The sequence below is a fragment of the Lycium barbarum genome, chromosome 2 (genome assembly GCF_019175385.1).
Source record: "Lycium barbarum isolate Lr01 chromosome 2, ASM1917538v2, whole genome shotgun sequence".
NCBI classification, from domain to species: domain Eukaryota; kingdom Viridiplantae; phylum Streptophyta; class Magnoliopsida; order Solanales; family Solanaceae; genus Lycium; species Lycium barbarum.
This window is the reverse complement of record NC_083338.1, coordinates 131,450,996-131,510,980: the sequence shown is the minus strand read 5'-3', so window position 1 is coordinate 131,510,980 and position 59,985 is coordinate 131,450,996. Positions and strand designations below refer to the sequence as shown.

Genomic DNA, 59,985 nt, shown 5'->3' with positions numbered 1-59,985 from the left:
GCACCAAGTTTAAAAAAGAAAGGAAAGATCTTTGAAACTTGTAGTCTAAAACAAGTCATAGATATTTATGTGGATTTAAATCATTTCATTAAAGGTAAAAGGGGAAGTTTCGAGTTAAATGATTTCTAAGCATAAAAATATATCATTCTTTTTAAGACAGACTAAAAAGAAAAGTGTGGTACTATTTTTTGTGTTGGGCCCGTGCTAGCACGAACTTTCATCATCTAGTAATAGTAAAAATTGAAGAGTAAGATACTATGTAAATACTAACTAATACTACTATACTAGTATATAAGGAGAATATGAGCAGAGAATACTATCCCCCGCCTCTCCCACGTAAAAATACGATAACACTAGGCTACCTACAACCTTTCTACCCTAATCCTCGATCTTCATAACTTCCTATTTAGGGTCATGTCCTTAGTAAGATGAAGATGTGTCATGCCCTCTCTAATCACTTCCCTCTAGTTCTTCTTCGACCTACCTCTACCTTTCCTAAAACCTGCTATATCAAGCCTCACATGCCTCCTTACTGGTGCATCCGTGCTGCTCCTATCCACATGTCCAGCTATCTCAGCCTCGCTTCCCTCATCTTGTCCGCCACGAAGGCTACTCCCACCTTGTCCAGTATAACTTCGTATCTAATTTTATCTCTCTTAATATGCCCACATATCCATCTGAGCATCTGCTACCTTTGTCTAAATTTGTTTCTGAACCATACGATCGACATGGAATATATTTGTCCTACATTAATAGTTTAGGTCAAATATGTCCTCCTGTTACTAAAATGGGCTAAATTTGCCTTATTTTCAAACGGTGAAAGCTTAGCACCCAGTGATTCCACGTGTCCCGCAGTTAAGAATTAATTTTTTGAATGAAGGACAAACTTGACCATTCTCCATAATATTGAGTTTTTAATGTATCATTTTTTCACATTTTTAAAACTTGAATTAAATCAACTACTATGCAGATTTTCTCTATGAAATTAATATTTTATACGAGTACTATGCTAGTCATGCGATAAAGTAGTCAAATAAATAGCAAACTCCCCTGCAGATTAAGCAGCTAGTACAGGATGACATAACATGCTGGGGCCGTAGTATTTTGCATTTTCCCTCTCTCATATTAAATGCTGAGTTGAATATATTGTGTCTGAAATATGTAGTCCCTTGTTGAAATTATGGCAGGATGCTTCCACCTTACCCTTTTTCTCTGCAACACTTCGGCCTACCATGATCTTCAAAATCAAGAATAAAACCGTTCATAACTACTTAACTGAAAATGGGATTAAACGGAGTTAGATTATTTGTTACTGAAACAAGTTAATTTTGTATATCTATTGAGTTATATGCCAAAATTGAAGTTCGTTTCATCGTCTCTAATTTTATCCTAAAGAGTTTGTTCGACTCATGGAAAGACTACTAAAAACATAAAAACCGACTTTCAAAAGAAGACCGAAAAAATCGAACTCCGGAGGTCGATTTTGGCAAAAGAAGTTTTTTTTAAAAAGAAAAAAGAAACCGACCCCTAGAGGTTGATTTTTTCCGTGAAAAAATGCATTTGAAAAGTATAAACAAAAGAAAACCAAAGTATTAATACAAGAAGTACCAATGGTCTAGTGGTAGAAATGTTTCCTAACACGGTAAAAACGGGGGTTTGATACATAATGGCGCTTCTTATAAGTGTGGAATTTAAAGTAGGTCGGTATTTTCCGATTTTTTTTCTAAAAAAGGAGGTCGATTTTTGATACCGACCAGGACTTTACGGACCTTCGGTCTGAGTTCAGTTTTTCTGAAAAACTGACACTGTTTTTTAGTAGTGAGGCTTTTGGAAATTAGCTTGTCCAACATTTGGTTTATTTTGAAGATAGAATTTAAACTATTTTGCTCGAACTCTTTAAAAATGTCGATGAGTGCATGTCGGATATATATTCTCCAAAAGTAATGCATTTTCAGAGGATCCAACATAAGTGTAACAACATTTATTTAGAACCCGAGCAATAAGGTAGAAAATATAAACTGATCCAACTAGGATAGGATGTATTTGAACAATGTTAACTCTCTATTGGAAGTTAGTTTTTTATATGATTGGTAAGTCCTACACTAGAATCAATAAAAAAAGTAAGTTTATATATATATAAATTCACTCAAAGAGGTGAATAGGGTCCCAATAGAGATATTGGAAGATCAATCGGCCAAAATAACCATGCGGCCTCAATGGGAAAATAAAATGGAGCACCTTGTGATAACAAAAACTCATTTACACTAAAATTCATTTCTAAAAGAATAGAGTGAATCCGTTGTTGGGAATCATTAAATTCTATAAATGATTGTTTGGGTATGTCGTGAATTTTTTTGAAAGACAAAATCAAATAATTTTCTGTGATGGAACAAAATTGAATCCGCTGATTTCTGTTCTTCCGTTATTGCTGTTGGATTGGCCCTAGGGCTTGCTTCTATTGGACCTGGAGTTGGTCAAGGACTGCAACGGGTCAAGCTGTAGAGAGTATCGCGAGACAGCCTGAAGCAGAGGGAAAAATACTTCTTTTGGAAAAATCTTGCAGACTTGTGTCAAAACGTATCAGATTTGGTTTGGCTACATCAGAGGGAATGCTAAGTACAAGTTTATGCAGCCTTTAATGTTTGTTTGTTATATGGTACAAGGACAAGTACTGTGTGCGCCTTAGTCTGTAGATGTTTTTTTATCAAACAAATCATGCATTTATTGATTTTCGAAGTATAATATTGATTTTCGAAATAACTCCGCCTGTGTGAGCTCGCTCACATTGCCGGTCCCAAGTCCGGATAAAGGAGGAGGGTTGCCGAGGGTCAATCGGAAACAGCCTCCCTACCCAGGTAGGGGTAAGGCTGCGTACATCTTACCCTCCCCAGACCCCACTATTGTGGGATTACACTGGGTAGTGACCAAGAATATTGATGAATGGTGTATGTCATGAGATGAAACCATGATTTTGAAACCATAGTTTGAAATATTCGCTTACTGCATGATTGGATTTATATGCAATTGTTGATTATTTATTCAGAAGGCTCAAGTAGTCAAGTAACCCCAATTTCTGATTTCAAGTGATTTTGGATACACTAAGTTGCATGTTCCTATTTATCACCCAGACCATCTCGTTGACTCGTAAGTTAAAAGTTATGCTAGACCCTCTTTGCTTGAAGTGTTTAAAGATGAAAAAATAGAAAGGTACTCCCTCCATTCCTACTCTCTTCATTCTACAATAAGTGATTTTTTAGGCTTTCAATTTTCTTTTAAAATAAGTGGTGTTTTAGGATTTTAAGAAGACTTTGGGCAGATTCTTCCAAGATTATCCTTATTTAAATAATCAAGATTCATTAACTACCTTTTCTTTTTCTAGAAAGTCGTAAAACTTGATTAAGGGTATGTTGGTAAAAGCACTCCTAATTTTCTAGGAGTAACCAATTTCTTAAGAGGTGTGCATAAGCCTAAAAAATCATTTATTATGGAACAGAGGGAGTATTAATCTCATTGAATTCTACTATGTGTGATAGTTCTCTTCCACAAAAAGTTGTATAGGAGCAGTGGCGGATCTAGCTTGCTAGGTGGGGGTTCCATTGAACCCCCATCTTTCAACGCGGAACATAAATTTATGTGTAAAAATTTATTAAGACTGCAATAAATAGTAGACATGAACCAATAACTTTTAAAATGCGACGGGTTTACACTAAGAATCTTAAGGTTGAACCCATAGAATTTAAATTCTGGATCCGCCTCTGTATAGGAGGAACTTCCAAATCCGTAGTTGGAAACTATTTCTTTGTTTTGCCCAAAGAATAGAGGAGTTGAGCCGGCCCTTAATTTTTGGGCAAAAATTAAGGACCCACTTGGCCATGAGAATTTTTCACTTTTTTTCGATTTTTTTTTTGACTTTATTTGAAAACCAACGCTTGGCTCATGAAAATTCCAAATACAGTAAGCTGTTTTTGGAATTTGGAAAACACCTAAAATTATGTTTTCACTTTCAGTGCATTCAAACAACCACATATTCTTTGTAAAAACCATAACCAAACACAACTCCATCTTCAACTCCAATTTCAAAATTCCAATTAAAGTGAAAAATAATTGGTTTTCATGGCAAAACGGCCACTCTGTTTTTCGCGGGAGTTCAAAATTTTCATCTATAAGCTTATACTACCTGAGACCTCAATTGTTCCATGCTACTATCGCTCGAAATCGGAAAATTAATTTTCGTGAAAAATGCAAAATTTCAAGCGAGAAATAACAAATATCATGTGCAAAATTGCAAAATATAATAAAACTCTATGCCAAAAGATATCGCACGAATTTGAATTTTTTGGGCGAAAATCATAAAAATTGACACGATATTATGCAAGTTTCACAGAAAAATCCAAAATTTCGTGTGAAACTTTATGATCGCGCGATACTTTGAAACTTCTATAAATTTCTGCGTGAAATTTTATGACTTTCACGCAATATTTTGTACTAATTTACGCAAAAATCATAAAATTTGCAATTTTCACAAATATTTGCGCGATACTTTGCACTTTTGATGCGAAATTTTACTTTTTTCGTCTGAAAAATTATTGCTCAAAAATCAAAATTGCAAAATTTCGCGCAAAAATCATAAAAATTCACGTGAAAATTTCAAAATTTCGCGCAAAAGTCAACCACGAAAATTTGCTAGATTGTCAAAATTGAAAAGATTCATCGACAGTCCAAAAATGGAGATTTTCATGATTCGACTTCTAGGAGGTAATCCCATCACTTGAAATTCATACATGTGATGTATTAGAGTGGATAATTTTATGAATCATATTTGAAATAGTATTTGTTGGAAGATTGAAATTGAAAACACTAAGTTATAACTTGAATAGTGTTCTTGAAGATAAACTTCATGAATGCAATGAACCTATTCGTTTTTTTTTTTTTTTGGCCGGATTGCCCTTCAAAAGCACTGGTCTTTAATTTTTGTCCCTCAATTGGTGGTCTTTAATGTTTAGCCTTTAATACCTCAAGGTTCTGGGTTCGAATTCCGGCTCAGTTAAAAAAAAAAAATCGCAAGGCAGAGGTTTGGATTCGCAAGGCATAAGCAAAACTCTACCTCACATGCAAAACTCTGCCTGCAGAGAGAGTTCTGCATGCAAGTAGAGTTTTGCATTCAAAATTCTGTCTGAGGCCTAACTTTGCTACAAAAATCTGCCTTGCGATTTTTTTTTTTACTGAGCCGAGGTTCTAATCTCAAACCGCATAGTATTAGACGAAGGACAAAAATTAAAGACCACCAATTTGAGAGGCAAAAATTAAAGACCAGTGCCTTTGAAGGATAATCGTGCAAATGACCCTTGGATCAACTGTTAGCTAAATTAGAAGTTTAAAAAAGAAAAAGAATCAGGCCAGGCAAATAAGCCCACCTTTTGTAAGCCCAAATTTATCCGATTAAGTGTTTGGACTTCTTGTAGGCCTAGAATTAGACCCATAGTTTGCTTGTGAAAATTCGAGTCGATTACCCAGTTTTTTTTTTTTTTTTTTTTTTTTTTTTTTGCGCCGATTGGTCTTTAACTTTTTTCCAATTTCTCATTTAATTAAAATTTGTGGGCTAAAGTACCCTTATTAGCTGGTTTATGCAATCAGAGATTCTCGGTTCGATCCCCAGCAGAGTCGAAAAATAAACTAATTTTGCAAGGCAGTTTCATAGAAACTATGTCTTTTCAGGCAAAGTTACATGGAATACGTTTTATCCGGCATATGTTCTGTAGTAACTAATTTCGCAAACTTTGTCTTTTCGAGCAAAGTTACATAGAAACTATGCCTTGTCTGACATAAATTCTGGAGATAACTTAATTTCTACAGAACTATGCCGGATAAGGCATAGTTTCTATGTAACTTTGCCTGATAAGACATAGTTTCTAGCGAAATTAGGTCATAGATCCGAATTTTTATTTTTATTTTTTCGATGTCAGTGATATTTTCGGCTACTTTTTTGTTACTTATAGTGCCGAACGACAAAAATTAAAGACCAGCATTTTGGGGGATAAAAATTAAAGACCACCCCAAAATAGGGCATTCGTACGCATTGCACTGGTCCTGTTGGACACTCTGCCCTTAGAATGGTGCAGGTCTGTTCTCACATTCAATCTTCAAGATATTATAAATTAATTCACGTCGCATTTTGTCTAATTGGCAACTCCAGCTAATTTAATCCTACGAGAAACTTTCACAATTTCTGGAGTTTAGACCATTTTGTGACTAAATTGTCTGAAAGAACTTGTAGCCGTGGAGAATGAGAGGTGTTTATCCATCTTTTAATGATTGATAAATTCAAGAAGAGTTTGTGTTTTGTGCACTGATTTATTCTACTGATTATATTGATATACAATAACATATGATTCAATATTAAATTTGACACGATACCTGAAAGATAAAATGATTACATGCTAAAACAGATAAGATTGCATTGACTATATAAAAAAATATAATATCAAGGTATCTAAATATAACTATTTCAAGAAAGCATACAATCATTGTATCAATACCTAATAAATTTAACAAAATTTAAAGAAGATACTCCCTCCGTCCATTTTTATTTCTACACTATACTAAAAATAAATATCCATTTTTATCTTGTCTAGTTTAAAAAATAAAGAGATAATTTATCACCTACACTACAAAAAAGGGCTTAATTACGGCGGTTTCTAGAACCGCCACAATACAAAACATAATTCGACGGTTTTTCAAATGCCGTATTAAATATTTTATTTGTGACGGTTTTAATGGTTTGAACCGCCGCTATTTGTTTTTTTAAAAAGTAAATCCCACAGCATATTTAGTGCTCATACGCCTCTTTCCCCAAATAATAGCAATTTTCCCACAATCCCTCTTTTTCTGCGATTTTGCTCCAATCAATCTCTCTTTTTCTACTTGCAAGCTAAACATAAGCTCCAATCCTCTTATGTAAAATGTAAAATCGATTTTGCTCCAATTATTTTATGGTAAATCAATCAATTAGCTAAAAGAGTGGGGAATTGCTAGTATTTTAAGGTAAATCTCTTTAAGCTCCAATCGTCACTCCCTTTTTCTATTTGTTCTTCTCAATCGCAATTTCCCCCCAATTTTGCTCTTAATCGCTTTCAATTTTTCTCTTTCTTTTAGGTTTTGTTACTTTTCAGTTCAGTTGGTTTGATATTTGCCTAAATTTTTGCTGCTTTGGTTCGTATTTGGATTGCATGCAATTAATTTTAGTTGTTGTTCATTCTAATATTAACGTAATTTTGACATTTTTAGTTGTTGTTCATGTTAATATTAACCTAGTTTTAACATTTTTAGTTGTTGTTCTTGCTAATATTAACGTAAATATCATATTAATCTTATTTGGACATGTTTAGTTGTTGTTCAAGCTAATATTAACCTAATTTTGACATTTTTAGTTGTTGTTCATGCTTATATTAACCTAATTTTAACATTTTTAGTTGTTGTTCATGCTTATATTAACCTAATTTTAACATTTTTAGTTGTTGTTCATTTTAATATTCACCTAATTTTGACATTTTTAGTTTATGTTCATGCTAATATTAACCTAATTTTGACTTTTTTAGTTGTTGTTCATGCTAATATTAAACTAGTTTTGACATTTTTAGTTGTTGTTCTTGCTAATATTAACGTAAATATCATATTAATCTTATTTTGACATTTTTAGTTGTTGTTCATGCTAATATTAACCTAATTTTGACAATTTTAGTTGTTGTTCATGCTAATATTAACCTAAATATCATACTAACCTTATTTGACATTTTTAGTTGTTGTTCATGCTAATATTAACCTAATTTTGACATTTTTAGTTGTTGTTCATGCTAATATTAACTTAATTTGGCATTAAATCGTTTGATAGGTAGCCGAGGGATCAAAACCCGCTGGTGAAGCTATTGGAATCATATTGAAGTGATAAACTTAATCAAGGTATAGATCTGTTGCTCCGTTGTTATATTTTTCATTGTTATATATTTTAAAATTAGAATAATTGTCTTAAATTTAAGTATGATTTGACCTTCCGTGGAAAGTTTGAGAGAACGTGATTTGAAATGCCAATGCCTTAAAGTTAGCAAATATTTTCTGTTCAGAGGTCAAGTTGTGTATGTTAATGTGTAAATATTAAAACTTGTCTTGAAATTGACCTTTTTTAAGTATGCTCACCTTCGTCTGCTTATTTACTGACATGACCCGTTAAAATATCAAACCAACTGTCTTGAAATTTAAGTATGATTTGACCGGTTAAAATATCTTACATTCTCCTCTGTACTCTGATTTTGGATCTAAGAGTTTTAGTTGAGTATGAATTCCAGCTATTTGTGCATCGATTGATCATTTATCAATTTTTTTTTTATTATTTTTTTTTGTGTTTGTTTAGTGTTATTTATGTAAGGCTGAAGTGATGAAAACATCCCTAAACTTGACACGTTTTGTAGTTCAGTCCCTGAACTATTGCCACACTTAAAAACACTCCTGACCTTAACTAAATGGATTTTAATTTACCCCGGTGTAGACATGCCACGACAAGTGGAATGCACTCGCCTTCCACTTGGCATTTTCGTCTTATGTGTCCTCCACATTGATAATTTTTTTTAAAAAAAAAAATGTAAAACTGATTCTTTTTTATTAAAAAATGATAAACTGAATTTTTTTTTTATAAAAATTCTGGAGCAATGAAATATTAATTTTAAATCTGGAAAATTTGATTTAAAAAAAAAAACTGAAAAACTAGAGTTTTAATTAAAATATCTATAAAAATGGATTTAAAAAAATGAAAACTTGATTTTTTTTAAAAGTGTCCTAAAAATCTAGATTTCCATGATTCTTTTAAGACACTTCTTTAAAGAAGAACTGAAAAAAGTGGATTAAAACTGGAGATTTATATAAATACGGAAAAACTGTTTTTTTTTTTAAATGTGGAAAACCCATTTTAAAAAACAAATCCCGGAAAATTAGATTATTTTTAAATCTAGAAAAAAATTATCAGTTTCCACTTTATTCTTAATAAAATCAGTATTCCAGATTTTAAAAAAGTCCAGGTTTTTAATCAAAAATTCAATTTTCCAGATTCGTTTTTAAAAAAACGTGTTTATTTAGTTTTCCAGATTTTAAAAAAGTCCAGGTTTTTTAATTAAAGAAAATAAATTCCATTTTAAAAAAAAAAATAACGGGTTTCGTACATCTTTTTTTTCTAAAAAAAAAAACAGTTTTCAAGATTTAAAAAGTTCCATATTTTTTAATAAAAAATTCAGTCCAGATTTATTTTTTTAAAATCGGTTTTCCACATTTTAAAAAAAAAATCTGATTTTTAAAAAATATACTTTTTAGTGGAGCAAGGGGATGATTTAGATGTTGGAATAGGAAAAAAAAATAATGAAATGTAAAACAAATGCTGATGTGGAGCCTCCCACACGCCTGAAAGTGTTTGTGCACACTTGCTGTGCCATGTGGCAATGCATGGGTGAATTAAAATCCAGATAGCCAAGATCAGGGGTGTTTTAAGTGTGGCAATTGTTGAGGAACTGAACTACGAAACCGTGTCAAGTTTAGGGGTGTTTTCATCACTTCAGCCTTTATGTAATTTGCTCGATTTTCACATCAATGAAATTGTTTGGTATCATTCTCATCCTTCTCTTTTCAATTTTGGATTAGAGTAAGTTTTTACTATATGTGAATTCTAGTGATTTTCTACAATGGTCTAGGATTATTTCCATTTATCGATTTTCACATCAATGAAATAGGAAGTCTATTACTGCCTCTTTGTCTTTTCCTTGTATGAAGATAGTATACACTGGTCATACATATTGTTAACATATGATATTGTGATATTGTGTAGATTCAGAGTTCAGGTAAATAATTACTATCATAAAGATGCTTGCTATTCTTATTTTTCATTTAGATATTGTGATGTTACTTTAACTTCAAGTTGAATATTATGTCTTCCTTTTGTAGCCATGCCAATTGATAAATCTTGGATTAACCACAAAACACTCATGAATATGAAGATGGGCTAAAAAAGTTTTGGATTTTGCTTTTGAGCATGGGTCTATTGATGGGCGTGTAATTAAATGCCCGTATTCGAGATATGGTTTTAACAAGTGGCAAATAAGAGGTGTAGTTGAAGAGCACTTAACTTTTAAGCCTTTTCCAAAAAAAAAATATAGATTCTAGTATATGCATGGTGAAGATTCAAATGCGACTATGCCAAATATATCTCAGAACACGCGTGTAATGAAAGATACTTTGCAGCCCCAGAATCTACTGGAAGCTATGATTATTGATGCATTTGGGTTCACTGGGAACAATGTCAATGATAACGATATGTCTAGTGAGCCTATAAATAGAGACGAAATATTTAATGAAGAGCATATTGAAGGGCATAATGAAGATTATGCAAAGTTCTATGAGATGATCAAAGATGGCAAGCAACCATTATGCGAAGGGTGTATGAAGTATTCCAAATTGTCCGTTCTAATCAAATTGTATCACATAAAGTGTCTGTGCCGAATGACTAACAAAGCGATGAGTATGATATTAGATTTGTTAAAAGATGCCTTTGAAGATGTCCAGATTCCTGTTTCCTTTTATGAGGCCAAGAAAACCATCAACAAATTTGGTCTTAATTATACCAAGATACATGTTTGCCCAAATGATTGTATGTTATATTTTGGAGAAGACAATGAAGGCTTGCAAGAATGCAAAAAATGCAAGACATCTAGGTGGAGGGATAATAAAAAGAAACAACCCGCAAAGATTTTGCGCTACTTCCCACTGAAGCCGAGGCTACAAAGACCGTTCATGTGCTCTAAAACTGTCGAGTCCATGAGATGGCATTCTTTAGAGGGTAACCAAGATGGATTGATGAGGCATCCTAGGGATTCTTAGGCTTGGAAAACATTTGACTTACTTCATCCTAAATTTGCAACAGATCCTCGGAATGTTCGACTAGGCCTAGCTAGTGACAGTTTTAATCCTTTTGGAGCAATGTCAACAAATTGTAGTATTTGGCCAGTTGTTCTTATTACATACAACCGTCCTCCTTGGGAGTGTATGAAACAAACTTCTTTCATTCTCTCAATGGTCATTCCAGGAAAACAAATGTCAGGCAATGACATAGACGTGTACTTACAACCTCTTATCCAGGAGTTGAGGGAATTGTGGTATGATGGAGTGCAAACATTAGATTCTTCAAAGAATGAAATATTTAAAATGCGAGCAGCTTTGATGTGGAAAATTAGCGATTTTCCTGGGCTTGGAAACTTATCTGGATGGAACACATACACTCAGTTTGCTTGCCCCACGTGTAACTTTGCTACAGACCTTTACAGGTTGAAGCATAGTAGAAAGTGGTGTTTCATGGGTCATCGTCGTTGTTACACCACTCATTTTCATATGTTGAGTTTCGCCGAATGCTAATTGTCCTAGCCTTGGGAAGTAAGATAAATTTTTCGAGGTCATGGGAATAGATATGTCCATCTTGGGTATATAATGGAGAAAAATCATGTTTAGTAAGCTTCGGGAAGGTTTAAGACTCGTCGGATCATCGGAGTTAAGTTTCGGAGAGAGTTTGGCGAAATATCACATTCTGGCGCACTTTGCGGCGCAACATGCGACCAGCAAACATGACCTGCGGCCACGCAGTTGCACAACAAAGTGTGCCAGTGAAATTTTGTGATTCTGCAAGGTTTTCGACACAACATGCGTTTAGCAAAGCATGCTTTGCGTCTAGCAAAGTGTGCCGCATGTTGTGTCGGTCCAGAATTTTCTGGACCACTTTAAATAGACCAAACTCGACCCAAAACTCATATTTTCACCATTTTTGGTCAAGAAACCTCTAGAATATTCTCTCCACTCTTCATCCACAAGAAAATCAAAGGAAATCCAAGATCAACCACTTTAAATCCATGAAAACAAGTGTGTGAAACTTACTAAAAGTTCATTTATCTCAATAAAACCCAAAGGAAGTGAAGTAAGGTTTTGGTGCTAAAAGAGTATTTCCATTCAAGGCTTGTTTCTACGCTATCTAAGGTAAGTTTCATGGTATTTTCATGATGTTTGAAGTATTGATAAGTTGAAACACTTGGATTGTAGAAGAGTATAGAAAATGGGTCATAAAGGAGTGAATAGTGTCATTGTTGAACAATAGTTGGATTGAATTACGAATATTGGTATGTTGAGATTGTAAGCATGTTATGAATGACCTATAGAACATGGAATGAGTATTGTATATGAGAAAACGCGATAGTGAATTATAACTGTTGACACCCAATTTTGTCCCGCCTCTCCTCCGAAATACCTATTTACGCTTCTAATATTTTGGGAAAATTAAAAAATATATATTTATATTTTACTATAATTATTAGCCTCTTATTAATACTCACGTTTTATTATTCTATTACAGTTACTATTATTATTATTATTATTATTTACTATTATTATTATGTTATCATTTTAGCACATTTTACCGGTTTACGCACTCACATCGCCTTTATCTTTGCATAATTAAATAATAGTATTTTATTTTACTGTGGATTTTCAAAAAATATTATTGCACGACTATTATAACACCATATGATTTTATTACCCGAGTCCTAATAATCACACATTTTTTGTATTAAACAATGTTTTGTCACCCTCGGTATATCGTTAATTAAAATGGGTCTTTTATTCAAATTCAAAAGCCAAACTATTTCTTGCACTCAGTCCGTATTTTTGATTTATCGGATTCCAAATCAAAGTCCAATCGACTCATAAATATTTTTGACCAGCCTATATTTTTACCCTAATTTCTAGACCAGTCCATGTTTTAATTTATTAGCCCATTCTTTTAATACCCGGTCAAAAATTGACCCAGTCCAAAAAAGGACCGGGTCTGGCCCATTTCCCATTTTTAACAAGGGAAACCCTTTCCCTCATTTACCCTCACCCCTCCGCCGCTCCTCCTTCTCTCCCGCCCCTCTCCTTCGTCTCTCTCTCTCTCTCCTTCCCTTTCTCCCCTCTTCTCCGTTTCACCCACTATTCCCTGTTCCCCGCCACCACCGCCGCCTACCCCACTCCCATTTCCCTATGTTCCCCACTCGTTTTGTCTCCCCCGCTCCTCTCTCTCTCTCTTCGTCGAAGAAAACCCTAATTCCCCCCTTTAAATACGAGATTTCCAGTAGAGAAAGGAGAGGAAAAACGGGCAATCCCTCGAAATTAGACAGGTTTTAGAACCCCAAGAACCTAGGACTGTCTCGATTCATGAAGTTCCCCAATGATAAGTTGTTTTAGCCGTGGAAATCCCCTAGAAACGGGGGTTCGAAGACGGAGAAACCCCCCCCCCCCCTCCAAAAATCGCCTTGCAAAAACGAGTTCTGGAACTGAGGATTCCTGAAAAATCAGATCGAAAAAAAAGGAACGAAATCTTTTCGAAGGAGTTTTTGAGAAAAACCCAAAAATCCATACAAAATAATTTTAGCAGTCGCAATACAGTTCAAATATCGATTTAAAAAAAAAATATTACATGTTTTTCATTCTTTTTTTTTCGCTGCTTCGAATCCGAGTGGATATTAACCCGGAGAATTTGAAGTGTTCGAGGGTAAATTGGAAACCCCACATTCAGTTCGCTGCACACAAAAAAGGTAAATCTTGATGCGTCTCTTATGTTCAGTCTTTAGTTTTGTTCTGGTTAATTAATTATGTAGTTTTCTATCGCCGGATTGTTTGATTGATACTTGGTGGCAGTTGGTAGATTACAATTAGTCTTAATGGGTCTGTTTTAGGTTTAATTATTGGGGTTGAGTTGTTGGCTGTTGATGATTGCGTGGTTTAAACTGGTTGATTTGTCCCGAGTATGCTCCGTTTATGATTTGGTCAGTTTCATACGGTACCAGGTAGTATAAGATGACTAGGTGAAGCACGTGATTAGTTCTGGATTTTTACTTTAAATGTATGGCAGCTTAGCTCTGTCTACTCTCAGTTGAGTATGGTTTAGGTGTTAATATGGTTGATTTTAGCTGAAAATGCCTTGGGAGTTATTTGGCTTAATCTGCTTATGTGGACCACGCACTGTATAATAATTATTGTTCTGATTATGTTACGATCCACATGCTGTTTCGTTAGAGTTGATTAGGTTGATGTTATATGATATAACTGATGGCATTTGTTTGTCTCCGTTAGATTAGTTGATCCTCTGTTAGTGAATTTGTAGGCCAACATAGTGTCAACTTACTACTGTTCAGATCATTAGTTCAGCCTTCATTGTGTCTTAGCTCAGTTTAGACCATGTTTGGTACTATCGTTTGTTTGTTTAGTTTATGTCCCTATGATGCCCGGGTAGCCAAAATATGAGTGATGTTGGTATGGTGGTTGACCTGTATGTACTCATGCTTGTTCAAGCATAATTAGTTGTTGTTAAATCAATGTATAGTTTTGATTAGATTAGTGCATCCAGCCATTCTGTATTATATGATGGACTGATGGCAGCAATACAACTCATAGGTTATGTTCCTTTTTTCAGAAAGGTTAAAACATCAAGAGCACAATTTTAGTATTTTTAAACATGTAGAAACGACCTGATAAAGCTGGCAAAGTGTTCCTTATTTGCTGAATGTAATATGCATACTCTATGATTACCCCTTAGGACCTATATTCAGTTTCTCTTTAGTTTTTTTTCTTAAAAAATGCTCCGACATTTTTATGATTGCCTTTAGTCTAAAAATGCTTTAATTTGAGTTTCCAAGGATACTGATCAAGTTTTGGTCCATCCTCTATAAAGAATTGATCAACCTATTTTTATACTAAAATAAATACATTTCGAATCATGTAGCTCTCTCTCTGTTTGACTTGGCATTATTACCAAACTGCCTGTTTGTCTGCAGCATTGCATCTCCCTTTGGACATCTCTGTTGATCATAAACACCAAACCTTATCAGTGTCCTGTTTTATTCCTCAAACTTTGCATTGCTTTGAGAGATAAGAATATAGTATGATAATTGAATTTGAGTTTGACTGGCTTGTATTGTTCTTTTAAATGCTCTATGTCCAATTATAGAATGATATACTCAGATATACCTGAAGTATACAGTCTCGTGGTGCCCTTCGGGTATAATGGGACTTGTATATTCAAGGTATATCGAGGTATACTATTTCTAGGAATGCTGATCCAAATTCTTTGCGTGACCTTACATGCTTCGATTTAGTTTGAAGTATATATTTTCCTCTCCCTTGTCTGTTGAAGTTTGGGGAAATTCCTTAAGACATTGAGGCATAACCAAACGACGGACAGGCCTTTATTAGTTTGGAAAGAAGCAGAGATCGATAAGATATTGCCCTGGTCATTACATGTATTCGCTCATGCTCAGTTTGTGCCTTTGCTGTCCATCTTTCTTAAGATTATTGGTTGTTAAACATGTGAAAGTCGGGTAATGAAATAAAAATCCAATAAAGGATCATGGATGTTTAGTGCATTTTTTTAAAAAAATACTTCAAAACGCGAGCTGAAATCTGTGCGATTATGTATACATGGTGTTTAGTCAAATATACATAGTATATATACAAGACGTTGATTCACTTGCTTGAAATTTATATTATATATGGCCTTATGTATTGATTATACACTAATCCTTTTCTTTCGTTTTATGCATAATCATCGTATACGAGTCCGAGGGACTCGTTTTCCTCCGCATTTGGTTGGGCTAAAAGCCCAACATAACTCAGCTCTCGAGTCAGCTCCCTAATCAGCCCAATCCGCAGCAAAAAAACCCGAAGAAAGGAAAGATGGAAATTTTGGGCCAAGGCCCAATAGCGGACAGTTCCCAGAAAAAAAATGGGCTGGCCCATTAGATAGTTATTTACCTCTTTTATTTTATTTTGTGCATATTAATTTGTATTATGCAATTAACCCTTTACTTTGTTTTGTTTTCTTAATTTAGATAAGTCCTAATGAATTAATAGGTTTAGTTTTAATAGTGGGTAGTTTAGTTTAAGGAAGATTAACAGTTAATCCCATAAGTTATGCCTTTCTTCTCATGCTTTTATCTTATTTGAAATAATAAAATTTGCAAAATGACATGATTATATATTTTAAGTAAAGGGAATCACATTTTTATCATAAACGTTTCAAAGCGTCACTAGTACGCAATTATTAGTATACTTTTATAGATAACCTTCCAAATTTGAATCAATCATGCATATTTTAGCTAAGCATAATTATCATAGTTAATAAGAAATGATGAAGAAAACCCACTTCCTTTGAAATTCTATTTTTTTTACATTGTTATAATCAAATAATATGATTTATTCAAAATTCAAAATTATCAAATCTCTTCTCAACAGCTATTATTAATTGGCGAATTGTCATATTTTATACGAATCTTATGTTAAACAGCATTTTTAAAAGTTTAACCATATTTATAAGTCTTCTTTAAATGGCATTTTTATCTTAACAATGCTTGTAAGTCTTATCTCATGCAAATTATCACATTTCCTATAAATCTTAGTAAATATTATCTTTTATTCAAGGCTTCATCAATATTTTCAAATCTCATTTAATTTTTCAGAATCTTCTTTTACTCACGCTATTATGTTTTCTACAAGTATTATTTCAAACAATATCATTATTACTTCATTTAAAGTCTTAGCGATATTTATAAGTCCTATTCTAAAATGGCATTTCCAGTTTTCTTTTATATTAAAATTTTTGTAAATCTTATTTTTCACTAATATTATTTTCCTTTTAAAACTTTAGCAAACATTTGCGAACCATTTTAAAATTTAAACATTATATTTACATTTTAATTAATTAACCTAAGTTTTGTCGGATAACCGTAAGTTAACGGATTCTAAAGGATGCCTAACCCCTTCCCTTTAGGATAATATAGAGCCCTTACCTAGAATCACATTGGTTAAGCAGACTATTAATTGAGGTTTAGTTTTTAACTTTGCCTTAGTTAACCTCTAGGTGTCCTAATTCACCATTAAACTAATTAGGTGGCGACTTCTTAAAATAAAAAATAAATAGGAATCACCAATACGTCATACCCCTAATTTTAATCCCGGTTAAAATAGGGTGCGACAATAACCACAATTATGGAGAAATTGAAGAGGAATTGTGAAATGCGGATAATGTAGATGAATGATGATTGTTGTCTATTATATTGTGAATGTTGTTAGGAACGTCTGGGAGTTGATATAGAATATGAGGGAAGTAGTATAAACAAAGGAAATGCTGCCCAATTTTCTTTAGCTCTAGTAAGTATGTTTAAGTAATCGATTAGCTAATGTTAATGCGAGTCCTCTTGAAGGTAGTAACGCGAGCATCGAAAGAGAACGATCAAGTGATAGCTTAGTTAAGCGTAAAAGGTATGTGAGGCTAGTCCTTTCTTTCTATGACATGAATCTGATGGTATGAATCTCCTTTCTCTCCATGAATTCTCTATATATCCCGGAAGGTCAAGAGTCTATGATTATGATTAACTGTTTGAAAGAAGAGATATGTTATGAGTCCGATGATAATAAGCTTGAGTCTAAAGACTCTAGAGTTCATGTTATGACGTTCCTCTAACGCTAATGATGTCGTATGTTGTAAACACTCACCTCATACACTATTCCCTTCAAGGTGAGGCAGAATACCATTAAGATGAGCATGTCATGTATTGTATACACTCACCTTATGTATTGTCCCTTCAAGGTGAGGCAGAGTACCATAAAGTCGATGATGTTATGCATTGTAAACACTCACCTTATGTACTACTTCCTTCAAGGTGAGGCAGAATTCTTGTGAATGCGCCATAATGAAATCGGGGGATCACGACCTTACTTTACCCCGATAAAGTATAGTTGTCCTTGAGTTTTCATGCATATATTATGATGAGCATATGATGGTGATATTACACCGTACCTATATGGTCGGGCAGATATACACACCACTATAGTGGGCAGCTTATACCCCGAACGCGGGAGGCCTGGACGCAGGCTAATGATTATCACACCGTACCTACATGGACGGGCAACTTATACTTATACATTTGTGCATATATGATATGATGACGAGCATGAGTAAGACAATATGATTTATTTATTTATTTATTTTATGATTCACAGTCAGTTACAGATTGTTCCTCATTTGATGCCTCCCTATGTCATTGATGCTTCATTATTGTTTATGTCTCTCATACTCAGTACAACGTTCGTACTGACGTCCATTTCTTTGGACGCTGTGTTCATGCCCACAGGTAGACAGGGAGGAGAGCTTGACCTAGATTCGTAGTAGCTGCCTACTGATTTGAGAGCACTCCATTGTTCCGGAGGTGCTTATGATTATCCTTTTGTGTATATATTCATGCATATGTATTTTGAGCATGACGGGACCTTGTCTCGTCCTTATGTCTAGCACTCCAGTAGAGGCTCGTAGATACGCAGTGTGGGTTAGATGGTATCACGAGATGTTGTCATGTGTATATATATATATATATATATATATATATATATATATATATTATTTTGATGACCGAGAGGCATATGTATATAAAAGTATTTATGTTTCCATTTGAAATATGATTTTCTTACGATCTGAGTATCAATGTGATAAAAGAGCACTAAACGAGCATGATGAGAAATAGAACGAGCGGTGCTCGGTGGTTAGCCCCGGGTACCCGTCGCGGCCCCTAGCTGGGTCATGACAGTCGTTTTCTTGAAAGAGGTCATCGGTTTAGATTGCAACGTGTTTGTTTTAATGGGAAATCAATCAACGGGAGCCACCGATTACATTATCAAGGTCATACATCTTGAAACAAATGGAGGGCATTAATATTAATTTTGGAAAAGTACCCGAGTCAAATGATAAAGGTAAAAGAACTCGAGGAAAAATATTGTTGAAGATGGACCGAGACATGGAGAAAGAGAAGCATATTTTTTTATCTTCCTTATTGGGAATCTAACTTGTTGCGTCATAACATATACATTATGCACATTGAGAAGAATGTGTGTGAGAATGTGATATACACTTTGCTCAATGACACTAGAAAATCTGAAGACAATTCTAAAGCTAGGAAGGATCTTCGAGAAATGGGTATAAGGAAAGAACTCCGGGAAGATGAGAATGGAAATTATTGTCCATCTTTATTTACTATTTTAAATACAAAGAAAAGCATTTTTGCGGACTTTAAAGAATGTTAAAATGCCTGATGGATATGCGAGCAACATTTCGAGATATATCGACTTGAAACAACAAAAGCTCTTTGGAATGAAGAGTCATGATTTTCACATTCTCATGCAGCATTTGTTACCAATTGCCATATGTAAACTTTTTTTTTGTTTGTATTATGGCGGTTTTAAACTGCCACTTCACAACATAAAAATGCCACAATTAACCTATGTATATTACGGCGGTTTCAAAAAAACGGCCGTAATATATTTGTGGCAGACGAAATAACAGCGTTTTTTTAAAACTACCGTTTAAGCTCTTTGTGGCGGTTCGAAACCGCAGCAACACATAAAAATAACCGTCGCAATAATCACGTTTTTTGTATTATATTCGAAGGTGATATAGTAAACTTATCATTTTATTGATTACTCCCTCCAGTTCAAAATAAACTTATCATTACTATATTCGAAGGTGATATAGTAAACTTATCATTTTATTATTTGTATTGAAATTAGCTCCTAATTTACCCTTATTATTAACTACAATCATTTTCTAATGCATTTCCCAATACATTGAATTTATTATATTCGAAGGTGATATAGTAAACTTATCATTTTATTAATTACTCCCTCCAGTTCAAAATAAATGTTCACTTAGCCTTTAACACACCTGAAGAAAAAATAGATATTTTGACTAAACTATCCTTAATTTAAGTTTGTATATTACTATCAACTTGACACATTGAGATCTGATCACTTAACACTTAATAGGGGCAAATTTGAAGAAAAAAAAGTTAATTCCTTCTTAATTATGTAAGTGAACACTTATTTTGAACCAAAATAAAAAAACTAATTGAATACTTATTATAAACCAGAGGGAGTATTTCTTAAGGGTGTGCAAAGTCAAACACGGATAAATAAATAAATAAATAAATAAGGAGGGAGGGAGTAATAGATTATGATGATACATTAACTATTTTGGTGGTAACTGTTGTTGATTACGTTCCCTCTAGTTATAGGTTAAATAATTTAAGGAGCTAGATTATTCAGGAGAATCTAGATTAGGTGTGAATGACCGATCCACGATAATTGAATAATCCCGGAAGAATAGAATATTGGAATGGACTGCTAATTAGTCAAAGTCAATGAACCTCATAATCTTAAAAAGAATCAGACATATCACATATATATATTGGTCTTTCAAGTAACAATTGTCGGTTATTCAAATATTCACGCACTCCCACGCAAAAAACCCACATCTTTTTACCCCACAAAGTTTGAAACCCTCTAGCACAAATACACCAAGTTTGAAATTTAACCATTAGGAACTGCTACTCCACTATTTACGGTCTATAGATTACTACTAATTTTCTACAATTATTTGTCAGTTTGCTGAATACTCCAAAACTCGCACAAAAGTCTTCCTAATAATAATAATTATTATTTTCCCTATTATTTCTTCTTTATTATTAGTGGATTGAGATTTGAATAAGGTACTACTATAATTGACTAAGTCAGACTTGCAGAGGAATGCCCTTTCTTTTGAATTTTAGTTTCTTTCTTCATGTAAATCAGCAAACTCGCAATTTATAGAAAAGACTGATACAAGATATATAGAAAAGAGTTGCATACTTAGATATAGTAAAATGACTAGCATCGCAACTCATAAGTTTGCTTCTGTTAATTCTAAGTTTAATGTTCGTACTAATATATAGAATATTGAATAGGTTTTCTATTCATAACAGAACAATCGCATTTACCAACTATTCACATTTATTGAAACTAGAGGGGTTATCTTGGGATCTAAGAACAATTACTTGTTTATTTGTTTTCTTATAGTATTTGTGGAGACTGTCTCCATGGTTACGTCCGTATATGGAAAACTTATTATAAAAAATATAGTCGTCTTTGTCACGCAAAAGCATTAGTTTTGTCCATCTTCTAAAATGATTAGAAGTCAATTTGAACATGACAACGAGAAAACATGCATCACCTTTTTGACTGGAAATGTTACACAAAACGTTACAAAGAAAGAACCAAAAAAACTGAATTAAATGAAAATGAAAATGGAGGAAAATAACCTTTCCGACTTCGAGTAGTCCTTTCGGAATCAAGCCAAGTTAACTTGGGTCAAGTTTATAGTGAAGTCCAGAATATACTAGTTTAAAAATAAATTACCATTCACCATCTTCATATTTTGGTCGCAAATATTATAATAAGTTTTGCATCATGATATTGTCTATCAAAATTTATTCTTGAAGTGTTACGTTATTTGAATCATGTTAAGTTATTTGGATGATAATTGGCCTGAACCATCAAAACAGACAAAAACGAAAACAGCTACCTCATTTCTCCTTGATCAAGGTAAAACGTAACTTATAAGTTTTCTGTTAATCATAATTTAGCTAAGTTTTCTATTGGATTGGTTCAGGATGTTACCTTGGAAAGAATATTCCTAAGTTGAATGGTAAATAGTGTTGTTAACTCTTTTGGACATCTTATGTCCTTAATGAAGTGATCGATGTTACTTTTGGAAGAAAAAAAAGGGTTAAAATGTAATATAGATGCTTTCTTGTGTCCATGTGATTAGGAGGAGTAATTGGCAATTTAGAAAAATCTTCCTATCCTACTCAATGTCTACACTAAATCTACAAGGTAATTGTAATAGGTTTCTCTAGGGGTGTACATGGACCGGGTTGGTTCGGGTTTTTAAATCTATAAATCAAACCAAACCAACAAAAGTCGGGATTTTCAACCTCGGATTTTCTCGGTTTTTTCGGGTTGCTCGGGTTTTTCGGGTTTTTTCCGGTAAAGTCTTCATACAAAACATATAACTTATACTTCAAATATTTCTTTAGTCCTAGTAAGATACAACGATCTAATTAAGTTATTTATTAAGAAAATAACACAAAACGTGATGAGAGATGACATTGTACTAAAATATTCAACGAAAAAAATTAATGAAATTGCATAAAATAAAATTATCATAATCTAAAAATACTAGGTCATGCTATAATAAATACAACTAGTTTATAAGGCATGTAAAAAATGATCATAATCTAAAAGTACTAAGTCATGCTAAAATAAGTACGGCTACTAAATATTAATTACATGACTAAATATTAAAGAAAAAATAAATTTAAGTTATGCATTTTCACTTTCTAAACTAATATAAAACTAAAGAATAGATATCAAAATTATTGTCATTCCAGTATTAGATATGAATTTCTTTTGTTAGCATTAGTATTGATTTGATTTTTGTTGAGTTTTATTTGAGTTACTACTATCATTGGGCTATAAAACTTATTAAACCATTCAAAAGTTTAATTCCAAGCTTGAAATAATATGTTAAAAGACAAAAAAATATGAAAAAGTTAAAGAAAGATTTATAAAGTACATTATAAATAAATATTTCTATGTATAAAATGTGTTTGAAATTTTATAAATGTAATGTCGGGTTGGTTTGATTCGGTTTGACTTTTTTTAGTTAAAACCAAACCAAACCAATAGCGTTCGGGTTTTTCTTTTTAAAACCAAACCAAGTCAAACCAAACCACTAGTCGGGTTTTTTTCTCGATTTGGTTCGAATTATCGGTTTGATGCGGTTTGTCGGTTTGCTTTGTACCCTTGATTTTATACTACGTTTCTTTATTTAACCCCTTTTCCCGCTTGGTACAGGTGATATTTACTCATCCATGAACCAAGATGTTTTACGTAGAAAATAGAGAGAGAAAAAAAAAACAAAGGTTAAGACTTCAGAGAGAGTCACGCCCGATCTTTAATACTCCCTCCGTTCATTTTTACTTGTCCACTTTTGACTTTGCACGCCCCTTAAAAATTAATAAATGAAGTATGTATTTTACTATAATACTCATATTAATTGGTGCATAGTCTCATTGAACTTGGAAAATGATTTAAAAATGAGTAATTAATGTTAAAGGTAAAACAAGGGGAAAAAAAAGTTGTCTTTCCTTGATATGCCAAATTGGACAACTAAAAATAAAAAAAATATTTTTAGTATAGTGGATAAGTAAGAGTGAATTGAGGAAGTAAATGAAAGTGAATTCAGAATGCACAATAGCGTGAATTCAGAATGCACAATAGCATGAATTCCTATACTATTTTAGTCATAGTGGAAGTTCACACAAAATTTAAGAGATACTAGTAAATGCACATTTACAGTAAGGTAAAACTAAGTGAAAAGACACTCATAAGTTTTACTCGGCCAGTATGGACTAGTTTCTTGTTAGTTTTGAGTAACCTAATTTGGACAGAGATCAACAAATTTCAAGATTAGGTACCTTTTCACTGGCTTAATTTTCTCCTTATGTATAAAAATGAAACTTACATATTAAACTAACAAGAAATTTATAAAGGACTATAAAATCAATTAACCGGTAACCTTTAAGTACCTTAGGGCATAGATTTTAGAATCATTAATATGGTAACCAGTTAGTTAGTTGAAAATGCCACAAATTGTGACTTTTCAGAACACTGAAAGTCTGAAATAGTTGAAGAAACGACACTACAGTGCAATTGAAAGAACATTCGTGTTCCTTTCTTCACCTAAGAACGTGTAGAATAATATACCTTAGTGGATGAATGAATATTTTAGTTAAACTGAATTTGTCCTGGATATCTAGATAAATTCTCCATTTATGTTCCCAAGCATTAATAACCAAAAAAATCTTGGATTTATTTTTAGGAGTACATTGAGAATTATTTAGTTCCAAAAGAAAATAAAAACAAAAGCATAATTGGAAATTGATCTCATGATTTCATAGATGTATGAGATATATAGTATGTAAAACTCCACTTAATTTATGGATTAAGCTCAATAAAGTACGATAAAATTATAGAAAGAGTTGTGCGTTCATACTGATCTCATGAATATATAAGATATGTGTTGTGCATATAAATTATTATGAGTATCATTTTATTATGAAGTGATATATATTTATATTTATTTTTATTTTTATTTTTATTTTTATTTTTATTTTTATTTTTATTTTTATTTTTATTTGTAATTCTAAGAATTAAATCAATTGTCTAGTATAGATACCCAAAACCGATAAATTAGGGAAAGGGTTCTAATGAGAGGGGAAGAATGTATAAAATTTAAGCACTACATTACTCAAGTGAAAGGTGAAGTCTTAACCTCTAATATCTAATTTCAGTCCCTACGAAATTTGTATAAAATTTAAGCACTACACTACTCAAGTGAAAGGTAAATTAAAGTCTTAACCACTAATCTCTAATTTCAGTCCCTACGATATTTATCATCACATCTCGTCCAATCACTAGTTAGAGTTTGACACTATCAACTTTCAGGAGACAAAATGATGAACAATTTAATAATGTTACACATCACTACAATTTAATCAATTAGAAAATATTATTATTCTATTTTTTAAGTTATCACATCAGATACACTACGAAGGGTTATCTATTACTAAGAAATACACTTCTCAAATACTTGGGCCAAATACAACTGCTAATTCTTCCAAAGCGCTGTTTTGCACTTTATCAAGAAATATTGTTAATAAGAAACACTTTTCAAAAAAAAAAAAAATTGATCTAGACAGCATAATCAAGAAGACTAAAAGTCGCGGTTGACCATACGATTTGAAATCATGATTTCATATTTGATTTCAAATCAGCGTTTATTTATGAAATTTGCACAAAATTTCATTTCAACTTCATATCATGATTTCAAATCCCAAATTCTCGAAAAATTAGGATTTGGGATTTCAAATCATGATTTTAAGTTTTTTAAAATATAAAACTTGACCATTTATATTTTATATATATATAAAAAAAAGATCCATAAAGTGAGAGACATGATTTTTTAAATGTAAAACTTGACTGAAAGTAACAATATTGATTCGTCTTCTCGGTCATCTGATCGGAAATGCATGCTTAACGTGAAGAGATTATCTGTGTCATGTGGGAAGATTATATTAAACAATAGTTACATTACAACCCATGTTCAATTTTCTTTTTATTGAACTAAAATTCGATCAATAGATGTTTATTTTTTGAAAAGCTTTATTGGTAGCATATTAACTTTGAAATGAACTATGATTTGCTCATTTTGATAAGAATGTATAAGAGTTGAAAAGTTTTGATAGTTTTCACAATTTATGAATTTTCAGATTTATGAGGAAAAATACAACTTAAGAAGTCAAATTACATGTTCAAATATAACTTGAACTTCAAATCAATCTGATTTTAAATAGCTGATAAGTAGTTTTAAAAGTATATATTGACCATTAAGCTACCAAACGCGCAAAAACTAAATTAATACTGCAATGTGGAAAGTAAAATAATCATCAAAATCAGAGTAAAGTTCCACAATTCAAGTCTTTGATCACACTTCGACTTTACTGAATTTAATCCCTCAAGAATACCATGCCAGCGTCTTCTTTTCAACGTGTGGGCTCCACTTGAGCGAACCCGAAAACTTGGACTCGCTGTCTTCTCCCTTTTTCCCGTTTTTACACGCTTACCCAAAATTCAAACAATACTTCCAAATCAATCTTTTGCCTATTATTATATGATTAAACCTTGTTTTCCCACTATAATTAACATACATAATCGTAGTCCTTGATGTTGACTAATTCTCTGATTAACATGGAAATAATTAGTGGACACTTGATTGAGTGCTCCCTAAAATATGCACTTTTTTTTTTTAGCTACAATGAGCTCATTCCACCCAATCAAAGAAAAATAAAATATCTGTCCTCGGTGTATTTACTATTTATATCTGTTAGCATTACTTTTTCATAAATCTTGTAAAGGTAGATGATCTTTTAAAAAAAAAAAAAAATCTATTTCATGCAAATATAGTGACAACTTACAACACATTTTCCCCTAAAGTGTGAAAATTAACAGACTTTAATTGTTCCAGTAATTTTTTTTAAAATTGATCACATGAATCCATGAGAAGTTAATATTATACAAAAACTCATAGAAATGAAGTACTAGTTTTTAGAAAAGCGTTTCTATTGGTTCCTAAAGTTGAAGTAATGGAACTTGATACATGCATCCAGGGGCGGATCCACACCATTGAGTGTGAGTTCGCGGGAATCCACAACTTTTATCCGAACCTTGTATTTATAATGTGAAACCCTTCAAATATATAAGAAATTTGAGTTAAGAACCCAGTAACAACAGACACTGCTAGCTAGGAACCCACAAACTTCAAATCCTGAATCCGCCTCTGCATGCACCGTGAGATGCAATACCAAAAGTAGAAAACAATAGAATTGTATCTCTCGATCTTTTTCCTCGATTCTCCTAATTTACCTCTCCATCAAAGTGAGATGCAATAACCAAAAGTAGAAAAAAAAAAAGGTAGTGTTTATTATTTTTCTTCCTATCGAAATAATGTACTCCCTCCTTCCCATTTTAACTGTGCCTCATTTTACGCCCATTAATAAAAATAAATACAAGGTATCGTTTACTAAGTTATCCCTATTCATTACTAGATTTTTTTTTTTAAGAATTGAGTAGTATTAAAGAACTACTTTTTTAATATTAAGGATATAATTGGAAACAATTGTTAATTTTAGTCTTAAATTTTTAAAATGACACTTATTTTAGAACAAAACTTTTGAACTGAAATGACAGTTAAAATGAGACGGAGAGAATAACAACTTGCGTCACAACTCCAAATTTTAAGAGTCCGGAATCAAAATACCCCCAAAAAAATCACTTTGAACCAAAATACCCCAACAAAAATAAAGTTACAAAACTACCTTTAGCGCAGTAATTTACTGCGCTAAAGCAGTTCACGGAGACAGAGCCAATAACTGCTTTAGCGCAGTAGTTTATTGCGTTATAGAAGCAGTTAAAAAAAATCTATAACGCAGTAAAATACTGCGTTATAGATACCAAAATAAATAAATCTATAACGCAGTAAAATACTGCGTTATAGAAACAGTACCAAAAAAAAATGACCAACTTTATTTTTTGCAACACTTAGTGTTTTTTTCCATACTTTGACCAATGATTAGTCATGTGTCAAGACTCCGAAACGTCAATATTTTATATAGAACATGATATTTTTTTCTGCGTACAATAATGTAGGCTCAATACATCAAGGATACGTAAACGTTCGGATAGTCATTTTAGGGGTTGAAAAGGTGCCCGAAGTAAGTTTTGCTTGTAAACTTTAGGTTTAAGTGTTCTATATACATAGACGTCCATTTTTGTTTGAAGACTTGTTGTCATTAGCTTAAGATTTTTTATTTTTAGGGTTTAGATTTATTGAAAATAAAGCCGTTGCCAAAAGGTTTTTAACTGCAAGATTTTTTTTTTGTATAGCGCAGTAAAACGGTACAAAAAAAAAAAAAATTGGCCAACTTTTTTTTTTTGCAACACTTAGTGTGTTTTTGCATACTTTGACCAACGATTAGTCATATGTTAAGACTCCGAAACGTCAATATTTTATATAGAACCTGATATTTTTTTCTGCGTACAATAATGTACGCTCAATACATCAAGGATACGTATACATTTGGATCGTCATTTTAGGGGTTGAAAAGGTGCCCGAAGTAAGTTTTGTTTGAAAAAACTTAGTGTTTGACTGTAAGGTTATTTTAGTCAACTTTATATGTCGAGAAAATTAGTCAGCTTTATTTTCAAAAATTGAAACCGCAGAAGTGAAATTGACATTCATAACTACATTACCCCGGAATTTGTACGTTGAAATCTATTGCGTATCATCATCTTATAAGTAAATAAAACTGAAAATTTCACGCCAATTTGGGGGAAAATTGAAATTGAATGGGATAAAAGGTATTTTTTAAAAAATCGGCTTGGCCAAATTGCCTTATGGCGTTTGTCCGCATAGATCTCGAAAAAATACACAAGTTAAAATAAAACGCGTAAAACGGACGTCCGAGCGCAAAGTTATGACCATCTAAAGTTTGACTACTTTACAACTAGTTTTTCTCCCTATATTTTTTAGAATTATATTTATATTCAAAATAAAGTTATGTCTTGATTAAAAAATAACATGCTTAAATCAAAATCTTAAAAAATAAAACATCATAAAGTTTCCAAACAAAACTTACTTCGGGTACCTTTTCAACCCCTAAAATGACTATCCGAATGTCTACGTATCCTTGATGTATTGAGCCTACATTATTGTACGCAGAAAAAATATCAGGTTCTATATAAAATATTGACGTTTCGGAGTCTTGACACACGACTAATCGTTGGTCAAAGTATGGAAAAAACACTAAGTTTTTTCAAACAAAACTTACTTCTGGCACCTTTTCAACCCCTAAAATGACTATCCGAACGTTTACGTATCCTTGATGTATTGGGCCTACATTATTGTACGCAGAAAAAAATATCAAGTTCTATATAAAATATTGACGTTTCGGAGTCTTGACACACGACTAATCATTGGTCAAAGTATGAAAAAAACACTAAGTTTTTTTAAACAAACCTTACTTGGGGCACCTTTTCAACTCCTAAAATGACTATCCGAACGTCTACGTATCCTTGATGTATTGGGCCTACATTATTATACGCAGAAAAAAATATTAGGTTCTATATAAAATATTGACGTTTCGGAGTCTTGACACACGACTAATCATTGGTCAAAGTATGGAAAAAACACTAAGTTTTTCAAATAAAACTTACTTCGGGCACCTTTTCAACCCCTAAAATGACGATCCGAACGTCTACGTATCCTTGATGTATAAGCCCTACATTATTGTACGCAGAAAAAAATATCAGGTTCTATATAAAATATTGACGTTTCGGAGTCTTGACACATGACTAATCATTGGTCAAAGTATGGAAAAAAACACTAAGTGTTGCAAAAAATAAAGTTGGCCATTTTTTTTTTTGTACTGTTTCTATAACGCAGTATTTTACTACGTTATAGATTTTTTTTTTTTTGGTATCTATAACGCAGTAAAATACTGTGCTAAAGCAGTTAACGGCTCCGTCTCAGTGAACTGCTTTAGCGCAATAATAAAGGTAGTTTTGTAACTTTTTTTTGTTGGAATATTTTAATTCAAAGTAATTTTTTTGGAGGCATTTTGGTTCCGGACCCAAATTTTAATAAGTCATGCAAGAAATTAAAAAAATAGAAAGAAGAAAAAAAGATACTCAAGTGTGGAAATTAAGAAAAAAGAAAGAATAGCGCATTATCTTAGGTGGAATATGAAAAGAAATCCACTTGCTTACCTAAATAAGCTAACCAAATATAGTTTGACCAAAATGAGGTCACCTCTTTCCCCTACTTTGACTCTCTCTCCCTTCCCTTTATAAAACACACACACCCCAGTCCACACAAATAATATTCTCACAAAAATAATCGCAAAAAAGGATAGCTAAAAAATGGTGAGAAATAGGAGAGAAGAATTGTACGTTACCGTTCCAGCTCTTTTCCGATGTCCAATATCAATGGACGTAATGAAGTCTCCTGTAAGTCTCTGTACCGGCGTCACATACGATCGTAGCTCCATTCAAACTTGGCTTTCACAAGGACACAACACGTGTCCCGCTACCATGCAAATCCTTCCTTCAACTGATTTCACACCTAATCTCACTCTCCGCCGACTCATCAACCTTTGGCTTCAACACCAACCGCCTCACGCGCCGTCTTCCTCCGCCGTCCCTAAGTCGGAATTTCTCGAAATTGTGAAAAATCTCAGCGGAGAGAAGAATCGATTGAGTTCGTTGTTGAAGATTGTGGAGTTTTTGAAATGTTCGAGTGAAAATCGGAGTTTTTTCGTGAGTTTAAGTGATGCGATTGCGAATGTTGTTAGAGTTTTGGTGGATTGTGATGTTGTTGAGGTTTGTGAATTAGTTGTTGCGGTTTTGGATTTAGTTATATCTGAGAGTGAAGTTAAAGAGATTTTGCGGAGCGATAGGAGATATCTATCGAAGTTTCTAATGATTCTAAAAAATGGAAAATTGAGTTCGAGGATTCAAACCGCGAAGATTCTAGAATTCATTGCATTAGACGTTAATTCGCAGCGAAAAATCGTTGAGGAACAAGGTTTACTCTACGAATTATACGTATTTGTTAACACAGAGACGAACCGGTTTGCAATTGAAGCCGGTTTATCAACATTAATCGCGGTTTCAACAACTAGACCGGTGAGAAAAGAGCTAATCCGGTTCGGAATTGTTGAAACAATCGGCAAAATAATAACCGGTTCGGAAACGGCTCGTATAGTGGTAGAAAAGTCGTTGAAGTTGTTGGAAACGGTTGCCACGTGTACGGAAGGGAGATCGGCGATAGGGAAAAGCGAGGATTGCTTGTCGGGGATTGTCACGCGCTTAATGAAGAGCTCGAGAGCGGCAACGGAGCACGGTGTGACGATTTTGTGGAGCGTGTGCTGTTTGGCGCGTGATGAGGCGGCGCGTGAGGCTGTTGGGAAGGTTAATGGGGTTATGAAGGTGTTACTTGTGATGCAGAGTGATTGTTCTGCTGGTGTAAGGCAGATGTGTGGGGAATTGGTCAAAACATTGCGCGTGGGGAATAGTAATAGTAGTAATAAGAAATATTCAAAGTCGTGTTTGGCGAGTTATGATACCAAAACTACTCACATTATGCCCTACTGAAAATGTAATAAATTGGCTACCACTCCTAATTCTGTTGACTGACCAAACCAAAAAGAATCAAACACTAGCTTTTTTTATTATTACTACATTTGTTTTTAGAAATTGAATTAGGTTGATTCATGTTGTAAATCCAAAGGAATTTTGCTCATGATACAATGACATCAAAGTGTCAAATACATCAAAACCTCATCTTATTTCCTTATTATTATCGTCATTGTTATTGTTACTGCAGTTAGTTGTTTTTCGCTTAGCATACTGTTTTGTTATAATTACTGTTTTCTTTTTTTTATTTGACTTGTTTTGTTATTGTTTTATTTTGAGCCGAGGGTCCTCTACTTCTCCAAATAGGAGTAAGGTCGGCGTACACTTTACCTTCTTCAGACATCACTCGTAGGATTACACTGGTACACGTGTTGTTGTTGTATTGTTGTTACTGCAATTGGTTTTATAATGTTGTCATTAACTCATTATTGATGGTGGTTGTCGTATTAGGTGGTTTATTTGTATACGGATGGTTTGATGTGTTTATTATTATCCATTGACGTATAAAAATGGACTCAAAAGTCGTTTAATATGACCAATACTCCGTTGGTTGTTAAAATTCGTCTCGACTGCTATATTTTGGACTACCATGGACTATCCATAAAATTAGTCAAGCTTCAAATAAAACAATATGAAACAACACATATTGTAAAACCCTCCCCCAATATATTGCTTCACCTCTTCCACTGCCTAATAGAGATGGTTAATAGACAGACAATAAGTTTAAGTTGCTCTTCAAGCTATTTATTTGGCAAAAGCCCAAAGGTGATAAATCAAGAAGTATCTGGTTGTAAATTATATATACATCACGACGCGAAATCTACAGTCATTTCGAAGATATATAGTACATAATATGAATGGATTGGGTTCAATTGAACTCTCAAAATTTGTTCTAACGTACAATACAGTGAGGGAAACCAAATATTGTATCCTAGGCTAATAATGAAGTGATGAGCTGGAAGAAACTGTGGAGATGAGCTGGGTCACTAAGCTGAACTGGATTAAAGATGGCAGGTGAGCTGGAAACTGAGACCGTCCACAACATTATAACCTACATTCAATTGATTATCCCTTCTTGGAAAAATAAATTTCATCTTATTAATTATTTCAACCCAATAGAACTAGATATCAAATAAAATGTTATTGATACTCCCTAGTCCCAGCTTAAAAATATGACATGTCAATTTGCTTAAGTTCGAGTGGGTTAATGACTGTCCATTTATTAATTTCGCTAATTTTGATTAGTCCAAATCTAATCCATCTAAAAGTCGAACTGATTTAGGCTAAAGATGTAACCAACTAATAAAATGTTGTAGAGATACTCCCTAGTCCAAGCTTAGACATAGGTGGAAGATGCATAGTTTTTTTTCCATATAAGAATCTGTAACCTTAACTAACATCGATATATATCTTTTGTTATTTGCAATGGTTCTCTTGATAAAAAAAATTATTGTTCCATATCCAATTATTTCAAACTTGGCTTGATTAAACTAGCAGGTAATTTATTAAGTTAGACAGTCTCAGAAAAAGTCAATAGTCTATTATGTATTTTGGGAAACAAGAGTAGTAAATAATGAAATAAGTGAACCATAATAGAAGAATTTAGAAAGAATCGAATCTTGCATTTTAAGATTGAAGCAAACAAGTCAGCCATTGAAATGCCATTTAGTTTTTATCTCCTTTTGTTGTCCTTGTTACTATTTTTATGCTCTTTCTAAATGCGATAGTGGCAAATTTGGAAAGAGATATGCTTTGGTTGGAGAATATCCAAATCATGGATCCTGTTCATTTCCCTTTTTATGCGTATGTTAATGCATATAGTAATGCCAGAGGAATCATTACCGCAATATAGGGAAGGTCATAAGTGTCTATATCGTAAAATTAATTTTTGGCGGAATAAAAGATACACATATTGTAGAATCGTAATCATAGAATACGATCTTCTTCTATCCTTGATCAGAGCTTTCTCTATGAAAAATATGAATTAGAGTTAGAAGAAAGGGAAGCAGAAGGAAGCCTTGACCTGCATGAGGATTTATTCAATCACATAGTTTGGACTCCTAGTGGAAGGCTATCCCAAAATCCTTCATGAAATTCCTCTTAATTTAAAGACTATATCGCCGTTTAAGCCACAATAACTGTCTTCCATGTTAGATCCATCAATGGACCTTGTTACAGTGCCGAAAAAGACGTTAATAGCGATTATCCTGGACCTTGAGGATCAAAACAAGAATCTTCATGGATTGGCTCTGCCTCTAAACGAAGGAATCTGAACTTTATCAATACTCTAAGCTTTCCAGCTTGTGGAACTCTTCAAAAGTGCTAGAAATCTCCTCATTAATGGCATGGAGCTCCTTTTCTTATATTCAAGTGGCTTTTACTCCGTCAAATCAATTAACTGAGAGGCCTAACGAGTGACAATGGTTAACAATCCGACTGCTGATTCAAGTTACCTTTCAAGCTTCAATTATTTATATAACCAACCCACTTACTTCTCAGCAATCCGTTGTAGTCTAGTTGGTTAGGATACTCGGCTCTCACCCGAGAGACCCGGGTTCAAGTCCCGGCAACGGAATTTCCCTTTTTCTGTCCATTTACTGGCGTTAACTTTATGGGTTTGGTTTAGGATAATTTAGGCCAAGAAGAGTCAGCTCACCGATCTACTGAACAATGAAGCTCGATTCTGTCTGCACAATAAAGAAAGAAGTTTCCAAAAGCTTCCAGACCAGAAAATAGTAGTATGATATTCTTTTCCTTGTTGAAATGCATTTTTAAGGAAGAAAATACCAATTGGAGAGTAGCAAATCTCAATATTTACTCAAGATATGTTTCTATATCCATGCTTTATTTTAGCGATACTTTCTTTTAATTTTAGGCCCAACTTATTCAGTAGTTAATGCCTTTTCCCTCGATTGATACGTAGGGTAATTAATTGAATGGATAGTATAAATAATTTCATAAATTGAGGTAAATTGTGTTAAAGCGTCCCCTTTGTGCAAAAATGGCCTTGACGTTTTAAAGTTGAAAGAACAAAAAATTATATTTTCACAAGTTATGTCGGGTAAAGCATAACTTTAATACAATCTTTATTTGCTTATCTTATATATTGTTAATTTGCTCACAGGTTTCATCTACTCTTATAAAATGATCATTGACGGAATACAAACTCAAATAATGAATTACAGTCAAAAACCATTTGGGCATCGAATTTACAAAATATGAACACGGTGTATACATAGTGTATACTTTATACTAAATATACATAGACTATACATATATACATATAATATACAACCTATATATACCCATACACATATACAACCGAAGTGTATAGATAGTGTATATTTTGTCCATGTTGGTAAATTAGATGACCAAAGATATATTTACGACTTTATGTAGGGCTACCCAAATCAATTGGGTAAAATCCACACATCCTTTGCAATAGCCATGAAATTTTATTTATAAAAAATTATGGTAACAATCTCTCTACCTTCTAATGTAGGAATAATACACTATCCATCCCGGACCCACTTACGGAATTAGATTGTCAATGTTATTGTTGTTGTAAAATTTAATTGGGCTGTAACTAACTATCCAGGCCCATCGAAGGTAAAAGGTACATTGTATTCTAACGACCTCACATCTCCTACCTTCCACTTCCAATTGCAACAAACTTCAGCACATCCAAAACTATGCACCAAAGCCAAAACTCAGTTCCAAAATAACAATGGAAACTAACTCCCTTAGCCTCCTTCTACAAGACCCAAATGACTTCCAATCTAACTTCAATTCCCTCTTCAACAATCTCAACACTTCCCTTTTATCCACCCACAAAAATAATCCCAAATCAAGAAACCATCATTTCAGTCCCAAATTCAAGTTTTCCTCAACTTCCCTTTCAATTGAAGCACAAACCAAAAACCCCACTTCAAATTTTCTAAAACCCACCACTAAAGACTCCCAAAAAGTTCAAATTTTATTCAAGAATCTATCTGTTGTTGAAAGAGCACTTATTGGTGCAGGTGGTGGTGGCATTGCTGGTGCATTTACATATGTATGTCTTCATCCACTTGATACAATTAAAACTAAGCTTCAAACTAAAGGGGCATCTCAAATTTACACTGGGACAATTGATGCTATTGTACAGACATTTCAAAGTAAAGGAATTCTTGGTTTTTACAGTGGTGTTTCTGCTGTAATTGTTGGGTCTACTGCTTCATCTGCTGTGTATTTTGGGACTTGTGAGTTTGGTAAATCGATTTTGTCGAAATTCCCACAATACCCTTCTGTGCTTATACCACCTACAGCTGGTGCAATGGGGAATATTGTCTCATCTGCTATAATGGTGCCTAAGGAATTGATTACTCAGAGAATGCAAGCTGGTGCTAAAGGGAGGTCTTGGCAGGTAAGGGTGTCAAATGAGCGGGTTGAGCTAATAATTAGGCAGGTTATTGACCCGCCCAAAAGTCACTTTGGCTAAAATGTGCTAAAAAGCGGGTAAAATGGGTTGAAATTGACATAAATAGCCGCCCACCATATTAATAGTCAGCAAATGTATATTTTGATACATAATAGTGTGTATTTTTTGTACATTTGGCTAGCTAATGTAATTATTTTTGGTAGACTGGTTAAATATGTAACTTGCCCTTAATGACCTGCCCAAAAGTTACTTGGGCTGAAATGGATTGGGTTAGGTTAAAAAGCTGGTCATAACCCAACTCGCCCAATTATTACGACGTTTTAATTTCTTTGTTTGTTCATTTATAATTTTTAGTACCTAATAAAACTATTTTTTTTCTTTAATGTCTTTTTGAAAAGATTTCTCGGATCAGTTTGGGCTACATATCAGTCTAACATTTGATGAGCTGGGCTAATAAATGGGCGGGTCAATGACCAACCCAAACTTGGGCCGGTTATGTTTTCATGGATTAATTTTGTCACCCCTATTGGCAGGTGTTAATGAGAATCTTGGAAAAAGATGGAATTTTGGGGCTGTATGCTGGATATAGTGCTACATTGTTGAGGAATTTGCCTGCTGGGGTCTTGAGTTATTCATCATTTGAGTACTTGAAAGCAGCAGTATTGAGTAAAGTGAAGAAGGAACGCTTGGAGCCGTTTCAGAGTGTTTGTTGTGGGGCATTAGCTGGTGGAATATCAGCTTCACTAACAACCCCTTTGGATGTGGTGAAGACTAGGTTGATGACTCAAGTTCATTCTGATGGAATCTCGATTATTGTTAGACAGATATTGAAAGACGAAGGGTGGGTTGGTTTTACGCGAGGAATGGGTCCTAGAGTACTTCATAGTGCTTGTTTTTCAGCTCTAGGGTACTTTGCATTTGAGACAGCTAGGCTTACGATTTTGGATCAGTATCTGAAGCATAAGGAGCTAGAGAAATTGGTTCCTGCAGATGATCCAGCCCAGGCCGATTAGAATGTATGAGTAATGGTTCTTAAATACAGCTGTTAAAACCTTTTGTAGGTGCACTGCTTTTTGCTCTATTATTCTGGCAATATATTACTACATTATATCTTAAATGATTGATGCGCAGTTTAGTGAACTCTGGTCGGAAGCAGCAAAACTGTTGCGTAGTTGATCTTATATAATTCATTTATTTCAAAAATCAACCAACCAAAAACAATATATATGTTCATCTTCTAATTACGTATGATACTTAGGATAATAGTCTAGTATTTGCTAATTTGACTGAAAAAGTGAGAACATCAATCTACAAGCGAATGCCTTATTTTGCAGCTTCACATATATAGATTGACAGACAATGAAAAGATGGATATGAAAACTATTGGTTGGCTTGCTAGTTGATAGAATGATTGCGTCACGTACTTCTTCATAGGAAATAAGAAAATTTCTCAGGTTGCAGCTTTTTCTTTTCATTGAGTGGAATACATTGGAATACAAAGTAGCCCTACTGTTGACTACAGTGACATCATTTTCTGGTGAGTTGTTCTAGCCAAGTCCTGCCTAGGAGGACTGTCGTCCTGGTTGACAGTTGTTGCTGAATTAGTATTATGCTTAATCGTCTTTACATGCTCTATTGCCCTGATCTGTAAATTAGTCAAGTCGCCTGAATGACATTTGAAATTTGTTTTTTCTGGATCATCACGGGTCCCTTAGAAGATGTCCTTAAGCTCTGGTTTTAGGCTGTCCCTGAACTGGATTTATCCTGCATATCGTACATCATCTTCAATTATGACGTGGAATGTGCAGAATTCTTCCAAAAACAGCAGGTACTAAGCATCCTCTTTAAGCAACCATCTAACGAACTTGTAAAGCTGATCAATAGGAAAAAGAAAGAAAGAAAAAAAAAAAAAGAAGTAAGAACTGCATATGCCAGCTGAGAAAGTTACCTTGAAATCCATTTAAGGATGTTATTCAGGGGATCTTCCTCCACGTCATTTATTTCTTTCCAGAATTCCCTACTTGCATATAATTTGGTTTTCTCAGCTTAGGACTGTACTTTTTTATTTTTTATGATGGAAGTGTTTGGGCCAGCTTGCGCGCACCTCGAGTATTCCATCCGGTACCTGCTGCCCCACCAGCACAGGTACTTTAAATCTGCCTCCAATACTTGGGCAGATAGGAAGAAATCACCTAGTGTTTTTTTTTTTTTTTTTTTTTTTTTGCCTCCATTGAGATTTGAACCTGAGATCTCATGGTTCTTCTCCCACTTCATTGACCACCAGCCTGCACCTACTTGGCTCAAGATTACTTTCTATCCGTTGTCAATTTTTAGGTCCCCAATGGTTCCATGTGATAGTTGGAAAAAGGATATTCTAACAGATATTTCCCCGCCTGGGCAGTCCCTATTTGATCAATCTGATATATGTAATTGCTAAAGCGCCAACTTCAACCTTCTCTTGTGTCCACTTTCTAACATGAATGTTGTAATCAACATTCTCCTGTTTCCAAAATTATGGGAATGAAGGTTGCAACTGCCCGACCTTTAGGGATCAGAAAGCTTATATTAACATAGTCAAACTTATTATGAGTGAATGTATGTTGTCAACCCGAGGACACGTGCATTGGTACATCGACGGATGGTGATGTGGTGCGCGACCCGTGGTGAATTGGTGCACGCCGGATGGTCCCGTGCCATGCCATGCCTTAGCCCCGTGCGTTGCCTATTAGTTATGATTTTTTCTGATAATGTCTTATGAAAAGTTGTGAATTATGATAACTTGCTCATAAAACAAAATAAGAATTAGAAATAAGAATGTGTGGTAAGGCATCATTTTCTGGTTGTGCATACTACACCTTCCCTTAGTGCCGTCTTTTGAATAAAATTTTATTTTACTGAATCCAAAAAAAAAAAAAAAAAAAAAAAAAAAAAGCAAAAATGCATCTTTTCGCGTTTGTTGTTGGAATTCTGCATATATTGGCTGGGTTTGTATTTTATTTCCTTTAGCGGTTGGACTTCGGCCACTTGGCAATTCAATTTGCTCCCTGAGACTGTCAGGAGAACACTGTAAAGTGGATTGCACATTCTTATGTTTCTCAACTTTGGAGTACACTTTCCCAGAAATGGGAATGGAATAGCGAATATTTCTTCAAACTGTTGGGGGACGAAGACCGAAATCTTTGTTCATTGTTGCAAACCAAACAGGCCAGTTGCAAGATATTGCATCCACAACCTTTTGCTAAGTGTTCCATGACTGGCTCAAATTTGATATTTGCATCATCAACTTATATTAGAACACAATGTTCCTTGACATTGAAGTTGATTGGTTCTGTGATTTGAAATCACCTATTAGTAGAGTGTTTATGTTTTTCACTGATTGTCTCGAAATATTGTCAAGGAGGCAGGAATATTTGCCTGTTTCAGAAATTAGGGGAGAGGGGTATTTAGTGTCATTAACTCTTTATATAAGTTGAATGCCATTAAATGCAATTATTAGGTTAGCATTATAGTTCATATGGGTAATAACTGCAGATGTGTTCTCTAGGGCTTATACTCATTTTTCAGTTAATATACTGATCAAATAACTGAAAGGATCACAGCATACTAGGCAATGGTAATCAGCACATAACCATGTAAAGATATGTTTGCGGTATCTGGGGTCTATAAACTTCTCCATGTTTCTTTTTGTTTTCACTGCTGAAGCCTACTGAAACCATCTTGTGACATATGCTTCTCAATCAAGAACTAATAATCATGGAAGTTTAAGAGAAATTAGTTTAACTGAAGTTAATGTCCAAAATTCTTATATCAACTGCAGACAAAAAATGATCAAAATACTTTGACAGTTATCTATACTGCACTTTTTAGATGCATGCTTTCCCCCAATAAGGTTGTTCATTTGGCTGAAGGATAAGCTTACCGTTTTGGCTTAACAATTCGTGATACGAATATTTCTATGAGTCTTCAATTTTAAAAATATGTTAGTGACCTTAGAGGATTGATAAATGGATGAAATAAATGGTGGTTGTGGACTTGTGGCTTTGCACAAATGATAATCCCACCTTGTTTTATGCATTAAGCACACTCAAAGATAACATCTTGAAACAAATAAATAGATAAAAGAGTTTCTTTTTGGGATACGGACATACAGTTTCTTCAGGCTTTTAGCAGCATAGTTCTATGAGTACGGTAGCACCATATTGGCCAAAGAAGCCGTCAACTCTTAGAGTTAGTTTATTAGTTTCCTTTTCAGTTTATTTCCTTGTCGTGGAGCTTCTGCCGCTTTTGCTTTTGCCAACACGCAGTTTTTGTTTTGATCTATTTATTTTAAGGAGTTGATTAATCCCCCTAGTGGTTATCCTTCATTAATTAAACTTTAGGCTTAACCCCCCACTCCAATGGAAAAAGTTCATATCATTGTTGTTCTACTAAATTTTAACACTAAAGTACATTGCAGTGGATTTAGAATAGTTTCAAGTAAAGCTGATATGAATAAGTATGTTGTGAGACCTGTTACCGTTTTTAAAAAAAAAAAAAAAAGAAGGTATGTTGTGAGATCGTACGTCAAATCAAGCCTTATGTCATTTGGTAAAGCAGAGAAGTTTCATATTCTACCATATGGTGGTACTAAGCCAAGATAATTGGTCAAACTTGAATACGAACACAATTTGTGTATGCAATTGACAGATTATGTCCTGCCTAGCCACTTTGTTTTACTTAAGCCCTTCTTCTTCTTGTCTAGACAGCCTTATTGTTAGAAATGCTACATTATCGAGTTCGAGAAAATACTATCTTATTTAATTCATATCCTTCTTACTAGCAGTATCAATCATGCTGTGATGAAATAAGTCTGAATGGATTGTTCACCCAAAAAATGTGACGTCACATCTTAAACCAATAAAAGCTCTTACATCTGTGATATTATATGTGTTAAGTGCTCTTAAATAGCAGAAAAGAAACTTCTTTCCTTCGCTGCTATGCCTTCTATAGAGATATTTTAAGCAGTTCTTCAGTATGTTTTAGCTGGTTGGTTCGGGCATTCTCGTCTGCTGATTCGTTGACCTTTGTTTTCTTTCTTTTGCAGATGCATTAAATGAAGCAGTAACCCTATCCGGGACTTCTCTCTTCAGTTATGCATGCCTGTCAATTCTAATCTCCTCATCGGCGGCAAGAATCCTACCTTGTAATTCCTGCAACTAGTTCATCGACTAAGCTATTTTAAGGCAATGAATAGGATACAATAAATAATTATTTCGGAAAGAGTGTCTCCTCCTCGGCACGGTCTCATAGTTGTGCTCCTCAGCTTTTGAAAATTTTCATCCTTAGAAAAGCTGTTCAGGCTGATTGTATTTAAGCCAAGAAAGGCTTGTTGATGCTCTAAAGTACCAACATTTTCAATATGTTTCCAGTTTCATCAAGGAAGAATTTTTGTATATCACACCTCAATAAGTGATGCTCTTAGAAGCTAGCTTCTATCAATTCAACAATGACTTTGTTGGAGTGAATTCTGCTCATTTGGTTACTGATGAGTAGCTGTATGCCTCGTATCATTTGGTTTTGGCTTCAGTAGTGTATTGTAGGTTGTGATATTTATCTCAGAATGGTATATTTGTCTTGTCAAGTAATTACTATTTGTTATGAGTATGTTTGTCCATTAAGTTACTTAGCCACCTAAATGGCTTAGCCATTAAGTTACTTAGCCATTAAGCTACTTAACTATTAAGTTACTTATCCATTAAGCATATATTTTCCTCTATAAATAGTGGCCATATGTAGAATTGAAAAAAGAGGAATATAATCTGATATCTCTCTATATATTCTCTCTACATATTTCTTCTGTGTATTTACTTTATAGTTTTTATTTCATAACACGTTATCAGCACGAGACTCTACCTTGAGCACTTATTTTGAAAAGATCAATGTGTTACAATGCTACGGAGAACAAAAAATAATGCCAGAAGATATCACAAATCATGATTTGTTATGCTCCTGCCATTTAAAGAAAAAGATACTAACATATGCATATGCATATAAGATTCGTTGGCAACCTGCTGCCTACAGGTATGATTCTTTAACAATTTATGAATTTTGATTTGTATGTTGTCTTAATCTCTTTCGCGCTATTAAAATTTCAAAAGCATTAATTGCTCCTGAAGAGCAATACGTGATAAGACATCAAGAAATATTATGCTATTAACATCACGATCAGAAGTGATGTTATCATGTGTACAGCCATCAGAAGTGGTAATATCATGTCTTCATTAATCACTAGAAGTGATAATATTTTCATAGGCTTGTACTGGCAACAAGTGAAGATATGTTAAAGAAAGATTCTATAAATTGTATGTATGCCTCGATTTGCTCCTGAAGTAGCAATATCTTAAAAGAAATTCTAAGCTATCACAATTTGATATGCTTAAGGCCTGCACGTTCAGATGATTGTGTTCCATTTTTTAAGAATGAGAACTTTTGTTATAAGCTATAAATATAGATCCATTCCCTGAAGTGAATGTGATAATATGTAGTAAAGCCTATAAATATAACCGTGCATTTGATTGTGAAAATATCATGATCCATCTCCAGAAGAGGTAGAATAATTGAGAAGAAATATTCTGAATATTATATGCTTTACTCCCGAAGTGGTAAAACTTGAAACTTTACTCCCGAAGCAGTAAAACTCTGAAACTTTACTCCTGAAGCAGCAAGAATTACCAAAATATCTGAGAAATACTCTGAAGCAATGTCTTCTTGTGTTTGAGCAAAATAACGAGCTATTGATGAGCGTCGTATTTCAAGCACATTTAAATAATCAGGTTTCATTCCCCGAAGTGAATGAAGAAATACCACAACCTGTCTCCTGGAGAGATAAAATACAAGGAATATACATGTTATTTTGGTGGTATGAAATTAAGACATAGCAACACGTACCTGTCGTACGCAAAAACATCTTAAATAATTTTATCAAAGTATCATTCTAAAGAAAAGGGAGCAAAGTAGAATGATTCTGCTATAACCACATTAATACATTATGGTTAGTTGTTATTGATTTCCTCGAAGGAAATAACAATTAATGCATTTTCCCCTGAAGGAATTAATAACTATGTGGTTGCCTCTTTGATACAAAATGTTCAGATGTTAATGATGAATCTCCCTGAAGGAGATGTTTAAAATATTGAAGTTTAGAATTCAATATTTATTTCGTGACACCAGTAGTGTCGAAATTTACTTTCATGGTACCAAAAGTATTTAAGAAATATTTGGTAATAGAAATTAATGATCAAAGGCTCCAGAAGAGCTAATTATTTATTTGCAAGTATCATGACACTAGCAGTGTCCAAATAATATCTGATCATGATAAATAAATTGAAGTCTCTTGAAGATGTTATATATGATAATACCATTCATCGTAGATCGTAATTGGTACGATCGGAACACTGTAGTAGACCTGAAGTTTACTAACAATAAAAATGATTATCATATTGAGACTGCAAATGATCGGAATATTAAATATCTTCAAGTTACTACGGGTAAGAAATACACATGTGAAATTTTACCCGAGCATGATGAGATCACATACCACGATAAACCAGAAGTTTATTGATATATAATTTCATGCAATAGTAAACCAGAAGTTTATTAAAAGAAATAGCACTCGTCATGGTAAACTTGAAGTTTACGGGTACAGATAATTTTATCAGTTGACAAGACCATTTTGATCTTCCTGATTTAAATCTAATGTGCTAATTGAGTGTTTAAAATATATTGAAGAACTAGAAGATTCTTCAAGAATTTGTTTGTGTTGCTTGTTCTCATGATAAGTTGATTACACCAGCTAATGTTGGGACTGAATCCCCAAAATTCTGAAAAATATAAAAGGTGAATGTGGGCCCCTTCACCTGTAATGTGATGTCTTAAATAGATGCATCTATGAGACGGTCACATGTATGTTTATTGTCAACTGGCAGTTTGACATTTACGAAGTTGCTCGCTCAAAATGATTGAGTTGGAAGCACAATTTTCAGAATATGTAATCAAGACAATCATCTTGATAATGCTGGTTTATATCTAAGTTGGTTTGGCATTAGATGCCTCCATAATACAGCTAAACCATTGCTTATGAGAACAGAGTTTCAGATGTTGGTCTGAGATATGATATATTGCATACAACAACACTTGTATGCTTCAGATCAATAAATTTTGATAAATTCTCCCCTCATATTTGGTTCAGGGTCAGGAACTAGATATTTTCATCTTTTAGCATTTGATGTGCGGTACATGATTAATGGATATACCATGATGCACACAGATGGATTTTCCCAAAGAAAATGGGGACATATGTCACTAAAATAAGGGGGAGAGAATAAGCAGCTAAGAAATATGTTGTGAATTATCATCAGTATGATCCTCAGATAATTCAAGTCAAATGCTGGAAGCATTTGCTGACCCAACTATTTCATATTTCATCTGCAAAATGCTCCTAATGTCCCTGAAGGACAGAGTCTACAACATGCATGGAGCATGGTAGACCAATCGGTTCCAAATATAATAATCCTTGAAAAAAGGGAGGAGCAAATGATCATATTAAGAAGGCAAAGTGCTCTTGAAGAGCCGACGACATAACACTTCATGAAACCTTATGCGAGGTTCAGGTACGTGAAAATAATTAAGTATTGAGATCTCAGTAAGTTATGTCAAATTGCGAACCGATACAACATGATATCTTGTTGACAATATTTTGATACAATATAGCGTGCAATATTGTATAAGATTGTGAGGATTTGATTTCTACGTCTCTTAAAGCATGTTGACGTAGAATAATTACCAAGTAAAATGATGCATCTTGGTAAACGTAATGTTTATTGGGCCAGCAGTCCAAACAACAGAAGATGTCACATTATTTGTATTGATGGAAGTTGTCACAGCCTATATGGCTTACTTGACAAAATTTATATGAAAATTTCTGAAGGATTCAAAATGCCTGAAGCATATACAAATTCTTGGGAAACTTGTTTATAATCCTTAAATGGATTAAATGAATCAAGGCTGATGTACTGAAATCGCCTTAATGAATATTTATTGACGAAGGGTACAAATAAGATCATGTTTACCCTTGTCTCTATATAATAATCAGAACCTTTCATATTATTATGCAAGTTGATGACTTGAATATTATTGGAGCTCTTGAAGAGTTTCCGAAAGCACTTGATTATATCTGCTGAAAGAGGTTGAAATGAGAATATTGAAATGGTCCTGAAGTACCATATATTTGTGCAGTTGATGCATTTATATATCTTGCTATAACTACAGGCATGATATAATTTACTCTAACATGGAGTTATTGAAATAGATCAACTGCATATTGCAAATGAAAGCCCTGACATGAAAGTATTTGTCCTAACCTATATTGTCAAGTGTTTTGGACATACAGGGCATTCATCTTATCGACATAAGAGTTCAATCCAGACGTGTTATCTATTTCCATGAAGGATTATTGTCATGACAGTCAAATCATAGAAAGACAACAACAGATTATGAAGCAAGTCATGATGTACTTGTCCTGATTGCAACAATATTATACGGCGATGATGCAACTCTATCTGAGAAAAGAAGATGCAGATCATCAACCAGTTCGTCAAATGATCATTTACAGATCTGCTAAAAGCTCTGTCAATCTCAAGATATGATAAGTTGGTATACAAGATTTGTTACATCACCGTCAAGAATTATGTGATGCTTTAATCAGGGAGAGCAAATACGCGTTGTACTCTTTTTCCCTTGACCAAGGTTTTGTCCCATTTGGGTTTTCCTGGCAAGGTTTTTAATGAGGCAGCTCTCAAAGCGTATTACTAGATATGTGTACTCTTTTTCCTTCATTAGCACTTTTTCCCACAGGGTTTTTCCTAATAAGGTTTTAACGAGGCACATCATGTAATTAATGGACATCCAAGGGGGAGTGTTATGAGTATGTTTGTCCATTAAGTTACTTAGCCACCTAAATGGCTTAGCTATTAAGTTACTTAGCCACCTAAATGGCTTAGCTATTAAGTTACTTAGCCATTAAGCTACTTAACTATTAAGTTACTTAGCCATTAAGCTACTTAGCCATTAAGCATATATTTTCCTCTATAAATAGTGGCCATATGTAGAATTGAAAAAAGAGGAATATAATATGATATCTCTCTATATATTCTCTCTACATATTTCTTCTGTGTATTTACTTTATAGTTTTTATTTCATAACACTATTTTTTAATTCTTCCTTTTTTGAATCTTTAATATTTCTTATATACATTACATATATTTGTCACACAATAAATCCTATTTACATGTTCATGTCAATAAAGTATATTTAATTGTTTATAATTAGCTTTTCCTTAAAATAAAATAAGATTAAGCTATGTAATTTTACTTGTGCAACCAAAATGACTTTGAGAATTACACTGCAATATGACAAACTAATTGGTTTCTCAAACTTTTTTACATTTTTTTGCTGTAAGTTACATTCCAAATTTCTTATTAAGATAGTGTCATTTGGTCCGGGCCCAAACTGACATTAAAATTTTAATTTGTAGATATCTTTTAATTTTTTTTTGCTTTTGCTGCTTTGTTTTAGTAATATCAATCTGATACTTCGAAAGACTTCTAAAATATTAAAGTACAAAAACATACCTGAAAATTAAAGGAAAGTATTTTTCTTAGTTTATATATTAGTAAAAAAAAAATCAAACATTTGAAAGCTCTTCTAATTTCCATTTTGCTTAAATTTTTGAGATTAAAATCTTTGATGATCCAAATTGAGTTTTCATATGTTAAATTAATTTCGTTTGTTTCTTTGAATTGAATCCATATTGGCTGACTTATTTTTTACCAAAGATATTACAATATTCAATGTATGTCAAATATATTTGATGCGCAAATATTGTTGCATGATGAAAAATAAATATAAATAATTAAAAGCCTTGATATTACAAGAATTTTTTGTAGATTCTTTCAAATTAAATCAGAAAAAAATACTGAAAAGTCAATAGAATTAATTGTTCTGACTTTAAGATTTCTTTTACCTTCCAAAAGATGCATGCTAAAAAATAATATTTTTTTACCTTTTCTTAATTTAATAAACCATTTTATGAAATCTGCATTGCAATAACTTTTTCATGTTAAACGTAACTATTTTATCCTAAACTATATAAAATACTCCCTCTGTTTCAATTTGTTTGAACTTATTTCCTTTTTAGTCCGTGTCAAAATGAATGATCTCTTTCCTAATTTGAAAACAAATTTACTTTATGAATGATTTACAGCCACACAAATTTTCAAGGCTTATTTTGAACCACAAGTTTCAAAAGTCCTCCCTCTTTCTTAAATGTCGTGCCCAGTCAAATGAGTTCATATAAATTGAAACGGAGGGAGTATTGATTATCCGATATTTTGCAAAATATTTTACTCTCTCTGGATAAAAAAAAGAGTTCAGTTAGCCTTTTTTTTCTTGGATAAAAAAAAGAGTCCACTTTTCAAATCAAGAAAGAATTAACCCTGTTTTTTCATATTTGCCCCTATTAAGTGTTATATGGTCAAATCCAATGCTTATTTAATTAGGGGTAATTTAGTCAAATTACCTATTTTTGTCTAGGAGCTAGTGTTTTCTTAAGAGGTGTGCAAATGGCTAAGTGGACTCTTTTTTTCTTTTTTTATCTGGAGGGAGTAATATTTAAGAAAAAAGTAAAAAAATATAACTTTTGCAATTGTCTAGTATTATTATTTTTTGAAAATCAAATTGTATTTTCTTTAACTACATTATTTTTTCAAACATTTTCAGAATATGTAAAACTAATATTTTATAGTTACTCTTTTAATATAGTAAATAAATTTTATTTTAATAGTGTGCGCACATAAAATTTATTAATTAACTACTGTACTTCGAAATTCATTTTTTCGACTGAGCGGAGGGACTGTAATTTGCATTTTGAAGTATTTAACAATGATATAAGTAATTTATATTTATTTTCTTAATTTAAAACTTAATCTAAACTTAAGTGAAATCCTTATAAATTACTTATGTTCGCCAGTATGTACGACATAAGATTGTAGGAGAAAATTAAAAAGAAATTACTAAATGAACGAATAAAAAATTAAAGTAGCAAATGATAAATGATAAATAACATTAATAAATAATAAATAGTATTATAAGAATAATATTTTAGTTCAATAATTAAGCCTATATTAATATAGAATTGAATGACATGATAACTCTTTATGTGTCTATACTAAATTCTTCAGGAAGAACATAATTTGAAATAAGTTTAATAATATTTCTATATATAAAAGATTCAAAAATGTATGAGTATGCTTTGAGGGGGTCTTTATGACTTTTTTCATAATCATCATTTTTAGGGGCATTAAAAAAGTCTTCAAAGTTTTCAAAATTTACCAAAATATGTGAAGATTCACAAAGCCATTAAAATTTTAATTAGGGGTAAAAAGAGTCAAAAACAAATTCACTTGAAGACTATAAAAAAACGGGTATTCTCCCTTATATATAGTAGTAAAAGTTAAGTAATGAAAAGTAGACAATAAATTAAAACATAAATTTGACCTTCATAAATAAATTTGGGACCTAGAAGTAATTAATTGAAAAGTTTAACATTAAATTGAAATTTTTTGTGAGGATTACAAATACCCTTTAATTGTCCCTTATATATAGTAGTAATTAAGCCCCCGCTTGGCCATAAGAATTATTCACTTTATTCCAGAATTTTTTTTCACTTTTTTCCGGAATCAACGTTTGGCCATGAGAATTCCGAATACAACCTGAAGTTGTATTCCGAAATACCAAAAGATCAAAAAACTTGTTTTTTTAAAAAAAAAATCACTTTTTTCACTTTTTTACGATTACATTTCACTAAAAATTATAATTTTAAAAATTATGACCAAACACAACTCCAACTCCAACTCCTAAATTTAAAAAAAAAAAGTTTTTTTTTTTTGTCTCGACAAACGGGGCCTAACTATGGACGACTGCACTAGTGTTAAAAAACATTCTTCTTCTTTTTGCAAAAATGTTCTTTACACGTGAGCTCTTCTTTTTCTCTGGCTTTTTGGTGCTTTAAAAGACGATAAAATTGGAAATATCTTAAGCCGCGCCGTGCATGGTATAATTTGATCAAAACACGTTTCACAAAAGAGGATAACCATAATTATCCTTATATATAAATGCCTATATTAAAATAAAATTCCATACATCATGAGATAGAAGGATTGAATTAAAATCTCCAAAAATCCAAGGGCAATAGAATTGCCCTTCTTTTGGGGTGGTCTTTAAATTTTGCCCCTCATATTTGAAATCTTTAAATTTTGCCCTTCGGCTAAAACCGGTTTCAGGTTCGAACTCACACACAGTCAAAATTTAAAAAAAAAAATCGCAAGACAGAGTTTAAATTTCGCTATGCCCCCACCGGCATACACTTGTGAAGGAATCACCAAAGTTATGCCGGACCCGACATACTTATGCCTTATGGGCAGACTTGGCATAAGTATGCCGGTTCCGGCATAACTTTAGTGATTCCTTCACAAGTTTATGTCGGGTCCGACATAAAAGTTTGCCCATTAAAAGTATGCCCCCACCAGCATAAACTTGTGAAGGAATTACTAAAGTTATGTCGGACCCGACATACTTATGCCAAGTCTGCCCATAAGGCATGAGTATGCCGGGTCCGCATAAATTTGGTAATTCCTTAACAAGAGTATGCCGTGTCCGGCATACACGCGACCCAAACCTTGCCTTGTATTTTTTTTTTTTTTTAATTTATGCTTGAGCGGGGGTTCGAATTCAGAACCTCATGATTTCTGCGTGAACGCTCAAAGTTGCAATGCGAAGGGCAAAAATTAAAGACCAGCAATATGAGGGGCATAATTTAAAGACCACAAATATGAGGGGCAAAATTTAAAGACCACCCCAAAAGAAGGGCAATCCGTGCAAAAAAAATGAAAATCGAAGGGGTAGGAAAGTTTAACCTGTGCAACTAATGAGGATAACAACCACAAGTTCAAATCAAAGCAATATTCTGCCAATAATAAGTTGGCATATATATTAAACAAAATTTGTTATACTAAGTATTACTAAAAATTACCTTAAATAGATGTGCGCGTGTGCACACTTGTGCGTGTCATGTGCGTGTGTGAAGGAGATGTAGGGAAGAAGATAAGAAATATATCATTCTTATAAAGAACAAAATAAATATCTGCAGTGAGTACACAATAAAATAAATGTATAAATAAATACAGGTCAAGCATTTTGCACGAACAACAATGACAACAAATCTAGTGTATTCCCACAAGTGGGGGCTGGGTAGGTAGAGTACGCAGATCTTATTCTTACCTCGTGGGGATATAGAAGTTGTTTCTGAAAAACCCTATGCTCAAATACACCATTTTGCACAAACATGTGACAAAAATAAAGAATTAAAGAAAAAAACGTGTAGCTTACCAGACAAAAATGAAGATTTTGTAGCTTATCCGCAAAATAAAGATTTGTAATGAGTACATGATACAACGGAATAAATAGATAAATGCATGACAATTACTCGCAAAATTGAAGATTTTGCACTAACGTCGGACAAATATGAAGAATGATAATTGGAAAAAAAGTGATTTAGCCTATCAGAAATAAATGAAGATTTGTACCAATATGTGACAAAAATAAAGAATGAAAATTGAAAAAAATGTAGCTTACCTAACAAAAATAAAGGTTTTGTAACTTATCTTATAAAAGAAATAGGTGCCGTGAGTACATGATAAAGGAATGAATCGAAAAATGTCGAACAATTACTCAATAAAATTGAATATTTTGCACCCAATACAACATTAAATATAGAATAAATTTTTCAAAACAAATAATGTAGCTTATATCGGAAATAAATGAAGACTGTTGACACCCAATTTTGTCCCTCCTTAATCTTATTCACTCGGGCGTCTAAATTTATTAACGAGCTAAATACTTTATTTTCACTATTATTATTTTCGCTACTTTTTTTTTATTAGGAGCATTACTTTATCATAAATTTTAAACAGTTAGTCATCGTTTCGTTTTCAGGTTCGGATTCGTTAAATTAATTACTAGACAACACTTTCTAAAATCCTTATTTTTCTACATATTAATTACTATTTATCTTCACATAACAAATATTGTACTAGTTACTAAATTAGAAGCCTGAAAATAATTAAAATAGCGGAGGAAGGACCAACAATTTTCAGCCAAATTAATGGCCCAAAATACCAATACAATATTATTCCCTACCCAAATAAACAACCCACATTATATTTCCCACATAACCAGCCCACTTGATTAAAGTATCCAGTCCATTACCCCTAAACTTTCGGACCAGCCCAATATTCACAACCAATATTCCAGCCCAATTAATTCCTACCCGACCAGCCCATACCCGTTTTGACCCGGCCCAACCCCTACACTTCAACTTCTAAACCCTATCCCTTTTCTCCTCTTTCTCTTTTCATCTTCTAGACCCGCCTCCCTCTTCTCTTATCCCCTTCTCCTCTCTCGTCTCCTTCCTCCGTCGCTCACCCCTCTCCCTGTCTCCCTCACGTGCTCCCTCTGCACATCCACTTACCCCCGCTCCCCACGTGCTCTGCCACCTCCACTCACCTTGCCCCCCACGCTCTGTCCCGCCTCCTCTCTCTCTCTCTTCATATTTTTCTATAAAAACAACGAAATTACTCAACATTGGGGGCAGAGGATCGTTTGAGAAAGGGGGGAAAAGAACCGAGCATTTCTTTAGAAAAGGGGAATTTTTGATATTTTAGGGATTTTTTTTTTCAGTATTTTTAGGGGATATGTCAGGTTTTTGATTCAATTTTTGGAGGGACAAATCATATTCCAAACTTAATTTCCCTTTTCCGGTGAACTATAGCCATAATCAACAATTACTCTATCTTTATTTTTTCGTTTTGAAACTTTAGCTACTTTAATCGGGATCGTTCGAGTTCGAGCATAAATCCGAGACCTCGACGCCTCAGTTCACTGCGCCAACAAAAGGTCAGTGCGTTTTCTCTTTTATTTCGAATTTGAAGTTTCTGATGTGTGCCTGTTTTATTATGTGTTTGGGAGCTGTTAGGATAGGATATTAATTGCTAAAATGAATTTGGAAGACGTATACTGTAGTTAGGATGCTTAGACTGAATTCCCAGGATTTAGAACCTATTTAAAACCGAACATACATATGATATACAATGGGTTACCAAGATAAGAAGAAGATATACATTCGATATACATCTGATATACATATCGTGGTGCATATATTTTAGGTATCATGTTTGTACTCTGTTGAATCTTATAATATTGTTTGAAGTCACCTGTTGATGAAATCTTTAGTCATGTGCCGTATGATTTAGACGTGATTCTGTATGTTTATTTCATTACATGTATATTTGTTTGCTTCTGTTCATGTCCGTTTAGCTGGAACTGATGTGTAGACTTTATGGGATTGAATAAATCTGAATGCTGTCTGATCTCAGTTCAGTAAAAGAACTTTCTGTAAGAACCTATGTGAAAAAGAAAGTTAGTCTCAAACATCCATTTCATCTTGTTTGATATTTAATCTTTGTTTTGTGTTCGTATGATTGGCTTAGCTCATTTGGTAGATGTTGTCTAGTTTGGCATGAAGTGTGGATCTATATGACTATAATAACATCTATTTCGCTTGTTCAAAAAATCTGATTTGAATTCTTGGGTTTAAGCTGGTAATTGTCCCTACACCATTCCTTGGCTATGTAACTCATATATCTCTGATTCTGCCCTGCTACATCAGAGTATAGTGTAATACCAAGCAAACACTATAAAAAATGTTTACTGACTGAGATATAAATAATATATCTCTGTGTATGATGTCTTATTGTTGAGGTGTCTGACTTAATGAAGAAAACACTATATTCAAATCACTTTGAGAATCTGGGTTGATTAACTTTGAGAAGGTTGACCTCTTCCTCAGTTTCTCTATTAATAAGTTGAGGTTTGCTTGACTTTATTCATATGTTGTTATCCTGGAAACTGAACTTGCTCTGTTCTTTTGGGTCGCTTGAATGTCTTGAACACAATTTAGATCTGAACCTGTTTTCCTCTAACTATTTTGTTGGTAGTGGGCCTTACTGCCCATTTCGCTATAAATCTTAGTGTTTTGCATTGTCAATATGATGAATATGAACTGAAAATGTGTGCCTGAACACCACAATATTCCCCTGGACTGCTGTAGTGTTTTAGTCGCTGTTGTGTTTAGTTTAGGAAATCCTGGATACTATTTGCTGTGTTGTTTGGTTCATTTGGTGCTTCATGTGTTTAAGCATTTGGATGCCTATTTCTCGCTCGGTATAGCATCATGTTGTTAGTCATGGCAGTTTAGTTCCTGCTTCTTGTTAGATGAGTTTATCGTGTTTAGGTGTGGCTTTAGATTTCTTGCTTTCTGTTTATAGGAAAATCGAGCATGTTCAGTCATAATGTTTCTTCCTATATTTGCCCTTTCATGTGATCTGCATATTTCTTTTGATAGCCTTTTTTTTCTAGAAAAAGAAAGAGTAGTTTCCAGTTTGTTAACTCCCTATTGTGGTTGTGGGTCTAGACTTTAACTCTTAATTTTAGGAAAAAGAAAAGAGTAGTTTCCCGTGGCTAGAGTTTTCTGTGTTCCTTCACAGTAAGAATTTTCATGAACCTTGCACAGGTACATGTTTCTAGTGTGGTTTAATGTATGTTTAGAGGCAGTTGGTTGTTCAATTTGCCTCATTTAACTGTTGCTTTCACTTAAAAGGAACAAATCTTTGTATTTGACTAAGGAATGGTTGCGGGTTAACATATGATACTACAAAAAATTTGTTATCTTCAAGGGGAGTTGGTTGCTGACTTTTGAAAGAGCTGGTTGCTCTTAGTTTAATGGCTCATAACTGGTTGTTGAACTGTTGCATTGTTGCTTCGTCTGCGGGGGTGAATTAAGTCGTATCCTCGAAACATTTTGGAGCAAGAAGTACTGCAATTACTGCAGATATGTGGTTGTAGTTTTGAGCCAATTTGCTATGGTGTTTCGAGAAATAATCTGCCATATTTTAGGCAGATTTGATTCTAAAATAACTGCAGAATTTTGGGTCATTTGTTGTTATGTCAGGGACAATCTTTCTTTTGTTTAAAGGCAAATACCTTCTATGTTTGTCTTACTTCTTTCTTATTGCTTGTTTGGGAATCATTAAGATATTAGTCACGGGCAGACCCTGTTTAGTCAAAAGCTATTGACTTGTTTCGCATTTGCATTTTATTTGTTTAGCTTTATTTATGGGTCATTTACTAATCCTTTCTTTTGTTTATGCATGACCATCGCGTGCGAGTCTCGGACTCGTCATCTCCCGCATTCAATGTTGGGCTAAGAGCCCAACATAATTTCTCTATCGAGTCAGCTACATAGCAGCAGCCAATCCGCAGCCAAACAGAAAAAAATAAAAATCTGGGCCGAAGCCCAATAGGCCCGACAACTGTAGCAGCAGTCCTAAATAAATGGGTCAAACCCATTTACTCTTTTACTCTTTTCCTTATTTTTATTGTTGTGTATATTTTTTATTTGCTTTGTATGACTAACATCTCATCTTATTTTATTAACTTAGATAAACTCTAGCGACATTAAGGGTTTAGTTTAGTAATGAGTAGTTAGTTCCATAAATTACATTCACTTCTATTTTTAAAACTATTTATAGTATCTATAACATTTATTTGAGTAATTGATTTTCAAAATAGCACGACTATATCTTTTGGCTAAGGGAATCATAATTTATGTTTACTACCTTAGAAGTTTAAAATGTCACAAATCTTACACTAACGTTAGCTTATCCTAAGAAATAAAAAGCAAATTAGTTTCAACGGATAACTTTTTCACTTTAGTTTCCTTTCCAACACTTGAAACAACCTTCGCACAACATACATTAAAATTAATAGTCTTTCTATGAAACTTTTAAAATTTATTTAACATTAATGTTACAATAACTCTTTCGATTTGTGAGTCGGCATAACTCACTTTTCCTTCAAATACATATCACATGTCCTGCTTCTTTTAGTTTATTTTAAACTCTTTATGCAACTATTATTTTCCTACAAGTTTTTTACTTTAAATAACTTAAGGAATATTTACAAGATATTTTCTTAAACATTTAAAACATTACATTTACACTTAGCCTAATTAAATTTTAGTCCGGTCGGTTAACCATTGTTAATGGGTCTTAAAGGGTGCCTAATACCTTCCCTTTAGACTAATTGAACCCTTACCTAGAATCTTAAGTTTCGCAGACCTTAAACAGAGCTAACTTTAAAAAATAACTTTAATAAACTTTAGGTGTCCTAATTCACCATAAATAATTAGGTGGCGACTCCTTAAAACAAACACAAAACAGGAATCACCAATACGTCGTACCTCTACATTAACCTCCGGGTAAAAAATGGGGTGTGACAGCTTGGCGACTCCGCTGGGGAACTCACTTAGGTTCTAACCATAACGGACTTAGTTTAAGTAGGCTTTGTGTGTTTATTTGGAATCACTTTATTTATTTGTTAACTATTTTACATGCTATTAATTGTTTGTTTGATATAAACTGTTGTTTTGATATAAACTGTTTATGTGTTACTGCTTCGATAAATTGTCATTCCGTTCATATTTCCTCCACTTTTGGAAATCTCACACTATCACACGTACACGCGAGGTGTGCTTAGCGCACCCGCAAATTTCTTCGTAGAATCCAAATCTTAGGAGAGTTGGCGCGTGCGCGGGGGTGTCCGAATAACGGTGACCGCGTAGCCTTCTCACTCGAGTAGTCCACTCGGGAACCTTGCGTCTAGTAAACCCACTCCTAGTCAACCTAGGATAGGGCTAAACCAACACCTTTCATTAAGAGCATACATTTCATATCCTAGGAGGTTTAATATCCTTGGTGTATTAAGCCCATTAGATGACTTTGTCCAAACGTCCAAGCGGGTTCACGACCCCAAGTGACACCAATCATACTTTATATGCATGTTTGAAGGATAACTGTGCCTAAATATTGACTATTTGCTCTAATTAATTAAACTTTAGAAAGGAGGGGGTGACTAACGTTTCTATGACAGGTTTGGATTTGCATTGGAATATAACAAATGACGAAGATCAAGGGTATCACAAATGGAGCTAGAAGTTAGACATAGAAATTTTATTTACTTTATTTAGATTAGGAAACACTTTATGTTGTATTCATTTGACATGTAATAAATATTACATTATCTTGTACTTTATTTTGGGAAATAGAATTCGTTTAATCAAAGCAACGGGATGACGTATTATGGCACACTTTACCCTTCAAACAAACGTTAGGCCTACCTCTGGCACAAAGAGGTCACATGCATGTTAGGACACGTTGTTGCTTGATATGCTTGTTTGACAACTTGTTTGACTCTATTTGATGAATTATTTGCTACTTGACTTTACGTGATAATGACTTTACCTAGATATGTTCATGAGATTAACATCGTTTATACTGTATGTCTATTTTATCTTATTCCCGAACAGAGAGTTGATTCGTGTTGACGCTCGATGGCCGACCATCCTTACATCACGAGGTCAAAGACGTCATCGTTACCTGAACGTAGTTGGGCTGTCCAAGGAAATGAAATTACTATGTCTGATCCGGCCGCACCTGTTCCAACTGGTGTAGAAAACCTCGTGATCGCTAGCGATCCGCCTGAAACTTCTGAACATGGAACTGCTATTCAACGGGATGAACATATCGCCCGCCTGACTCAAGAAATTGAGAATCTACGTGGAGAACTAAATCGGGTTAGGGACTTGACCAATTTATCCATCACACTCCAAAATTCACCTTCTGAACCTAGCAATACTGCACCAGAACCACCTCGTTTCCCATCACTCGAATCCCCAGTTCCTGAGCATTTTCCTCCCCAAAACAATGCACCTACCAACAGCAACTTACCTCTGATCATCCCCGCAAATCCACCAAATCCAACATCCGTCTATACTCCCCCACAAAGTCAACCACCCACCTACACTAACTATACTCCTCCACAAAATCAACCACCCACCTACACTACCTACACTACTCCTAATCCACCACCCGTCAACCCACCAAGTCAATCGCTAGTTCATACTCCCTATGTTCCTTTACCCACCAACACTAATCCTCCACCTATAACTACTCCTCTAAACCCACCAAATCAAACACCTACAAACACCACTTATAACACACCACCTCCGGTCCAAAACACTCCCATCGTCCAAACTTATCCAACCCAGCATATACACGGGGCACACTTTGCCACCCCTAATGCACAATATGTTCCTCCAGTATACGCCACAGAAACACAAGCCTTTACCAATCCAGTAACGGTCAGGTTCCAACCCGAAGTAGATCAGTACGAAGAAATGGAAAAGGATGCAAAGGCAGGGGCAGATAACATGTTGCTAAAAGAGATCCACAGTCTCAAAGAAGCAATGAGAAACCTTCAAGTTGCTAGGGGAACTAAGAGTGTAGAATATGAAGATCTCTGTGTTCAACCTGACGTCGATTTACCCGTAGGCTACAAACCGCCAAAATTTGATACATTCAATGGAACAGGCGACCCTCATACACACTTAAGGGCTTATTGTGACAAACTGGTTGGAGTGGGCAGAGACCAGAGCATAAGGATGAAGCTCTTCATAAGAAGCTTATCTGGCGAAGCACTTACTTGGTATACACAACAAGATGTCCGTAAATGGCGTGGTTGGAGTGACATGGCGCAAGACTTTATGGACAGGTTCAGTTTTAACACCGATATCACACCAGATAGAGTTTACATGACTAAGTTAACCAGGAAGTCAACTGAGACGTTCCGCGAATATGCGTTACGTTGGAGGTCAGAAGCAGCCAGGGTTCAACCTCCGATGAATGATAGGGAAATGACTGCTACCTTCATTGAATGCCAGGCTGGCATATTTTACGAGAAAATGATAGGTATGATGGGACAAAAATTCACAGAAGTTGTTCGAATGGGAGAAGCCTTGGAAGAAGGAATCAAATCGGGGAAAATTCAAGATCTTATTGCTTTACAAGCAATGAACAAAGCTATACAATCTGGTTCTATCAACGGGATTAAAAAGAAGAGGGAAGATGTCGCTGCAGTCATGAACGCTCAAGGACATGAGCCGAGCCAAGCCATTCCATACTTTAACCACCCACAACAAACTTTCTACCCTTACCACTACCCTGAACACTACCAAGCTTCACTACCTCCTTACCCCGTTTACAACACCCAAGCAAACTACTACCAACCCCGAGCGCCTCCGCATCAAAACCCACGCCCGTATCAACCCAACCAAGCTCCAACTTACCAAAATCGACCACATACTATACCTAGAGCCCGTCCAAACCCTGACACCAAAAACACCCGTAATTACACTCAGATCGCTGAACCCTTGGCTCAATTGTTCGAAAGAATGAAAGCAGCAGGCATAATACAACCGATTGAAGGAAAAATTCCCGAGCCTATCCCAAAATGGTTTGATGGTTCCAAAAGCTGCGCATACCACTCTGGAGTTGTTGGGCACGCCACTGAAGATTGCTATGGGCTTAAAAACAAAATCGAAGCCCTGATTAAGGAAGGAGTAATTCAGCTCGCTGAAGCTAAGCCCAATGTGGTCAACAATCCTTTGCCTGCTCACGGAAATGCCAAGATTTAGAGGAGTCCAGTGCGGAAAGAGTCAGATCAACAACTTTGTCGCTCTCGTGGGAACAATCCAATACAACTACTCGCAACACCAAGGCACTGACAATATGGGGCGCTGAACCAGGAAAGACTCTGAAGAATTGGACTTGTACTCCGTCCTCGATCCGTCGGGAGCCTTGGTAGCATGAACATGTAGTGAACTTGTTTTATTTTATTGATGCTTGAACCGTACTCAAAATTTTGTTTGTTTTGCTTCACCTTGTGGAAGCTTGAATTGCAAAACTATGAATGCATTTCTGATTTTTCTTAATCATCTATTTTCTACTTTATTTATCAAAACTGTCAACTCTACGATTGTGACATGAAATGTACGAATAGACAACACATATTCCGAGAGAGTAACAAAGAAACTAGGGGGACAAGACAAGATTCCACTCACAAGAATTGAAATAGCCGATAGGTGATAACATAAGCCTAAAAGCTAGCAATTCAAGAAGAAATCAAAGTACGACGTTAGGTTAGACAACCTAGTTTGCAACCTTTCCTTTAAGTACGAACTACATTTGACCTGATTCCTCGGCGGATATGTAGGCAGCCCACATAGGGACTCGGTCATACTAGGTTAGAATTTTCCTATTTTGCACGCGTACGAACTACGCTGACCTGATTCCTTTGGTGGGATACGTAGGCAGCCCACAAAGGGTTCGGTTGCTTTACAACAAAAAAAAAAAAAAAAAAAAAAAAACCAAAAAATCTTATCCGTACGAACTACGCTGACCTGATTCCCATAGGGGATACGTAGGCAGCCCACATAAGGTTCGGTTACGCTATAACAGAAAATCCAAAGTCCTTACACAAAGAAAACCACACAGAGCTTGATTCCCTCGGCGGGATTCATAGACTATTAACATACAGATCCGTCACACCTAGATAAAATCCAACAAAATCTTTTACCACTTATATAGCAGAACTACGCCGACCTGATTCCCTTGGTGGGATACGTAGGCAATCCACATCGGGTTCGGTCCCTTTATTAGAAAACTCAGACCACTTTATGTATTTTACGGACTACGTTCTGACCTGATTCCTTGGCGGATACGTAGGCAACCTATATAAGGTTCGGTCACACCACAACATAAATTTAGCATATTCTTCTGAACCCAAAACTGGGGCATGTTTTGAAAAGATATAGACAAAAGAACAATTGTGCATCGACAAGATTAAGGCTATCAGACAGGAAGTATTATAGACCAATTACTTTAGAAGTATCACAATCCGAAGCTGGCAGAATATTTTACAACTTACATATATATACATTTACATATATATCTTTCCTTACATACATACATTTACATATACATATTTCACAACTTATATACGTATAATTACATTTCCTTATACATATACTTACATACCCACCTTTCAAATGAAATACTTTCTTTCAATTATTTCACTACTGTTCATCTACCGAGGCTTAAACAGAGGCCACAAGATCCAAACAAACAGGATGAATGGAGCGCCAACAAAGCCAAGCTTGGAGTCAACACGAATCAACTTCTCCCTCCCAAACTAAGAATTTTTCTTTGAGTGCAGGAATTAAAAGACCGCGAGATCAACAGTCAAGTCTATCACGACCGAAAAGCATCATCTGGCTCAATATGGCCTCGCCTCAAAAGCCAAACGGCTTTATTTCTAAACTCTATCTTTAATTTTATTTTATCAAAACAACTTTATGACTTCATTAACGAATATACCTGTTTTGCAGGTTAAAGACGAACCAAATCAGGATTACGCGTCATTAATTCAGCCTGTCGCGATACCGTCAACATCATCAGCCGAACGGCTACACTTTTACTTTACCCCCTACGTTATCCATTACTTTATCATTCACTTTACCTACTTTAACCACTTTACCCTGAACTCTACAGGAATCAACATCAAAATCTCTGAAGACAACCGGAGACATCATACAACTTCACCCTGGACTTTACAGGAATCATTATCAAATCTCCGAAGACAACCGGAGACATCATACAACTTCACCCTGGACT

At 34.2% G+C, this 59,985-nt stretch overlaps 2 protein-coding genes and 1 non-coding gene across 4 annotated transcripts; all 3 read left to right on the top strand.

The window, feature by feature from the left end:
• Window positions 1–29,448: 29,448 nt before the first annotated feature.
• On the top strand, window positions 29,449–30,946 carry LOC132627287 (U-box domain-containing protein 27-like). Its single transcript, XM_060342544.1, has one exon. It carries the CDS (start codon window positions 29,512–29,514, stop codon window positions 30,742–30,744), a length of 1,233 nt encoding a protein of 410 aa, XP_060198527.1. The 5' UTR covers window positions 29,449–29,511; the 3' UTR covers window positions 30,745–30,946.
• A 2,342-nt stretch (window positions 30,947–33,288) lies between these two features.
• On the top strand, window positions 33,289–33,361 carry TRNAE-CUC (transfer RNA glutamic acid (anticodon CUC)). Its single transcript has one exon. It is a non-coding gene; the product is annotated as a tRNA-Glu (tRNA).
• A 1,066-nt stretch (window positions 33,362–34,427) lies between these two features.
• LOC132627286 (protein MITOFERRINLIKE 1, chloroplastic) lies at window positions 34,428–40,710 on the top strand. Of its 2 annotated transcripts, none has more exons than XM_060342543.1 (3): window positions 34,428–35,191; window positions 35,740–36,222; window positions 40,290–40,710. In XM_060342543.1, the coding sequence occupies exons 1-2, from the start codon at window positions 34,514–34,516 to the stop codon at window positions 36,217–36,219; spliced, it is 1,158 nt and encodes a 385-aa protein (XP_060198526.1). In that variant the 5' UTR covers window positions 34,428–34,513; the 3' UTR covers window positions 36,220–36,222; window positions 40,290–40,710. The 2 variants fall into 2 exon arrangements, with proteins under 2 accessions (XP_060198526.1, XP_060198525.1); XM_060342542.1 differs by having other exon boundaries at window positions 35,740–36,263.
• The last annotated feature ends 19,275 nt before the right edge of the window (window positions 40,711–59,985 follow it).

Excerpts from the sequence above, each read along its gene's own strand:
- LOC132627286 (XM_060342543.1), top strand. The coding sequence starts at position 34,514 with ATGGAAACTAACTCCCTTAGCCTCCTTCTACAAGACCCAAATGACTTC. Across the intron at positions 35,192-35,739 it reads CTAAAGGGAGGTCTTGGCAG|GTGTTAATGAGAATCTTGGA; the intron begins GTAAGGGTGTCA and ends CCCTATTGGCAG.
- LOC132627287 (XM_060342544.1), top strand. The coding sequence starts at position 29,512 with ATGGTGAGAAATAGGAGAGAAGAATTGTACGTTACCGTTCCAGCTCTT.